We start from the raw sequence: 70,711 nt of genomic DNA on the forward strand, positions 1-70,711 counted from the left end.
CAGAGGCATAAAATCAACAAAAGCCTGTGTGTTTGGCGTTGTGGTCGACAGCTGCACTCAGAGGCTTTAAATATCGCTTGCAAATGGACAAAATCCTGCAGGACTTTTGTGCTGCGTCTCCAGACCATCACCTTGGTAACACTTCCTGCCAACACTCATCAGAGACCAAAGAAGTGGGAGATTTTCAAGCGAACTACCATTCGCTGTTGACATTTGACACTCTGTTTTAATGGTGCTGCTTGGCTCTAGTGCCGTGACACATTTTCTTCATTTGTGACACAATGATGGCCAGTTATCACTGAAAATACTGATAAATTGAGGCAAAATAGCAGACAAATTGGAAGTGCACCTCTTCTGCTTGCCACCAGCAAAATAATGGTGACCTGCCAAAGCAGCCAATGGAGTTAGCACCTTTCAGGCAGCAGTCAGCATTTACAAGCACGTGTCTGGTGTTTATTAACCACCAGACATTTTTCTTGGCAGGGTGGAAGGGCCCTATGAAACAGTATGTGGACCCACTGGACATTGAAACCTGCCACTGAAACAAATGCTAATGGAAATCCTGCAATCCTGGTGGGGAACTCATCTCAGCAGGGTGCAGCCGCCTTCTCAGTGTTAGGACGGTCACTGTATTCCACCACATATTTGTGGATAATAATCCTCTGTTTGGCTTTATTTGGACTGTGCCCAGTTGAGAGGGGGAGAAGAGAGCAGAACAGAAAGCAGAGGAGAGAAAATGAAGGAAGAAGAAACCACAGACAGGTGAGAAGAGCAGAGGGAGAGGAAAGGGAGATGCGGAGAGGAACTGTGAAAACCCACCCATTTCCTCCATGTCCGTCATCAACCAATTCATCTGTTAAAGCCTGGACCCACCTCATGCACACATATGTCTTTGTCACATTCAGGACTTTGAACAGAGAGTGTACAAATCTGAAACAACTAGGAATTAACATGTCATAAGTGATTTGTATGTATCTGTGTGGATGCTTAACAGAAATCTGGCAGAGGTTGACATGTTGGCAAGTAAATAAACTGTCATTGATCCTTTTAAAGGGAAATCAAGGCATCTGAATTCTCGTCATTCTTATCCATGACACATACAGTAACTGCTTTGTCCTATTGTCCTAGCATATTGTGATATCAAAAGAAAAAAATTTTAACCATCTATTAACTTTTCAAAAGTTGACTGTTTGGAAAAGGCCTCTCTTCTACTTTGTCCATTTGAAAGAGCTGTTTAATTTCAACTTTGAGAGTTTTGTTCCATTTATGCCTCAGACTGTCTTGTCCAACAGCCAAGGCTTTAACAAGGACAAAAAACCTCACTCTCCCACTTGAACCTTGTAAAACAGTACTATGCCATAACATGGATTAATGTTAAGTGCCTTGCCCAAGGGCAGCTTGAAGGTATTTCCTGAAGGAGCGGAGAGCATGAGTCATTCACCTATCCTTTCCCCAAATTTTCCTCTTCTTCTAACAAGCCAGCATCTCTTAAATCTTCAGGCTTAGTCGATATTCACAGTGGAAGATGTGACTGCTCAGAACTTACGTAGGGTTTGCACAATCTCTCTATCCCTCGAATTTAAGTCTGATGATGGCTGGTGCTCACACTTCTGATCTTGAGGTTTAGGGAGAAACTTAATTCCTCCATAAAAGTTCAAAATTTCTCTTCCCCTTTGCGCAGTGCCCTTTGGAGGCCCCCATGCTAGCTGAATAAAATGTGCCCTCTACCTGTTTTCATTTTTTACTGTATCTGGTCCCCATCCTGCTTCCTGAGATTTCGATTAAACCATCTTGAGTTTCCAGCTGCTGAAGAGTCTGTTCCAGTAGCCGTAACCGTGAATGGATGAACCAGAGGGGGACAGAAGAAAGAGGAAGGGACCAAGATGCAATGGAGAGATTTTGGGATATGTAGGGAGCAAAAGAGAGATAGATAAGAGAAAAAGAGAAAAAAAAAGATGTAGTTGAAGTCTTTTCATGTCCCATATCTGAAGTCAGCTGAGGTCAGTTCAAGATGCGTTTTATCATGATCGCCAGCTAACAACCATTTCTGCTCCTCTAGTAGACAGCAGAAGAATAGATTTGGCTCCTGCCTCTCAAAATTTCAGCTTCTAACTGTTGAATAGATTCTTGAATATTTATGCTGTATCTTATTTCTACATAATAAACCTCTAAGTCACTTGGGCAAGCTGTAATTTATAAAACAGTATAGTCTAATCTATATTTATTGAGTTATGTCTGTCTAGTTAAGTCTTGATGGCTCTCCATTCCGCGTTGAGCGCATTGACTTCATCATACAAGCTGGAGACATCATTTTTCTCCCGCTGTTCCTACAAGACATTTACTTTTCTAACTAGAATCACACCATATTCATTTGATTTCCTCACTGCAAATAATTCAACAGGAAGAAGATGTGCGTAATTGCAAGTAATCCTGAGTTCCCGTTCCTTTAGTCCAATGATTTCAGTGTTTTGGATTACGTTAGATTCATCTAGAAGCATATAAATCTTTGTTTCTCATACCCAGCTCTACACCACACACAGACACATTTCACACATTATAATTTATCTCCACGACCGATTAATTCATATTTCATATTATGGATGCCGTGTTTCTTGTATGAGGTATGATTTGTTGACACTTGGCTTTATGTTTTACCAGTCAATAATTCAGTGTACACTGGCAAATATGTGCTCGACTACCACAAGAAGTGTTGACAGCCACTATACTGCTGTTACACAAGTGCACTGTATATGTCTAGAGGAACACACAAAGATGAATATAAATTATTGCATGAATAAATTAAACTGGAAAACAGATGCAAGTAGTAGAGCCAATACAAATTCAGATGTTAAAGTTGGCTTGCACGTCAGTCTCCACAGCAGGAGAGCAGCAGCTGTGCTGGTGACACCTGGTGGAGTCAAGTGGTAACTGGTACTTGGGCAAAAAGTCCAGAAGTAATTGATTTTATTTATGTAAAAGAAGAGCACAACAATTTAGTTATTTCCAAGTTAATGACTTTTGAGTAGTTTTCACCTTTGGTTAGCAGCCCACCAATTATTAGCACAAGTTATCTTAGCATCAGAGTGTGACATAAGACCAGTGCACTTTCTCATTTCTTCACCTTTTAAAATTCTAACCATGTTTTCAGTATGTGCTTTGTTTTCTTTAAGTTTCCAATTTTAAATTTTGTTTTACCTTTGAAAGTTGCATTTGTCTCCATTTCTGCATGGCTTGTATCATTTCCCCTCTGTATTTCTTGTATATTCACTGCCTAAACATGAAAAACCACCAAGTTTACTACATAGTATTGCATAGTTTAAAGAATTAGTTTGCAGTGTAATTGGGATACAGCATGTCTCTCAAACTGGAAGCCTGTACGAGCCACAAAAGACACTTTAAAGGAGATGCTACCTCTAAAATAACATTAATAAGACACTAATTCCACCTTTCCACAATTTATTTCCTTTTAAAATAATTCATACAAATGCATACAGTCACAAACATATCTTTGTCAGGTTGTCAGTTTAACCAAAAATAATGATATTTACTGTAGAATATAGAATATGTATACTGTATATTGCTACGCCTACTACTTTACCATAAAGGGGACCAAGGTAGGCAACAGTGGACTGTATGTTACTACCAGGGATGGAATTTCAAGGAGCACCTCGACACTCAAAAAGCTAGCCGGCTGTTTTTACTTGTGGCACCCATCGGTTTGAATAAGGAATGCTTAGAGTTTATATTAGGAAATACTAGCAGAGAGTTTCACCCCCACATGACGGCAGGCATCTGATGAGGAAAGACTTAGAGTAAAGTTCAAAATATCCCAGCGTTCTTATCAGGATTCTGGGGCTCAAGCTTGACAGTGATATTTAAATGTCACCACAATACCCTCTGTGCTAGACGCCCTGTTCATATTCTGGCCAGTGAGAATTTGACATTAGCCCAGGCTGCAAAATACAGACCAATGGCAAGTGAAATTTCCATCCCTGATCGCTACGCTTACTACCTCACCATGAAGACGACCAGGTAGGCAACAGTGAACTGTTTTTACTACTCAGCTGCTGGTAGAAGGGGATCGAGAAAGCACCATCACTTAGCTGGCCTGCTAGCATCAACAACACATGAGTCAGAATCGGTGATAAATAAATATTCCTGATAGCAAAGAGATTCAGATATTTTACCTTTGACCCTTTGCCATAACAATTTAAGCACATTTTTTTACATTGTGGGAACGTAACCAATAAACACGTGGATTACTGGTTCAGTTTGCTGCCTTTTTTTTTCCTTTTTTTTTTTCTTTTACATAGTGTTCGGTTGTGTAATGATGCCTTGTGGAGAGTACTCGCCACCACCCCTCCTCCCAGTGCTGCTTTTTTAGACACAGATACAACCAAGTCACATTGACACAGGCAGGCAGAACACCATATGTACACATAGACACAGAGGCCACAGAGGGTGGCTAAACGGTATACTCAGGAAGGAGCCATCATGAAATGTTAAAGGGATACTAGACTGGAGCAATCCGTACATTCTGACATGCTATCATTAAAACATCTTTACTTCACTGTGCATATATGACGTTTGTCACGTTTCAGCAAAACCATAGTTTTTCAATCGCATAAGCAGGTTGCTCTTCTTTTAGAAAGCTGTTCAAACTGACAAGACAAAAAGCATTTTTAAAAGTCTTAAAAGGTCGACTTGGGAGCAGATCAGAAATATGAAAATTTGGTTTGACCTAACTTGAAGCACACAACTGTTCCTCATCTGTCAGTAACTATTAACTGTCCTTAACTGGATGTGACATCTGTACAAGTGAGTTTAATTTCAAATAAGGACCAAAAATGGTTTTGGCAGAAAGCAGAGCAGTTGAATAACTGAGCTTTTGATGCAGTTTTTCACAAGTCTGCTGGCTGCTTTGACATATCCAGGTGCTGGAAGGGCAACTTCAGGCAATTACTGATTTAGCAGCGTGAAGCAACACACGGATCTCATCAATGTTGTGCATTATTTGTAAACCTTAGTGTGCTGAGCTGCTCAAACTCCATGAGCTGGACGTTTACTGTGTGACAGTGGAAGTACTGGATCATTAGACATGAAGACAAAGATACGAACGAATAAAGACGAATATTAGTACCTTCTATGAGTGTAAGCTGCTACAACTCTCAGTGAATCACCTTATGGACTACCTGCTTTGTCTTACAGAGTAATAAATGCAACCACTCTAGTTTGCAATTAGAAATCACGACTAAGGATGAAGTCGCTCTAGCCAAGCATACCATTTTGCCACCTTCCTACAGCCTTTCCACCCACAACCCCCTCGATTTGGGTCAAACATTTACATTAGTCCAAGAGCAAAGTCACATGCCCCTTTAACATAACAAACAAAAGCAAACATTAGATTGACTTTAGCTCTTGTTAAAGTTCTTTTTCTAATGTAGCGGGACATGAAAAGGCAAGCAGGTAGAAAAACAAAAGCACTAAGTGGCATAAAAAGGAATTTTTTAAACAAAAAAATAAAAATAAAAAAATAATATACCAACTGCGGAAACTTAATTTCCTGAGATGGTGTGCAAAAAGCTGCCTCTTTTTTGGGGGGGCTTGTTAATTTGGGGACACATTAAAAAAAAAAAAAAAAACAGAAAACAAACAGATATTGTATTCTCAAACCAGTTTGGCTACATAGAGAGATCACATAACTCTTGTTTTTGTTAAGACTGGAATACAAATATCAGTATCTTCTTGCCGTAAATCTAAAAACTGTACACAGACAGGTTACATTCATTTCATAACCTACTACTTTTGCTTGTACATCAAACTAAGGAAAGGACACAGAAAAAGGAGAGAAAGACATGAAACCCGTTCCTCTAACTTTGGACACACTACAGTCTAAGAAAGCAGAATTTGACTCAGTATTTTTTTCTTTCCCAATCAAGAGATTTTTTTGTAACTTCTGGCAGAGGAAACAATTTAAAACTCAGCTTAAGTTGTTAAGTGAAGATCAACCAGCGGACCTTGAGTTTTACAGTCTTTTTCAGGACATCTGGTTGGGGCAGAGGACAACTGTCTTGTGCTTTGATTAGAGCATTTGACAGCTATCCGCTCCACCTCCTCATCCTCTTCTTCCTCTTTGGAGTGTGAACTGGCTGCTGGGAACCAATTGCCAGACAGCTGTGAATCGATTGTTTTTGGGACCTCAACCTGTCGCTCTGACACTCTGTGAACCTGTCTGATAACAACTTGTCGCTAGGGAACTTTGACACCGGTTGCCATGCTGACCTCCAGTTAACAGATAACACGGGCAAGCATGTGTGTTTGTGTGTGTGCGTGTATGTGTGTGTGTGAGTGTGGCTACAGTTGGTCATTGGGATGCTGCTCTCTGTCGCCCTCTGGTGGCTTCACTGTGTTTTGTCCAGGAGATGGGGCATGAGGCGGGTGTGTGACAGCGGGCGGGAGGGTGTGTGTAATGGGCACGGCGCTGGGCACAATGCCTTCAACGGGAGGCGGGAGGCCGCCGGCTGGCAAGCTCACTACTCCTGGGGGATACCTGGAGGGGAGAGATACAAAACTGAGTCATGAAAGTACAACTGAAACAACAGCTAAAATTTGCAGTCGTCTCTGAAAATCAATCGGGCACAAGCAGTGTCACATTAGATCTATATTAACTTTATCATCTGTGGTGCTGGCATTTAAAATATTAAACAGCACCATCTTTTTCCAGAAACAATGTCCTCATTACCCTGCATAACATACAGTCCACTGTTTTCATAGGGACTGTCCCTACAGTTGAAAATACTTCTTAAGAAATGTTATTGAATGTTTAAAATGCCATTTTTCAATGCTGGTGAGCACCATAAACAAAATCTCAGAGAAGAATATCTCTGAACCATCTTCATGGTAAGATTCCACGAGGGATAAGTCAGAAAACACATCCATCTTTTTGTGGCAGCTAGCAGCCACAGCACAGTGGGTTACAGGAAAAAAAAAAAGACCAGTGATAGATCAGGCTTCATGTCAGCCTTCAAACTGGTGCTACAGTATGGCAATTGGCATCGTGATACACTGACTGGCAGATGAAATAGCAGTTAAAGGTGGGGAAATATGAAAGCTGTGCCATGATGTAGGTATTTGTTTGCTGTTGAGGTCACTGTGGTATTGCTGGATTCTAGCAGGGTGTGTCCCAACCCATTGTAGCAACTGTACATTTCTTTGGATGACTGTACATAACACCACTAAACCCATAAGTGCATTATTGGCTAACAAGGGTGTATTGCAGGCTGAGCTGTGGCCATACAGAGACACTGTCCCAAAAATACTTAACAATACACGTATGAAATTATCTGTGAGACATAAAACACTGTCCATAAAAAAGGCAGGAACATGTTGTGTATAACACTATTTACAGCCGAGAAAGAAATTAAACATTCCATTTGTATTTAATTCTTTATTTCCCAGAGATTTGGCAAACTTTTATCTGAGTTATCGGGGATATGGCAAAAAAATTCAGACTGCACGGACTGCTACTTTTTTTTTTTTTTTATTGTGTTGTTACCTGTAAGCCCCATTTAGCTCAGGGTGGACTGTAGCTGGGTCAACTCCTGCCCAGTGGTTGTTCTGGGTGAGGAACTCCTTGTTCACGCAGTTCTTCAGACTGTCTGGGATACGACCTAAAAAACAGAGAGACAGCGAAGAAAAGAGCAAAATATGAAGTGCTAAAGTACAAGAAGACTGAAATGAATACTCGAGTGAACTCTTGGGCACATAGGGGAACTAGTTATTGTTACTGCACGACATGTCAGAACAGGTGTGATTTTTTTTTTTTTTTTTTTTTTGGGAACTTCACTAACCCACTTTTGGCAGACACAAGAAGTGAGCATGATTAAACAGGCCACTGGTAACCAGACCGAGTCACTGGGGAAACCACAAACCAGAGAATGGAAAAGAGGGAAAGAACAAGAGGATAGAAAGAGGGAGGTTGTGACAAAGAGAGAAGGAGCCAGACTGTGAAAGGCCTTTTAGTCTCTTTCTGCTAAAAGGATGGTTAATGCTCGACTGCAGCAGAACACCTAAAAATATCTCGTTTTAGACTTGTGTTTACATTTTTCAGCAGGGGTCATGTTTTCCATCAATGCATGTGTGTGTGTGTGTGTGTGTCTGTGTGTCTGTGTGTCTGTGTCTGTGTGTTTGTTACCTGTGACAGCCCTTCGGATCTCCCTGGCTGCCTCCTCTCTCATCTCCAGCGACGCCTGTTCACTGTACCAGGCAGCATGTGGGGTGCAGATCAGATTGGGGGCGTCCTTCAGTGGGCCCTGACTGAAACTGACAGAAAAACAGTGCTACGGGTTACAGCTGCAACAAATTATTTTATTTATCACTAATAATAATAATAATAATTAATATTTAATTATTCATTAGTTAATTGCTTAATCTAGATAGGTACGCTCTCTAGTTTGGTGGGAATTACAGACACCAGTTAATCCTGTCACAACATTAGTCTGCATGTGAAAACAGTGAGTTTATTACCTGAAAGGCTCCGTCTCATGCACATCCAGAGCCGCTCCACGTATCCTCCCCTCCTTCAGAGCCTGAGCCAGGGCCTTCTCATCCACCAGGCCCCCCCTGGCTGTGTTTACCAGGAACGCCCCCTGACGCATCTTTAACATACACATACACATGGATAAACAGTGATTTACTTATGCAACATAAAATTTTAAGGCACAATGAAATTAAATAAGCATTTTTTTCTCAGTGATGGCTAATGATGTTTAAAACACACACATACAGAGAAACAAAAGTTACTCATAAAAGCTTAGAAAACACTTGCTATCCATGAAAATTGTGTATTCTGCTCTCAGTGCAGAAATTCCCAGTGAAACCTAACCATAATAATAAATATGTGATCCATATTGTCTTTTCACCTTCCTTCCTCCAGCAAGGTCAGAATTGCTTAAGAGCTATAATCCTTTGGGCTGAAGAAGCTTCACCGACAACAGCTATTTCCAGAGTGTATCAGTCATGTAGTGCACGCACTAGATAACCTCGTTTGTCTGTATGTAGGTTGTGGGCTTCCCTGGGTATCCACTTCTTTAATATTAATGGCCTTGGGTTGTAGTAGTTGATGTAGGGATGAATAAATCATTCAAGGGTGTGAATGTGTATGTGTGTGGGCTAAGGTTTAAGTGTGTATGTGTGTGCGTGTGTGTCTGTCCCTCCACCTGTTTGATGGTGAAGTCGTTGATCAGGTGGTGGTTGTGTTCGTTCAGGCTGCAGTGCAGAGACACACAGTCAGAGTGGAAGAGCAGGTCCTGAGGAGAAAGACAGACAGAAAAGCCAATAAATTCCTGTCCTTCTTCACAGCAGCCAGATTACAGCAGATTCACACTAAGATGTGAAGCTAAATAAGGAAAAGATAATACCGTAGTTGTTTATTAGAAATTGTCACAGTAAGAGACATTGAGAACAAGAGGGTGCTTATTTTGCCCTTTGAGTAGCACTTTGAGTAGGCGCACCATGCCGGTAAATACACATTAGTTATGGTGGTTGGTAAAGAAATCATTGTTTTGTCAGGAAAAAGAGACAATTCATTTTTTTTCTCCCCAGTGAAAAGAAGATTTAGCGTGAATCCAATTAAATCCTGTGCTAGTTCTGAGTTTTTATAGCTTAAAATCAGGTGACAGTAAAATATCTCATGAGAGACATTCTGTGCTGATACTGGAGTTACATGCTGAGAAACTTAATAAAAACCATCAACTTCCCTCTTTGACACCAGTCAATGAAAATGTTTAAACTTGTCAAGCTGTACAGGTGTGGAGCAATTGCTTGCGAGCGTAAACATTTTTCTTTCCATAAAACACACAAGTGCTGGAAACAGTCAGGTGGTTGCTGATTTCACAGAAACAAAATGGCCCCATTGTGTGTGCCCCAGTGTGTGTATGTGTGTGTGTGTGTGTTACCTGTAGTGTGGTGACCCTTTGTAGTCCCAGGGATCTTTCTACTCCGTCAGCCAAATAAGGGTCATAGAAAATCACATTGAAGCCAAAGGCCTTGGCTCGCAGGGCTACAGCTTGGCCCACTCGACCTAGAAACACACGAGTACACGCAGGCACACTCATTATTACACACACAGGTGCATTTAGGCAAAGTGCATACAAATGAATACACATTCAGATGGACACATTATTAAACATAAGAACACATTAGTTAACATTTTTGTGCATCTAATATTCCCCTTTTTTGACTTCTGCCTTGTACAAATTACATAATTCTCTGGCTACACACGTCTGCTCATTATTGCTGGGAAATGCTCTGACTGTACGGGGAAGAGATTTGCATTATACTTCTGGTTTAATCCGCTTATATTTTATTGGCAGTAACTCCTTGGGAAGCCAATTTAGCTGAGCTAAGGACAAAACTTCTAAAAAAAATGAAAATGGAAAAGAAAGAAGAATGGTTTGATTAAAAACTTTTCCTCAGCAACAACCTGATCAATGCTCTGACTATCCAACCACACTGTGCAGTACATATCAGGCAGAATAAACAGCATGAAAACCTTTTATTCTCCAACAATATGCTAAACAGATGTCACTGACAAGGCATTGCTCACCGAGCCCTATGAGTCCCAGTGTCTCTCCTCTGATCCTCGCCGCCCCTGACGCCACCTCTCGTATCTGCTCCACGCTCTGAACCCGTGTGCCCTCCCGGAGAGCCTGGCACGAATACCAATGAATTATTACGAGCAAAAATGACACAGACAACAAAAACATCACATTTTAACATGATCCAGGTATATTTCACAATGTCAAGACTTAACGACCAGAGTCTGAATCCTTGTAGATATTATGACCATGATTAAAATATGTCTAAATAATAATCATAACTTATAACTGATTTGAGGAACAAATCATTTTACTGTACCTTCTACATCTTACATCAACGTCTTTCAAATACAGCGACATTCTAAAGAAAACGAAATGTTTCAATTTTGCTGATTTGTCAGTTGACAATTATTAGTAACTGTCGAAACTAAAAGTGTGATAAACCAAGCGTACACCTCTCACCAGTACATTTGAAAATTAGTTCATTTAAATCCAATTCACTTCATTCCCTTTTATCAGCCACACAAGGCTACAAACCTGGTGCAGCCAGGTGGTGCGTCGGTACAAGGTGAGGATGTGACACAGTGTGGAGTCCGCCGTCTCCTCCACTGAGGCCGCCGGCATATTACATACAGCAATGCCTGTTGGACCAGAGAGCAGATAAGGATTAGAAATAGCTTTTTGGGCCATTTGAGGAAAGAGATGAAGTTTGGCGAAAGCTATTTTGGTGAAGCGCAGGCTGAAGGCACAATGTCAGCAGTTTTCTCCACAAACACCACTGGCAATTTTCAAATGGCAGAGCCTCTCGGTGGAAGAAGATAGCAGACGTTTGCAAAGCTCTGGCTGTTGCAGGAGAGAGATGAGTTTTTAAAAAATGCTTTACTGAGTTCACTTTTTCTCTACAAGTATTACAGACTTGTAGTAAACATGACAGAACTCATTAAAAGCTAGAAATGAAAATGTTTTTGGAGAATAATAATCATAACTTTATTTAACACTTTTCTGAAGAGCGTTACAAACTAGGAATAAGACCAAAAAAGGAATATGGACATTGTTATAATTAAAGGAAAGAACATCTCATGAAAGTGGGTTTTAAGAAGAGACTTAAAACTTTTGAACTGAGGAGAAGACAGACATTCTGCCTGTTACACATATGATAAATTATATTATTACATTATTATATTATCATATTACACAAATTCCTGACAGATTAGTTTGTAACATGGATGCAGGATTTGTACTGTTTACCTTCCTGTTACAGCGACAAAGGATAAAATATTTGCCAGTGTAACACGTTAGCAGCACAGTGTTAACTTGCACACACCCTCTCTTCTTCTGTGTGTACGTACGTATGTGTGTGTATATGTATGTGTGTGTCCTCACCCAGTTCCCCTGCAGATTTTATGTCAATGTTGTCGTAGCCGCTGCCGATGCGGACGATGATGCGCAGAGCTTTAAATTTCTCCAGGTCTTCTCTCATCAGAGTGATGGTGTGGTACATCAGAGCTCCTACAGCTTCATTCAGCACCTGAACACGCACACAACACACACAGTTAGTTAAATGATAGAGAGATAGAAATATCTAGTGTGTATTTATTGTGAAATATCAAACTCTTAACCCCCTGTATATACGCACCCATGCATGCATACATGTGTGTCTAATAGCAGAGCAATGCTTCATCTGCACATGTACACTACACACTGTATGGACAAAGAGTAAAGGCCAAGTTATCAGCATGTGTTTGTGTAGGTGTGAACACAAGTCAGCCGTGGCTTCGTGGAAAATAGCCACAGTTCACTGAGTTCACTGTCACACCGTTTCCCTAAAGTATCTTCATTAAGGCTTTTTCTGGAGGTGCTGTTTATATCATTTTCAATTCCCTCCTGCATGGAATAACTTAGTTTCCTGAATATTACCATGGAAACTAAGCTGTTATAACCACAGGAAATGAGTTCTCTACATTTAACGAAACTGACTAATATCAGCAGGCATCTTGTTCTCATGAGACTGTCTGTGGCTTCTAGTCAGGACGACGGCTTATTGTCTTAAGTGACAATGAAATATTAAAACTCAAATGTAGATCATTTGATTATCACATAGAAATATATGGCTCTGGGTGAAAACCAGTTCAGCATCAACCATCACCTTTTAATTGATTCTCACTTAATCTCACAATCTTATTCTTGCGTTGCCAGCCCTCCTCTTCATGTGCGTGAGAGAGGGCGAAAATGACATGCGGTTCAATTACAATAAAGAAGCCCTTTTAATTACACAATGAGGTGGCTGCTTACTAGAGAGCCAGATAGAGAGACAGAGCGAGAGAGAGAGAGCAAGAGATAGATAGTGAGCGAGAGAGAGCCATCTGTTTCTCCCACGCTGTGGCCTACTGAGCGCGCTCACAGAGAGAGTGTGCCTGGCAGACACCCAGAACGAGACGTAACCCTGCCAGACATACAAACCCATTTACAATCCATAGTGGCTGTGGCAAGATCCGGGCCTGACCCACATTTAAGTTCGCTCTCTGTGCTCTTCTTTATTCTCTTTCACTTATTTTCCAGTCTCCCTCTAACTTCTCTTTTTCTTTGTCATTTCTTTTGATCAGTTTGCAACTTTAAAACATTTGCTAAATATAAATATAAAGCATACTAACTGCACAGCCAAGATTGTTTTGATAAGTTCAGTTCCTCCTTTTCTGATTTTGTTTTGTGCTAATGCTGCACTTATGCAGTGTAGGTAGAATGGGAAGACCAGGGGAAACTTCCTGGTATTCTGACTTGGGAGCGTTCCTGTATTATTCCACTGATATCCTTGCAGTCGCATTATTAAAATTGCCTAAGTTTGCTACTTTTATTGTGTTGTACATTCGGAGAAGTTTTATAGTGAAACCAGACACAAAAAGATGGTGCATACTCCTTTTAAATTAGCTGGGCGTGTTGTATTGGTGTTAATGTTGATTCTAATTTAGATGTAACTTCCTGTGATGGTGGCTTAGCAGCCATTTTGCTGCTGTTCATCGACACCTCTCTGAGTCAGAGTTGCACTGTAGGCTGACAGCTTTTTCTGACTCATTGGTCGTAATGACTGTCTGAATAATGTGATGTGAACGTGGCATAAATGGTACATTTTCCAGATCAGAGATCACTTGTCAGTCAACAAGGCAATTACGTGTCTTGTATGTAGAGAAACAGGGATCTTGCATCTGTTGAGTCACAACACAGCATAGGACCTTAAAAAAAGTGTGTTACCTTCTCGTGGATCTCCTGTGTGGACTGAGCGTCACAGAAGGCCACAGTTGCTACATCTTTCAGGATGGGCATCTCCACAGTGCAGTCGCGCCCATCCAGCAGCGCCACCAGCGGGCGGGGGTGCATTGGCCCGTTCATGATGGGTGGCCTGATGCCTACACACACACACACACACACAAGAAAAGAAAGGTGTCAGATGAACAGAATAAAAGTGGTAATGAAGAAGACACAGACAGAAAATAGCCTTCACTGGTAGAGGTGATAGAAGTGTACAAATGCATTTGATTAGCATAATTTCTTATTGTTGTGATGGAACACCTACACAGCTTGGAAAAAAAGGTTCCTTTTGTCCCCTGCTGGTTATTATTAGACCTTTAGCTGTGCATTCGTTTGCTTGGGGGAACTTTTTATGTATTAAACATATCTGTTTTTGTCAGTTATGAAAACTGAAGATACTAAAGACATGCGGCTGCTCCTGGGCACAGATGTGGTCCTGCTTCATCAGCATCCCATAATGTTTCTGCTCCGGACTGATCCGGTTGCTATGACAACTGTGACAGTAAGCATGAAGGGGGGAAAAAAAACTATTCCCAGAGCAGCCGCTCTCAATTCCTGTTGAGAGAGGTCATGTTTCGCAGCTGTTTTCCTCCTTATTGGTTTTAAATTTTTTATTGTTTTAGTTTTATTATTACTGACTTTTTGATGAAGTTTGCTGACCCTTTGAAGCAGGCAGCAACTAGGAGGATGGATAAGGCAGATACTATATTTAGGCTTGTACAAAATAGCAGAGACTTGCCCTCGAAAAAAATGCCCTCAAACATTCAGAAAATCCCTTTAGAGTTAAAAATCAGGAGGCAGAAAACATCATGATAATTAGGAGTATCCTTTTGTATTTCCTCCTGTTCACATTGTTTTAATTGAGTTGTCATATATTCATGGTGAGCGTAAGTGCTCGCCTCTGTGGACCACTGAGAGCGACTCTTGGGAGCAACTTGCTTGGAAAAAAAAAATGGAGCAGTCTTGGCCAGAAAACAACAGAGCATGCAGCCTGAAGCTCTAGATTATGTCTCAATTACTCAATTATCCAGCACATATTGGTTGCAATTGGGTGTTCGTTTACAAATATGCAACCAAAATGTGATATTTCGTGGCTCAAAAACCTTAAAAGAGCCACTGAAAATAATAAAAGACTGTAGACAGGTGGGTAAAGAGGTTTAGCCGTTCATATGAGGGGGTGAGATCTGTCATGAGAGAAATCCAGAAGCTGAAATCTGTCAATAACTGAGTAGGAGTGAGTCCCCCTTCAACCTTTCGACAGGATGTTTTATTAAATCATCTCTTCAGATTAAACCATTACCCTGAGAGTGCTGCCAGGCCTTACAGAAGGATAAGTAGCGTTTAACAAGGCAGATTCAGCAGACGACCTCACTAGTGGGCCTTTGTTCACGTTTAACAAGAACAGTGGTTGAAGGGAGCTGCATTCATTAGTTTTCCTTAACTGTTCCCTCCCACTGCCGTCTCCCTGGATCTGTGGCTTGTCTCTTCTTTCGGGTAACTGAAGGGTTAATCATTTCAGATCACTGACTGAGAACCAAGACATTTGAAGCACGGACAGATGAAGATTAGGAGGAAAATCTAATGTAATTGGGTCTCTGACATGTGAAGTTGTGACGGCCCTCTGAAACACTGTAGATGAAATAAGGGCAGAGCCTGTTTCTGCTGATGCTGACTCTACCCATCACTCATTGCTGACTTTTTTTCCCATCTGAGATGTGCAGGCTGACATCTCAAATAAGCAGCTGCCTCTGTCATTTCTCACAAAATATTCCTCCTAAAACTTTCTTGCAACTCAGACCTCCAGATGGAGCCTGTTTTCCAGCTGCATGGGCTAACACCATGAGAAAGTAGCCAAATCATTAAACCAGTCATTTCAAAATCAGCATTCTACGGTCTACACAATATTTTGAATGCCAAGGATCCCTGAGAATCAGACTTGTGGACAGATGTTTGGCAGCTTCAATCCCACAAATTAGTTTGGAAAATTTGGGCAGGGATAGTGAGCAATGCTCTTCCTTCAAGAGCTATCATTAAATAGCCCATAAGCAAAATAAATTAAAGGAAACGTCCCTGCTGGAATCAAACTCATGTATCATTAATCTCTAATTTTCAGTGCTTTCCTGTTTTTGTAATGAAGCGTTGTAATTTACCTGTTTTTTTGTACTTGATGCTTCATCTACTTTACATTACTGCCTCAGTGAGTTCATGTTTCCCAGAATGCCTGTTGACAGTCTTGAGAAAAGAGGTGTAAAAATGGTGCTTTTAAAATTATACGAATACAAAGGATTTTCTGGTTTATCAAAGCCCCAAAACATTTTTGCAAATGCATCATACCTTGTGATTTTATCACTGGTGGATCTGCATTTGGCCAGTTTAGAGCAGCTTTTTGTAATTTTTTTTTTCCTCCCATTTGCTCCAGTGAAGCAGCTCAGTGACCAGAAGGTGAGGACTGTGTTGTACTGGGCAACTCCCAGAAGCAAATAAGTGTAACTGTATGAATAAGAAGCAGGGAAGGTACTGAAAAAAAAAGCATGCCAGAAACTTCCCTGGGCAAATGCAGATGGATGATCTCATATGAAATGCTGCTGCAGAAAGCAAATACATGTCTAAAAACATTAGTGTTGAGTCTGTGGTGTGTTTTTTTCCCACAGACTCTTGGTGGTTTTCTCTGGTTGTTGACTGAGCCGGTGTGCATGCATGGGGAAATAATGTCAGTGTTCAGCGTTTGGTTGTGACAGCATACGAGTGTTTGGAATCTGCATTTAGAGAACATAGATGAGGTATACTGAGGGATAATAGTCTGCGTTTTTGCACATCTCAGAAGCTGCACTGAAGCAAAGATAGCTCATAGTTTAGCACAATCCATCGCTCAATTTCTGTATTGTCTTCTTATCTACACTGTCAGATTGCAGCATGAAACCTGATCTGATGAAGCAGCCCCACAGCGCAGTAAGACCAATAAGGTGAAACTCAAATCCTGCTCACAGTGCCTTATGTGGCCTAGTAAAACATTAGCTTTCCGTAATAGGATTTGCCTGGAGGCCATTGCACTTACACATCAATACAAAATCAATGGTGCATAGCCGAGAAATTGGAATTCAACAAGAACAAAAAGTATTGTGAGGCTTCAACGCAGAGCTCAGTGCAACTCAGATGTAATCACAAGTAGCACGTTCGCCTGTGGGTGCTGCACTATATTATATTTTGGTCTATAGACTGATTTTTTATAAGATTTGATTTGAGCTGAAAGACTTAGGAACAAAGTGTGATTCAGAGATTTCCTGTGTAATTAAACAACGTTGTCATGTTCCTTTCAGTAAAATACTGAAATCTGGTCAGTCTAGTCAGTTATGCAGCTGAGTGGTGCTTTTGGAAAGTAACAGAGATTCCAGACATTTCTCCAGCTCACACTTGGTCAGAGTGAGGGAGGAAATAGCTCTCATTCCAGCACCAAGCATGACCTTGGAAGGACCAGCACCACTGACTGCTGAGTAGTACTGTACTATGATAGAACGGCCATCTATTCTCTCTCCCACACACACAAACCTAAGCTCAACACTGTAAATATTAATCCACTCTCACTGTCTGGTTTCTTAAATCGAACAAACTCAAATGGTCATTATCTCCTCGTCTCTTTTATTTAACGCATTTTCTCGCTTTCCTTTCACATTGAACACTCATTAAATTCTTCATTATATTAAATAATTGCCCAGACTTTCCGCTCACTCTGCTCAATTCCTAAACTCTAAAACCTCATCCATCTCTTGCATCTCTACTCTCCCTTTCTCATTATATTCAATAGTCCATTGCACACTCCCTCTCTCTCCCATAGCCCCGGGGTTGGGTGACTGCTGGGAGCTTTCACAGTGCAGGCCTCTTCACAGCCAATGGGGCCACAGCTCCAGCTCTGCTCTTGCCATCTATCCAGGGTTTCTCTGCAACCACGCTTTGATTCAAATTCACTACTGTATTTGGTAAACATTTTGAGGCAGTGCAGCAAAGCAGCAGTAGTGATCCTCAACCAAGGCCATTATCAGAAAAAGAACAAAAGAAAGTTTTGTTGGTGATCATTTTTAAAAACAAGAGCCATCTGCATAGTAACGTCGCTGCCTGTGCTGTTTATGCTTAAGGGCCCGGGGCATTAAATGACATCTCCCAATATGAAAACTGTATCCTGGAAAATTTGAAATCAGACCAAAATGACACTAACACCGTTTGACTGACATTTAGAGATGGAAAAAGCATCTGCCAATGACTGCTGGGACTGCAGCATGTGCCAGTGGGAAAGCCCTGCAGCCTGCCCATATCCAGCTGTCACTGACCAGCTCACAAGAACAGCTGGATTTTTGTCCCTGAGGAAGGAGGCAATGTTTTCAGACTGTCAGTCAACAGAGACAATGTCAAAGATCAGCAGTTTTCATGTGTTTTAAATGTTCGGGTCACCTGGAAGTCCGCCAACCTCGACAGATAGTGATCTGCCGAAAGGAGCTGTGAGTCAAGAGTTGTATAATAAGGGTCTATAACAAGGGGTTTTCATTTCAGAGCACCTTTGGGTCTGGTTTGATGTAACAAAAAACCAAAAATAACCAGTTAGTCAATGATCTACTATAATCAGTTAATTTTGATGTTGTTTTCTTCGAGTCATCTCAGAGTCTGGGAGATTGGAGTTTCTTTTTAGTATTGTTTTTTTTCTCTATTCTCTGACGTTTTATAGGCCAAATGATTCATCACTGAATCAAGACCATGATTGGCAGATTAAACAGTCATTAAAATAGTAGTTGCAGCTCTACACAAAGCTTATTCATGTATGCTGTGTTGAATATAACAAACCACAAACACCTGACACTTTCACAGCCATAGCATATCAGATATATAAACTCAGCATTCATTCTCCTTCATTTTAGCCTATTCAAACTGCAGTTTGCACACACCTTTACAAAGCATTTTCAGTTACTGCCAAAGATTCCCACTCAAGTAGCAGCTGTTAAATGTTTTCCTTTTGTTTTCTCAGTTCCGTAATAAGGTCAGACTTCCTGAATTACATTTCTTTTCGGTCCCTTTCCGACTGAACTGAAAATGAACCCAGGCCAGATGACACATTTACATTTCAGCTTCAGTGTTTCTATTTTGCACTGTGCAGAAGAGGGGAGAGAGTTGTTGTCAGCACCTGTGACCAGTCAGCCGCCTGTGACTCTAACAACGAATCATCGAGCCACAGCACGGCTGATTTATAATGTGACTGGCTCTTGTGGCATGCAGCAACATGACGTGGTTAAAAAGCCCCTATATCTGTCTTTCACCCCCTCAGTGTTGATCTCGCTATCCCTTCATCTCCTGTTGCCTCGTTTTCAGATCTCCACCTCTCATTTCACTTCTCATTTCCCTGGGCTGTCTTTATCTCCCTTGCCATTTCCTTTTTTTCTCCTGTCCCATCCATCTCTGTAAGAATGAGAAGAGCAATGTTTTATATCATCACTGTATTTGTGTGCTTAAAAAAAAAGGTGGAACGTGCAGGTACACAGTGTTCAGGCAGCTTGATGTTTTGGCATTCTTTTATTCTTTGTTTTAGTCTTCTATCTCTCCCTGCCCACACTATAGTTCCCAGAAAGGAAAGACGAGAAGACAAACATATCCCTCACCACCAGTCCTCTCGCCATCACAGTCTCTCTCTCTCTCTCTCTCTCTCTCTCTCTCTCTCTCTCTCTCTCTCTCTCTCTCACACACACACACACACACACACATACCCTGCCCCACCCACATATACAGAAATACAGGTGCATACTCACACACCAATCCATGCAGGTTGACATAACTAATATGCAGTGATATATGATACATACATACAAGTGCTTACACATAAAAATGATCACACTGCAGGTCTTCTCTTTCTCCCTCTCTCACACACACACTGACTCATACACACACACACACATACAAGGTCTTAATTTGCAGGTACTGTATCAGCAAGCCAGTTCAGGTTTGTCAGGTTTTTGTTCCCATCGCTAAGACACTAGCAGCAAAACAGAAAATGAAATACAAAGTTTTGCAGTTATAGTTTGAAAGCATAAATTTCACATTTACAGTAACCACTGCCTAGGTTGGTAGACCAATAAAGCTATGCAACAGTAGTATTGTCACCAATAGACAATGCGGATTTGTAAGTTGCTACAAACCAAAAAGGTTAAGTACTGGCTTGTACAGTAGTTGAACTACAGGAAATACTACATTTAAATACAGGCTGTAACTGGATTATTTTATGGTCGTCGGCCTGTTATATTGGATTAACCGTTAATATGCAGAAGAAAGTCACAATCACTTTGAAGTTTCAATTGGATTGAGGTCAGTCTGGATACTCTGGAGTAAATGTGCCCTATTAATGGGTTATTAAGGCAATGAGACATTTATAGTATTTAGATTAAGGGTTCCCAAACTGGTGTCCAAGGACCCACAGGGGGGTCTTTGAGTGTGTTGAAAGGCTTGCCCAGCAAAATTAAAAATTGTTTTCACATATTTCCTGTTTATTAGAATTGGTCTGTTAGTCAATATATGACTGTTAATTATTCCTGTTAGAGGCTCATAATATCTAGCTGAGAATATTTACTGTGCCTAGATTTATATTATACTCCGTTGTCTGTAGATGACCACAGCAGATCTACAGTCCATCAGCAGCAGACCTATGTGCTCATTTAGCTGAGGGTGCTGATTTTAAACAGTGAGACAACCAAAGTTACTGGGCATTTGCCACCTAATAAATATTGCATTACAAGCCTTCTAGTGCAGACAATGAATGTAAATTTGTGCGTGATGACACCAGCAGCAAAACTGTGGCAGCATACAGGCTGCTGTCTGAGTTCCTGCTGCATGGCTACCAGCTGTGTGAGTTGTTTCTTACTCTAAACACACTCACCTGGCACTGCTCACATATAAATTAATAACAACAACGCATGTTTCTCAGTAATGAGTGCTTTTCATTAAGGCCTTTATTTATAGCCTACCTACTAATTGCTGTTTCGGGATGTTACATCGCAGGCCTGTTATTTTTTCTGTACATGATGGCACTCTTATTTAGACACCTGTCTAGAGTGTCAAGCTTCTCAGTTGCATTTCCCTTTTTGAAGAAAGCATTTGCTTATAAAATGTACACTTTTTTCCATATAGTTAAATGTAACTGGCAAGCATTATATTGGCATTTATACATTATACATTTCAGTAATGGCCGGTAGATCTTTTGATGTTGCTTTCCATTTTAGCTCAAGCATTTTCTTGTATGCATTAGACATAATAGACTTAGCCTTTTAGTGGTTGCCACTACATGCAATCTCTAGCTGAGCAGTTCAGGTTTGATAGGTTTCTAAGTGCTGCCAATTATACCTGCATAGTTGCCTATATTTTAGACTGATCTGATTTATGAGTCCCTGCTTAAATCAGATGTTCAACTCAAAATGCTCATCTGTGATGATGATGCAGTTCAGATTAAAATATGAAAGCAATTATGTGATATAATAATTAAGTTTAAGTGTGAACTATAGTAGATACTAATGTAAAAAACAAAAACAGGAACATCTAACATTCAAAAAAAAACCATCTGTAGTGTTTCAGATATGCAAAGCTTATTTAAAGTCTTATTTTTTAACAATTAATCCTATTAAAGCCAGGCTGTCACGTACAGGTGTGTTTCATGCAATAGTACTTCCAAGCAATGCTGGGATGTGGGTTTCTTAAGTTGGCAACATGTCACAACATGAGGAGTTTCCTTGATTTTATCCTTTGACATAATAACCTCCTGGTGGGAAACTGCCTGGAGCCATTAATCACAACCACATTATCCTTTACCTGTTAAACAGCTTGTAAGATCAGTTGTGTAAAATCAAATACACCAGTCAAATTAGCCAAATGAACAGGAAGATTACACTTCAGTCTTTCATCAAGGATGTCTGGTTTTATAAGAGAGGTAAGAAGTGACTGATGCGCATGTGTCATTGATCTAGGTCTTTATAGTCAGATCAGCCATGACTCAACAGTCACAGTTCAGAAGACGCCTGCCTTTCAAAACGTGAATCAACACATTCATCAGTAACTGGGGATGACAAACCGATTTTAAAGCAGGCCTTAAATGTTCAACGATCTCCACTGTGTGCCAAAACGTGTCTGATGCTCAGTGTCACAGTTATTGACTCGTAGTGATTTGTGCACGAGCATCTTAAAAGGGCAAAGCTCCCTAAACCATAATTCTCTGTCGTCGTTCCTTTGACCTTGGACTCTCGAGCAGTTTGGGAATAGTTGGGGTGGATATGGAGACGATCTCTCCCGAAGCAAGGGAAAAAAATTTAGAAGGGGGTGGCGAGGAAAAAGATCAGAGCTGCAACTTTAATCTTTGATGTCATCAAGAGACACAGCCCGCAGCCTGTTGATGACATCACAGATTACAATCTCTGGTTTCTTTTGGGAGAAACAGCTTCTCAAACCCAGGTTTAGGTGACCACAGATACAATAATTCTGCTTTAGGGTGGATGATCATTTATCCTCACGCCCTCCTCCTCCTGTTCCACACCCAACCCCCCTTCTTATTCCTTAGCAGCCCTACCTTGATCCCATTTTCTAGAATAGTCTTTTCCAGACCTTATCATAAGGTGCATCTGTCACCTGTTTGTGAATCCAGCTGTGTGGATGCATGTGTATACTTGAATATTTTCCTCAGTTGAGTTCCCTATACATGTGTGAATATGTGTGCACATGCATGCGTTTGATTTTTATGTGTGTGTGTGCGCGTGTGTATGTGTGTGTACTTCAGTGAAGGAAACCGCTCTCCGTAAAAAGAAGCACAATGAAAGGGAAATATGTGTCATGTCCTTGCTAGCCCTCGAAGGAGAGATCTATTTCTGTCGCCACAAATGGAGGTGTTCAAGCAGCCTTCAATAGCAGAGATTTGCCTCTTCACACACACACACAAACACACACACACAGACACACACACACACACAGAGCTATAGAGAAAAAGGCTAACCATTCTTGTGTGGCGAGAGCGAGGCTGAGCGATAAAAAAGATAATAGAGTGAGAGAATTAAGAAGAGGAGAAGAAGGAGGAGGAGGAGACAGAAAAAGGGAGAGGAAGAGAGAGAAGGGGGAGGGGAGGAGGAAGGCAGAATAATGTACACTGAGTTCACAAATATTGGCACACACACACATGCACACATACACACACAGACACAGACACACACACACACACAGACACGCACAGTTCCCCACATAAAAGCAGAGTGGTAGTTGTTTACCTAGAGGCATGCCTTTGTTGAGGAGATGTGAGCTTCCCATGGTGTGTTCCCCAGCCGGCCAGCACACAACAGAAACCTACAGTCTTCACACAGCAGACATGAACAGGAATCCAGTCAGCATATGGCGGCTGTGGCCAGCTACCTCGCTTCCCTTAGTCCTTCTCCCAGCCCCTTAGTGACAAGCATACACATGTGCTCCCCCTCTTTTCTCTCTCTCTCGCTCTCTCCCCTCCCTTCCGTCCCCTTCGCTCGCCCGCTCTCTCTATCTGTCTTACCCCTCCCTCCCTCCTTCCCTCCCTCCCTACCGTCTCTAGCTACCTCCCTCCCCTCCCTTTCTCACTTTCTATTACAGCAAATCTTTCCGTCTTTCTGTCTCTCCCTCTGTCTCTGTCCCCCACCAAAAAAGCGTGCAGACACACACACCGAATGCAAGCACTGCTGCATTTAAGGGTGCAGGAGGGCAAGAGAGTGCAAAAGAGATGGCAGGGGCAGTAGAAAGAGTGAGAGAGTATGTGCATGTGTGCGTTTGAGAGAGTGTGTGAGAGAGAGCAGGAATGGGGAGGAGCTAACACCGGCCAAAATTCATCTTTTGTTTCCTGAAAGACGACAGGGTGGAAAAAAAAAGAAAAGAAAGAAGAGTTATGCAATGACACGGCTGTAGCAAGAGAGGAAAAACTTGTTCTTTCTAATATCTGGAAAACAATTACACTACGAAAGAAGAAGAGAACTTGAAATAACCACAAACTTGTGACACCGTAATTTGGGTGTGCTTTTGGTAAATGATGACAAACCTTTTCAAAAGAGTCTCCAAGTCCAAACTTAATTGCTGGTTTGGTTCTTTTAATATTAACTTTGCGAGTTTGCTTTTGCAGTTATATAAATTCAACTCTGACAGAAGTGGGCCTTATTTCAGAACATTCAAGCTTGCAAATAAAGAAGTTATTTTAATAGCTAATGACAGTTAACACCCACAGTTAGCCAATACTAAATAATAAACTGTTCTTAGCTTGAGACAGCTGTATTTGTGCTTTGTTTTCATGCAAACACTTGGCGCATGGAAAGTATGAACACAGGTGTATTGTGTTTGTTTTTTCTTTTAAGTGGGCAAATAACATCACATTTGATATTATACTCCACCTTTTACAGTAACAAGTAAAATCTGATTCTGAACATACTAAGCATTGTTGTTTTAATGCAACTCTTTGTAGTGCTATGAAATCATTAGAACAATGAAAAGTGCGTGATAATCTTTTAATAATATTATCATTGTTCCACAACTGGACAAAACTGGCTGAATATGATTATTATTATTATTATTATTTGTGGGACAAACAGCATATGGAGTCCCTCATATGTCTTACCATGTGAAAGGTGTGTCAGCTTTCAAGGAGGTATAAACAGATTTTTCAGGTTCAGAAATATCTATATGACTTGGGATGGGAAGCAGCTCCTTTGGCTTTTTAGTTCAGTCTGTTACAAATCATAGAACTACTGAAATTTTGACATCAAAAAAACTTTGACATTTATTTGCCTATAATGCAAGCAATAAATAACTATAGGTCAAAAACTGATCTGTATTTTTCTTACCTACAGCTGTAAGAAAAATGTTTAGATGTGATCTAACTAACGTGTTCACATTATTGTGGCTATTTCCAAAATATTACATAGGGTAAACGTCTAATTACTTCACATCTAGTCGAGTTTTTTCTTGCTATAACACACCCTCACACAGTCTTATTAAAACATGTCAAATTAAGTGTGTTCATTAAGTGTGTATCATAGTGTAATTGCAATAGGTACTAATTTTTCTGTTTTTTTCTGATTCTTATTTCCCACAGAAATCTGAGATATGTATGTTTTGTTCTATAATTGTAGTTTTGTTCATCAGATTGTGTTTTTAATCACACACTTTTACTCATGTGCCACAGTGTGTTATCTTCATAAACTTTCCATCTCTGTGCTTTGGTCTGGTAAACACCTATGCCACATACCTTCTGAGACTTTTTCCTTTCCTGCAGTGATGATGTTACAGTCACTCTCATCTACACTTAGCCACTTGATAACCACAGTGATATAAGCAGCCTTAGACGCCCCTCTAACTGCCATGGCAGTTAGAGGGGCGTCTAAACCTAGTTTAACAGCAATGATGGTTACATCACATCCTCACTATTTGTAAATGTCATAGACAGCCAGTGGGCGAGTTGTTCAAATCCAAAAAGAGGCGGAGGGTCAGGGAAACTGTTGTTTTCAACACTGTTGGTAGGCTGAATCATAACCTTTGTCGTATGTTCTCACCCTCCCCTTTCTCTCCCATCATTCCTTTCATCCACCTCTGGCTTTATTCTGAACAGAATGATGAAACAGATTTAACTTCAAAACTACTTTTCAACCTCAAAAGAAAATGAGCTACGTGCTGCCTGGTTTTAGATTTATTTTTTGAATGTGGAGCAGGGTCATATACAGGATTTCTGACTCCCTTTCACAGCGCACAGCTTTTGGACCCATTTTTTTCCTTTGGGAAAATAATCCAACTTAAACTTTGCAGCGTCTCATCTTCGGCTGTTAGGTTCGTCACCGTCTCTCACATCGTTCTTACCGTGGTGGCACTGAGTGCGAGAGCGGAGAGCTCTGATGGGAATTGCCTAATCAAAAACCAGCAAGGGTGCATGTAAGGATCAAAGCAAAACTGCATTTGGCACGTTTTGTGACTGCCGCCTAGATTTCTGCAGGCAAATACCACTGCTACCACCGATGCCGCCAATCCCTCTGTGTTCATTCAGTGATGTCCATGCCAAAGGGAGGAATTTGTTTGTTTTGATGAATGATTGAGTTATGTCTTCTCAATCATTTGTCTCATATAAACTAATATAACTCTGCAGTGCCCAGTTCATCCAATTCACATAGCAGCGCTCAACATTGGCAAAAAGGGGCAAGTTTCAAATCTGTGTGTGTTGCAGCAGTGGAGTAGGGAAGTGGTAAAACCCTTTATGTTCATCATGCAAAAGCTGACTTTAAGTCGCCCTCTGAACTGCAGCTGACAGTGGCAGCTGCTCTCAACAAACTTGAGCCTGTCCCTGGGTTTCAGACTTAAAAAACATTGCACCCTGTTCCTCTTTTTTCATTTCAGCACTATAAAGAGTCCAATAAAATCTGTTTATGATGATATGTGAGGCAAGAAAAGCCCAAGTACCAAAGTATAAATAATGTTCAAGTCACAACAGATACTTTAATAGTTTGCTGTGTGATTTAGAAACTATGTGAGGGGGTGATAAATCAAATTTAGCTCCACATTACAGGGACTATCAACCACTTGCTATTTGAGGAAGCGCCTGAGCTGCTTAATGTCGTGCCATAATAACCACTACACGTTAAACTCAACAAATTTTGCCAATTCAGTCCCTAAACTTAATTTATTGATTAAATTTAGGGATTAAAATTAATTTGCTAATTGACATATATCTCTATGACACTATACTTGTCATCAGGTAACACAATTGCTTTGAAGTTTGTCTTAAAACATGAATCTAATAATGTCAGTTGCATGTTTAACAAGGCTTTGGTTAGTCCTGTTTTGGTTCTCACACCAAATTCAAGCTGGCACCCTGGAGTCAACAATGTGAGAAGCTACACACACATTTATTTTGTTGTCAAGGCCGATGGCAACTTCACTCATGCCACCTCTTACACGCAAGACACAAATGTTCCCCGGGAGATGGAGGAAACATGAAACATATTCAGTGCTTCTAAATAAGGATGGAGAGAGGAGAAGACAGTGTTCGGAGATGGTATCTGGATTGTTCTAACTACAGAGGGAGCAAGAAAAAGAGGGGGAGTTAGAGAGATAGAGGGGGGTGAGAAGAAAGAACAAATGTTCCTTTTAAGGCAGGAACATGCAATGATCGATAGAATATTTAATGCTGCTCATGGGGGGAAAACATGGAAGAGAGGAAAAAGTAGGGGAGGGCAGAGATGATAGAGGGTAGATAAATAGATTTCACTGCCTTACAGTGTGTTTATTTAATTGCACTGTTCAGTCTTTCATATGTTCAAACCAAACAGTGATATTCACGTGTATTTTGTGAGGGTGGACATTAACAGTTACACCCTTTCCTCTCCTTTTCACTCTACACCCACTGTTTTTCATTCTCCTCCTCTCCAATTTTTCTTCTCCTCCATCTCCTCTACCTCTCCACTCCTCAGCCTCCCTCCCCTCCACCTTCGTCCCACACCTCCCCTCTGTCTGCTTTTCCCCTCCCTCTCCCCTTTCTATCTCTTTACCTCCTGCTCTTCCATCTGCCCATCTTGCTTTCTGTCTTCTATCTCTCCTGATTTGTCTCTCGATCTCTTTCGCACTCCATCACCCCCCACCTCACACTCCTCATTCCCGCATCTCTTTTTTCTTTTTCCATCTCAGGCTTTCACACCATACATCTCCGCCCTCCCCACCTCCCACCCCTTCTTCTCTCTCTGTAGTCACTGCAGCGTGTCTAATGGTTCAGCTCCTTCTCAGCAGATCCACCACGCGGAGGCCTGGCGAGCAGCAGCCCCGACTAACGCTTCCCAACCACTGGCCTTATCAAGACTGACAGCCAGCTAGACCTCGAGCTATCACAAACACACACACACACGTACACATGGACACATAATTACAAAGATACATGCCTGCACATGCACAGAGATACAAGCTTGTGCGCAGAGAAATAAATATACAGTCACACAAGCAGTTGCATGTAAAACAATTGCACTGACATACTGTGGTACAGGCCCAAACGCTGTTACACACAAAGCAGAATAATGCAGCTGCAAAAAAGAGTGTACACATACAGAAAACAGAGATGCATGTATGCACACACACACACACACACACACATACACAACACTGTAGCTATAAAAATATCGTACCAATCACACAAGCTGCAAACAGATGCAGGCACAAAAACACACATACGCACACGACACTTTGGATATATGGATACTGACAGTGAGCTACAGAGCTATGTGGACGCCACTACAGAGTAGATAGCAGATACTGGAGAAAAATCTACTATAGGAGGGGACGTTCACCACAGGGATAAAGAATCTAACCCACGTGTAGAAGAGGAGGGAGGGGACATAAGAAGAGAAGAGCAAAAGGAGGTGTAGGTGGGACCAGCAGGAGAGATGAAAGGAGGAGCAGGTGGGTGGAAAAGAAGAGCGAAGGGGGAGAGGAAGGGTAGATGAGATATGAGAAAAAAGGGGGTAGCAAAAGAAATCAGTATTGTGAAGAAATAGAGTAGGAGGAAGGGGGTGGAGGATGATGAGAAGGATAAGAAATGGGTGCGGAATGAAGAAAGAGGAATCAATATCACAGAGAGTTAGATGTTGAGAATTTACTGACAGCTCGAAATCCTCAAGAAAATTTATGGCACAAGGTCTCAAAGTAAGAGATGCTGGCTTCTGGTTTGAAAGCTGGAAGTTTAAATTTATGCTCAAAATGAGAACGTCAGCAGAGAAGAAGATGACATCAGTAATAATCCCAGGGTGTCCCTAATTTTTGACTTCAAGGTAGTTACATAATTTATCATCAGCTGACTTAACTATCACATAAGACAAAGAAAATCAGCAAACGCTCACATGTGAGAAGCATTTCTCTCATACAGAATGAGTTACTTTTAAAGCTACTTGTCAAAAGGAACAAAAATAAAAACTTTGTCCTGTCTAAATTCACAGTTGGCAAAGTTTTAATGAGTTAAAATTTCTGTGATTTTGGCAAATTATAGCATATTATTTTCATTTTTTTTTTTTTAAATAACTCTGAATTTAAGATACCACACACCTAACTCCTCACGTCTTTAACTGATGTGTGCTAATGAAGGTGGTCTTAAAAGGAGTGCACTGCCTGCCTTGGGTTCAGTGGATGTGCACTTCAAAGCCTGAAGACTCTCAAGCTGTACTCTAAAGAGATATCATCAGGGTATGGTTTTATGAAGAGCTTTTTGAACTTGGATGTTTGATAAAAATCATTGTTAAGATGAAAAGTGATGGTCAGACCCAAGGGACCATCAGAATTAAAGACCCGCAGCTTCTTTCTAGATTCAACACATTGCACCAACATTCAACAAACACTCTGTGTGAAATCCATCTTTAAAGAGGCAGAAATACCCATTTCCCCGCCAGGTTCTTCATTAATAAACAATACTCCTCCTGTCACACACAGTGTATACACACATAAGCAAAAACAAACACACTGACATGTTCATACAGTCACACACAAGCAAGCCTTCATATTATAAGTACACACACTTTCATTTCCCCCTTATTTGTCTTGGCACAGAGTTATCTCCTCTAACTGCAGCACAGTCGCTATTATCACATGAACTCACACATTTGACCACACACACACGTTCACACACACTACACACAAATTACACACAGGAAGCACTCGATACGGGACAAACCTTGCATCACCTTCCTCTCTCTGTGTCCACTGTTCCACTTTGTTCCAAAGCTGTGTGGGGGGTGTGGGGATGTGGGGCATGCAGCAGATAATGGGCCAATTGTAAGCGATTACAGTTTGTGCCAGCCAATCAGCACGGCTTGGCACTGGATGGTGGCCAATGGCAATATGTTCACCACGGCTGGGGGGAGGGTGCTCTCTCTCACACAGGAAAAGAAATGTGGCCATGACATGGAACGGGTGTAGGGGGATTCATATGGACTGTAATCTGTATTTAAAAAGATTAGAAATTACACAGTGTGCCCTAATTGCATATAATGAAAAAGATTTGTGAAACAAGGTGGCCTCTTTCAAATTAGTTCAGTTCATCATTAGTAGAATAAAATATTGTGATGATAAAATATTTTTCCTTTCACAGGTTTTATTTCAGGTGGTCTTGAACCAGCCAGTGAACAAACTCTACTCTTCACTTATATCGTTCCTTTTTAAAAAAAAAAAAAAAAAAAAAAAAAAAAAAGCAACTCACTATACACATAAAGTTTATATAGTCTGTAGTGATTTGTTTCTGGGAATGTTTGCATGTGATTAATTAGTCCTTTGCACTACAGTAGTGATTATTTTCACTATCAGATAATCAGATAATATTGATCTTCTTTTGATTATTTCTAAAAGGTCAGAAATATTAAAAAATATATGAAAAACTCACTGTGAAATCTTCAGTTGCTTATTTTGTCTGACCAACAGTCCCAAACCCCAAAAGTATTCAGTTTACTGTGATATAAATCAAAGGGCAGCAAAACTTCCCATTTCAGAATCTGGAAATCAATTGATTCATTTCTGATTAGATTTGATTACACTTCTCAATGCTGTCATCTGTTCTGCATGGTATGAGTTTGAGTCAATTAACTGAAAAAAACAGAGGTGCTGTATTACAGTAACAGGAATCTAATCTTGTTAGATTACAGTTCTCTAAATGTAATCAGTGACTGATGAGGCTCAAACTCACCTCTTCTTGAAGTGGATGCTCAAATAAAGTCGCCCTGTGGAATACAAGAAAACATGATTAACAACAGTAACTGAATAAGCTGTTGTTTATTCTCTAAACTGATTTAATTACAGAGACGTGGGTGCCCTCACGCTGGACTACATTGCTTGTGGACTGAAATAAGTGTACAGGTAGAATTGCTAAATGTCTTTCAGGTTATGAGCAATTCCATGGTAAAAGGGCAGCGTCCATCTGCTCATGAAGACCATGTGATATGTTTGAAACTAGAACTGCAACAATTAGTTGATTAATAAATCAGTTGATCAACAGAAAAGTAATCTGCTGTTTTGAGAACTGCATAATCAATATCTGTTATTTTAGTGGTTCCAGTTTCTTAAACGTGAATATTTGAGGTTTTTTTTTTTAATGATAAATCCTTGTAAACTGAAAATATTTGGGTTCTTGACTTTTGGCCAGACAAACTGACATTTTAGGACTCTGGGGAATTATAGTGGGAATTCTTCAGTATTTCTTTTGACGTTTTACAGACAGTATGATGCATCGATTTATCAAGAAAATAATCAGCAGATTAACTGATAATGAAAGTAATCTTTAGCCTCATCTTTATCCACATCTACTAAATGTATATTGTGGTGAGATTGTTTTGCCCGCAGCAGCGTTTCATGTAAACAACTGCATGTAAAAACACGCTTTCTTATCTTCAATCAACGAAAACTTTCAATTACAATTGATTTGAGATAAGAACAGCATCTAAGAAATCTTCTATAAAGCACTGTCAGTGCTGACACCGTCCCACCAGGTGGCGGTAGTGAGCGCTAAGGCCATTCTGAGTTGATGGAAAAAAACACACAAACAACCACAAGAAAACCACAAAACCAAGATGGCGGTGCAAGAGACAGCATCTCAACTGTCCATGGCTCTTAAAGTCCAAGAATACCCCACTTTGAAGGTAAACAAAAACTGGAACTGGCGTATGTGGATAGTCTAACGATTCCCGTGTTGCTGAAATACACGATGTGTTTGGTGTTCTTTGGAAAGTGGGAATTTCTAGTTCATTTGATAGCGAGGGTAGCGAACCTGACAGGGAGGCTAACGTTAGCTTGGCTAGCTTAGCCAGGTAGCAGCGTCCACAAACTACCTGTGTCTGAATAGCTTCGGGAAAGAGTGAGGAGTTCGATAAATAACAATGTCTGGTATCTGGTTAGCTAACGGCCCACTGCCTTATTGGCGCTCTTTTTATCGGCGCTGAGTGTATCGAAGGCCTGAGAAATGTTAGCCCAAGTTAAAGCCTGTTGTTTTTGATAAGATGGTCCCTTCACAGTAGTTATGACATGTCAGCTACCGAGCTAACGCCGCGTTAATTTAATGGTGCTGACAGGTTAACCCGGACGGTTAAGCTTAGATGGACACTCGACCGTTTGGCAGCTGATTTCAGCTGGAGGCTTCTGTGAACGTTACAATAAACATCACTGACAGAGCATGTAACAACATGGTTGCGCATCCCTTCAACAACCAGGCACGGCGTCAGTGAAATGCCATGCAGACGTGATTGGCCTGTTAGCTTGCTTGCTGTGTAGTATGATCCTTCCTCCAGTATGATCCTTTTTTATTTTATTTTATTTTATTTTATTTTTTATCGATGAAGACCCTACCATACAAGTAAGGTCGAGCTTGCAGGGTCTAGCAGGCTAGAACGTGGATCGGTGGAAATCACCGGGGGTGGGGGGCGGGGGGAGCCCGTAACGCTACGAGAAACAGCCCCTGCGAGTTAGCGCAGTGTCATCAGATCGCTGCTGCCTCTGTGCACTTCAAAATGGCCAGCGAGAGAAATCACAGCCTGCCGCCGCACACACGCACTGTTCCTCCATTCCACACAACGTTACTGCGACACCGCCGCTAAAAGACGAGCTCTAACAGGTCCGGGCTGCTTCCTGTGTTCAGCCGTCTCAGGGAGAAAGAAAGCGTCGTCACATAAAGCACGGCTGTGAGTAGCAATGTATTAACAGCTTTGCTGTGGTAAGTAATGGTGTGATGTTGCCATGATGAATATAACGTGGCGTTTAGTGTTGCTGGCGATGTCTGTGGTTTGGGGATGTGTCTGCCTTTGCTTGGATGCTGCAGTCAGGATGATGATACATGATGGGCACCATTTTAAGACAGGAGTGATGGTTATAATTGGCATCAAATGGGAGTCTACAGCTGGGGGAGAGCAGTGTTGATTGCATTTGGAGGTATACTGAGCAGAATTATAATGTCAGAATGTTGCCTGACACTGCTGATGCTGCTAATCTGCATTGCCAGCAAAATACAGTATGTGTTGGATATTATGTCCTTGAGGATGCTTTTGGATATTTTTCTCAGTCAGAGGAATATAAGGTTTACCTCAATCATTATTAAGGGAGGTGGTAAATCTAATATTCACGTGTTCCCTTTTAATATTCCATTTTACCCAGTGGTTTGTAAGTTGTTAACCTGAATGCTGAAAATACAGGCCCACTATAGTCTGTGGTCATTGTAATGCTGAATATTTAAGATATTATGTCTTTATTTCAAAATTATCATTCAGAATAGCAAAAAATTTCTGAACGATGTAAGGATTATTAGTATTCTGATTATCATTAATGAGTGTACTGTTAGGAGTGGGCTTGTCAGTGTCTTTTGCTACGAGTCGCCTCCCAGCAAATCATGAAAGACAACCACTTACACAGTGTCAGTGTAACATTATAATAGCGATCTGAAATGTGTTCATGACTGAATTACATGTCCACTGTCAGGTAAATCAAGGCCATATGGAAAAAAATAATACCATTTAATACATTGGTAATACCATGTAATGCATTTATTGTATTCCCTCAAAGCACCTTATTATAGCAGATCTGCTGAAGTTGAAGGAAAAATCTTTATGGGGCAAATTTGTTACATGTCTTAAAATGGCACATCTGTTCAGTTTTTTGCAGATTTGGACAAGATAGGTTATATCTTCTGTCATTGGATATGCCATTTTGTATAACACCATAAATATATGTTGGGATATAGTGAGTTTTCTGTAAATTAATTTAAGATATTATTATTAGATTAAATATCCAGGTTTGAATGTCTTTTTGGCTATCCCAGTGAATTAAATACCTGACAAATTATGGTGCTTTAGATGTTAATTAAAAAAAAATCTGAAATAGCCTAATACAACCAGAGATATCTAGCTGCTACGGTAGAGAGGGTGTCACAGAATCTCCACCAGTAAGGATGCACCATGATGGGTGTCATTACCAATACTGACCATAATGTAAGCAGATCAGGTATTCTCAATGTCATGAGCGATCCATAAAAAATTTGTTTGTTTGTAAATGTCATCATAAAATCAGTGTTTCCTATGTCAGTTACATTCCATATTACCAGGCTACCAATTGACGTATCTCTGTGGTTTCAAGTTCCATATCACCGTGTCGCCCCACACCACTTGTTTGCCTACACCAGAAGTTCTGTGCAAGATAATTTGACTTTATCTACATCTTGCTGTAATCATCTCAATCTGTCTGGCTACTGACTCCTTCATTTCATGACCCACAATTAATTTGTTGATCTTCAGCCAAGAGTGTCACTAAAAATCAATATTTACTGGTCAAACACTGACCAGTTTAACTGAGTTTGTGGCAAACTCTGATCTTGGTGTAGCCATCGGGATAAATAAGCGCTAGCATCTTTTCCCTCTCATACAGTGGCTATACACATTCCTCAGCAGAATAAGCCCTCTGTCTCTGCCAACAGGACACTATTGAGTATTTACCAGTGTATACAAAACTGTTCTGTAGTACAGTTAAATAACTGAATCATATGGTCTTATTTTGGGGTTTAGTTCTGCAGAATTAGAGCTGAATCCCCCAAATTCCAGATATGCAACGACATTCTTCTCCAGTCTTAGTGATCTGTGAAATGAACTGAGCTCCAGTTTATAAGAGAAAAATATCTTCTCAATGTATCAAAGCTCTCTTCTTGTTTTTCTTTTTTTATGCAATACCTCAGAGAATGTACCGCAACAGTCATGTGAAGCTAGTCCACAGGTGTCTGCAAAGTCATCTTGTATTGTAGTACACTGGAGTAAAACACTTTACTAGGGCCAAACATACAAGCCCTGTTTATACCAAATTCAGCACAGGTCATGTGGGCAAGGTGAACGATGGGGTGAATGATAAAGAGATTCCAAGGTTTTTCTTTGTAATGTACCGTAGTTTGGGTCATAAACTGTAAAAATTATTATCAAATTTGAGATGTACCAGAAATACATCTTCTCATAATACTGTGGGAAATTAAACATGGCAGTGATCGAATACTCTGTAGATAGCATCAGCAAGAAAGACGGGATTGTTGCAGTCTGAAAAAGTGGGCATCAGGCATCTCCTCCCTGCTTTATGTTGTTTCTGTTGAGGAGTTCTTGGACTCAGCTGGCTGCAGAAATGTCATGAAGTTAAGCTGGTGGACGACAGTTCACAGGGCATCATAGAGCACACTTCTCATAATGTTAATCTCATTCCAACTGTTGGTGATATCCTTTACAGCTGAGCAATCCACACAAACTTCTACCTTTTCCAAAATATAAACCTGAGTCAGCCAGAGGTAGTTTTCATACGCGTGTGTTGGACTGTTATGATGCTTAGCAAACAAGCACACAGATGTAAAAATATCCAACGGCATTTTCTTCACAGGTCCCATATGAGACTCTGAACAAACGTTTCAGAGCAGCTCAGAAGAACATCGACCGGGAGACGAGTCACGTGACGATGGTGGTTGCAGAGCTGGAGAAGACCCTGAGCAGCTTTCCAGTGGTCGATTCGGTGGTGTCTCTGCTGGATGGAGTGGTGGAGAAACTCAGCGCCCTGAAGAGAAAGGTGAGGGATATAGGTGTACACACATGGACCCACTTCTACATGCTCATGAAAGTACAAACACATACAGCCGTTTGTAAGTTTAATTGGTGAGTTCTTCCAGATTGGCCAAGACATTTTATGTACACTGATTTTGATTAATTGAAAATTAATTTGTTCATGTTGTAAGTTTTGCATTAACACATAGAACTTAACACCTTTGCTCAGAGTTGCTGTTCACACTGAATTCCCTCCCTTTTTTTCCCCTTTACTTCGCTTAAATAGGCAGTTTTAAGTGTTTTAATTTAAAACTTAACAGTTTTGATATTATGTCAAGGATGTCTATTTATTGTGTTTCAGAGATAATTACTGATGTTAGCATGCTAACCAGCTAGCCCTGGCCCCTCTTGTCTCATAATACCACTTTGTACTTAAAGAGGTAATGGTGATTGCAAGATAAACCTATGTGGAAAACATTATTTCCCAATTCTTGCAGGTTTGGCAACATGTCAACAACTACCCTATGCTAAGGTCATATTTATTCAAGCTAGCTCAACGTGAGGGTGATGGTTGGTACTTGGTAGTGATTGGGGCATGAGCCCAGTCCCAAACACACACACAGCACACTGTCATGTGAATCCTGAACGACAGAGACCAAAGAGTGTATTTACTTATTTATTTATTTATTTTAATCTGGGCTTTGGTGGATGGAGATCGTGCAGACAAATTAGTGTGCACAAAGCCCAAGAAACCTCCATCTGACATGGCAATTTGTTGAGACGTTCTGAGCGAGACAAAACCTTGCATTTAGATATGAATTACTGAAAATTTTGAAAAAAAATCATCCAGGTTAAAAAATGTAAGCACTAGTTTTGGCCCTAGTATCTGTATACAATACTGGTGGTATCTGATCTATAAACAAGATCTCCCTGTAGCTGGAGCAAACTGTTAAAAGCTATGGTACTCACCCCTGTTGACAAACGCACATTACTGTGGCTGTGGTTTCTTTATAATGGTATAACTGTGGCCTTGGTGTAATGTGTGTGTCAGCGGTGGAATGCTACCTGACTGGTTTTTGCATCTAGCCTTTGCTAAAATGACAGAAAACAAGTGCAATCACACTTCTATACAGGTCTTTTTTCCTGTGTGCCAAGTGTTGTCCAGCAGATACTTGTTACATGCGAACATACTCTGGCTGTTGTAGAGAGAAATACTGTTAAAATCAAGAATAAAATCTGATAGTTTGAGTATGAGTTTAGTTCATGGCCTGCAAAGGGAGAATGAACCAGAGAGTTCATGTTTAACAAAACCAGTGCTGTGCTACATGTGTCGTGGAATGATGCTGTTCATCACTGTTTCCTTGATGTTTTGTGTATTTGTGATATAAATGTAAATTGTTGCAATGGGAGCACATTTCAGAATAGGTATGATCCTCTGCCTTTATGGTTGTGACACCCAACTTTCTACCATCACATAGCAGCTTGTCCTCAGAACAGGGAGTAGCTGTTAGTCTGGCATTAGTGTAAGGGCAGCCAGGCTCGGGTTACAAAATAAATTTCTGGTAATCCGCAATACTGCAAAAGGTTTACAAAAAAATCTGGACTTCTTCCTGTTCAAGGCCGGCTTTATTACTTGTCATAGATATAATGAGACTTTGTTTAGTTCAATTTCTCAGCACAAATTCTCCAAAACAAGAGAACTTGAGCGTCTTCTTTTTGGAAATCCGACAATACCAGTTTTAAAATAGTGCAGTAAAAGGGTGTGTGTGTGTGTGTGTGTGCTCGTGTACGTGTGTCCTGTAGGCGGCTGAGTCCATCCAAGCAGAAGATGAGAGTGCCAAGTTGTGTAAGCGTCGCATTGAGCATTTGAAGGAGCACAGCAGCGACCAGCCGGCCTCAGTCAACCTGTGGAAGAAGAAACGCATGGACCGCATGATGGTGGAGCATCTGCTGCGCTGCGGCTACTACAACACAGCTGTTAAACTGGCCAGACAGAGCGGTATAGAGGTAATTGTGTGTCAGTATTATTTATTCTCTCAAGGTTATTCAGAGAAACTTGGGAGTTTATTGAGTTTTTATAGTATTATGTTTTTTGAGAAAATTGTGGAAAAACCAAATCACACTATTAAGTAATAATCACTGACCCTATTCGAAACAAATGCAATCAGTTTCACTTCATACACATTTATTTTGTGTTTGTTGAGACTTGTGTTATGCTCGACTGAAACACTTGGCTTTTTGATATTGTTACAACCTTAGTTAGTGGAAGCTAGGGGTTTCAGGTCTGTAACACAAGCAACCAAAGTATATGAACAGAGTCATTATAGGTGGCATCATTACGGGTAGTTTATTTGAAAACATAGATATCAAAATGCAACAAAACGGAAAAGGTGGGGAAGATGTGGATCAGTGGTTGTGCCAAACAAAACAAAAAGAGTTATAATAAAACCAGGCCTAGATTACTGGCTACCTGAGAAAACAAAGGAAACAGAAGACCTGGCTGAGCTAGCTAAAAAGATAAGGAAAACAAAATACAGGGGGGTGGCACCAACCAATAACCCTAGTGTGTTTATACAACAATAATTCCTACGTGCTGCTAAATGTACAGGGTCCCCCAAACTGTTCAATACTTTTGTTGTTTTTAGTTTCCGATGCCCTTCTTTTCCATTGACACATCCTCTTGTCTGTATTTTTAGGATCTGGTGAACATTGAGATGTTCCTTACAGCTAAGGAGGTGGAAGAGTCTCTGGAGAGGCAGGAAACGGCCACCTGCCTGGCCTGGTGCCACGACAATAAGTCTCGCCTCCGCAAGATGAAGGTAGTTCTTTTACAACAGTCACATTTTTGCCTTTATGAAACCAAGGAAGATTTAAGTTAAGGCCAGAAAAAATACTTTAAAGTAAAGCCCATGACAAACAAAAAAAGTCAAGCATATCAGAAAAACAAAGTGACAAATTCTGTTGGTTTTTATCTTGAATACTTCTGCTCTTTCCCAAAAAAGTAGCAGTGTAACAATATCTGCACTCAGAAACAAGACGTGTTAAGATTTAATTACTCTTCCTTGCCCTTCTGACAGTGGCAGCAAGTTAAGGTGTTAATCCTGGGATTATCCTATTAAACCCTAAAGTACTAAGTAGAGTTCAGACCTGCAAGAACACATGATAATCCTCCCAGTTAGCCTTTATTTACAGAGTCAACATTGCAGTGAGTAGATGCCCAAAAAGTTACACAGCTTACAAGGCTGGTCTAAATTTCACTTTCCTTCTGCCTCAGTCGGTTCACTGGTTGTACCCACCATCTCATCCAGCGTCTTCTCTCTTTTCTTTGTCACTGTAATGTCAGTAAAGGTAACTGTTTCTCGATGTTTATCAGCTCCAGCTCCAACATAATCCGTTGGATTATTAACACAAGGAGACCGAACACAGTGGCACATAAACCTGTAACTGCAGGGCAACGCAGACACATCAAACCACAAGTATAAATACTCACAAGAGTGTAGGCTCTGCATCGGTCCTACGCAGAGGTATGAGCCAGCCATAACACCAGTAAACTGCAGGCAGATTTTAGCTGCTCTCTTGTAGTTTTTCAAGCTTTACCATCTACAGCAGTAGATTTTTTTTTCCTCTCTCAAAAAACCATTAGGTTGATAAAGTATTGAAAGACAGCTTTGTAATCCAAGCGGTACCACAGCAGTTACATAAAAGAGATCAGTTTCCTGCATGCAGCAGTATGTCCTGGGTTCAGGTAAGACAAAAGTTAAATTCTGAAGGCTTTGCAGCATTTAAGTGGTTAAACTTAATTACATCTTTTGTCTGTTTCTTTGGCAGAGCTGTCTTGAGTTCAGTCTGAGAATCCAGGAGTTCATTGAGCTCATCAGACAAAATAAACGCATGGATGCCGTCAGGTACTGGACATATATCCACAACACACACACACACACAGTTTGTATCATTACAAACATGGATGTTAAACATGAACCTGTTACCTGTTTTTAAATTTTAAACATTATTGAAGCCAGTAAAACATTAACATATGTGCAGTGTAACACCCAGTGATCCTGTGCTTGTGTCTTTGTGCCTGTGTCAGACATGCAAGGAAACACTTCAGCCAAGCAGAGGGTGGGCAGTTGGATGAGGTTCGGCAGGTGATGGGGATGTTGGCCTTCCCATCAGATACACATATCTCCCCATACAAGGTACCACCTATGGTTTTATTGTTGAAATATGTACATGTTTAAGATTTTGTTTGGTCAAACCCATTTCACACACACATTGTGGTATGCTCAGGCAGGTTTCTACCATTCACACATGGAAGCATGTCAGTATCATTTACCTGACACAGGCCAGTGTACTTAAGTGTTCCTCCCCATGGATACACTGTTATAATTTAATGAAGCTGTGTTTATACATGATCAACAACATGACTGTGCAAACTGTGGATCATAAACAGAACAGATAATGGCATCAACTTTTTATTGATAGGAATACACCAGTTTCAGGGGAATTGTAGAGACCAAGCACAGAAAGTGCTATAGCAACAGTCCAGCCACTAGAGGGCCTATCTTGTCTATTTATTGGGCTACTTTAGGCTTGTCCTTGGCCATCTGTTTCAGGAGCAGTGCTGCTATTTTTCATTTTCAATGCCAGACAGAACTCTTGTGATGGAGTGGTACTATAGCAAACAAACCCTTCAGGGTTGACACATGACCATGCTTGTCAAAATTCTGTCCAGAGACTGGCACAGCCTGTCTACGGACTGATTCTTCCTATATAATAAATTTGGGGTACATCTTATTTCCCTCATATGATTGTTTCTCGCTCCTCAGTCATTGCTTGTTCAGGAATTAATATTGTTCCACCATCTTGACGGCGTCCTTTGTGCAAGACATTCAGGTGAATGCATAAACATATAGACACTACACAGTGCTGATATTGTCAGAACCAGACACTGTGTGCGATGACAGTTTAGATGAAAGGACATGTCATTTTTCTGAAAGCCTTTTTTCCTTGGTTTCCCTTCTCTCTGCACATCCTCAGTGGGAGGGACTAAGGCTTGAGGAAAACATACCAGTTAGGGAAACGTGGATGCAATTAATAAGATGTATCCCTGGTGTCTGTTCCACTTCTCAAATGGTGTTGTAAGCAGTGTAATCAAAAATGTTTGTGAAATGAGCATACTTTGTGTAGGAATACAAATAGTATATTGGAGAAGTTGTGTTTGTCAGTTTAATTTGCATGGATTTGCAATACTGATGCAACACTCTGATCTGCACAATGCTGTAACATGCACTCTCACAAATAGTAATCACTGGGTCTTGTGGTGTAAAAATCTCTTGTCTGTCTCGTGTGCACTGTTCCATCAGGATCTTTTGGATCCAGCCCGTTGGAAGATGCTGATCCAGCAGTTCCGATATGACAACTACAGACTGCACCAGCTTGGAAACAACTCTGTCTTCACTATCACCTTACAGGCTGGTCTGTCTGCCATCAAGACACCGTATCCTGAAATACTCTCTTTCCAATATTTAGTCATAACCCTTTCATACTGACATAGTGATGCAGGTCAAACCTGCAACAGAGGTGTGTCAGTATCAGCTGACTCTTCATCATGTCCCTCCTCTTGACCAGGGTTGGACATGTTGGAAGCTGCTTCACTTTACTGAACTAGTGTTGCTACCAGGAATGGCAATTATTCAACCAATAATAATGTTTAAATGCTGAGTTAGTGAGAGAGAGAAAAATTGTTCCTACATGTGCAGTCAAGACAGGGAGTATATATATATTCATCATACAAAGGCAGTTGTGTTTTCTAAGAGACATAAGTTTTGTTCCTTAACCTCCATTCCCATTCCAGTCAGTGCTACAAGGAGGATGGTACCTCTAAGAACCCAGACTGCCCAGTGTGCAGTAAATCTCTAAACAAGTTGGCTCAGCCGCTTCCCATGGCCCACTGTGCCAACTCCAGACTAGTCTGTAAGATCTCTGGGGAAGTCATGAATGAAAACAACCCTCCAATGATGCTTCCTAATGGATATGTCTACGGCTACAACGTGAGTACACTGCAGGATGAAGTACAGGGACAGTGTAAAGCTCCTGTGTTAAATCACTTTACAATGCTGTATGGAAGCAAGAAAGAGTCACAGAAAACTATAATGGTTGTTTTTCTGTGTAATATATTATCCTCTGCTTATTATCTCTTCCAGTCCCTTCTGTCCATCCGCCAAGATGACAAAGTGGTGTGTCCCAGAACCAAAGAAGTCTTCAACTTCTCTCAGGCTGAGAAGGTCTACATCATGTGATCACTCAGATGACCCTGTTTGAGTGATAACATGATTGAATATGGCCTGTCGTCCATCACCTGTGACCTGGCCTACTCAGAGAGCCACCTGTGGAGCTGTGATCCGGTGCCCTTCTACCCCCTCCCCCCCACAGACACACCCAGAATACCCTACAGCACCCCCTCCCAATACATGATTGACTCCTTCTCACCCACTCCCTCCCATTTTATCACACAGAAACTGGACTCTTCTCCTATCAGACTGTTTTAGATGTGGCTAGAAGTCATTTGATCTGATCCATTCAAGCACATGGACTATCAATATTGTCATTATCTTACAGGACTTCACTCTGAAGATTAGAGTCTAGAGAAAAGGACTGAGGGGGTGAAAACTACTAGGTAGATGTTTGATTTTACTACAACAAATAAAAACTTGTTGAGGTTACTTTGCCTTTTTCCTTTTACTAGTCGTGTTCCTTTGTTACTTAAATAATGTGGCAGGACTGTGTTAACTCACTCCATTAACCAGATTAACACATGAGATTTGGGCCTTTGTTTTTTAAAAACAAACATGGCTACCTGGTCTCATAGTAGCATCTTATTATGTGATGCATGCTGTTGTCTTATAGCCATGTGCTTGTTGGTGGGTTGTTGAGGGCATATATGTTAAATGCCTCCTTTGAACTGCCTAACATTTTGGAATTTCACCCCTCTGGCTGTGAAACTGGAGGCTGATTGGGCTGCAATAGGCTCCTTTTCAGATGTAAATATTAGATAGGAATTGATCATCCTCATGGGGTTTTGGGGACAAGTAATGACAACAAAGATTAACCTTCTACGAAGATTGCTGTGTGAACTGAACAAGTCTTTTCTTGGCTGTTGTTAACCTGATATAGCCCACAGTATCCTCAAGTTAACTGGTGGTTCAGTATAACTTCTTCATCTCTGAGGAAGCTGTTAGTTTCATGAACTTGGTAATAATAATTATGGTGTATTTATTGCCATAATGAAGTTCGCGCAATATTCAAACAAGACAATTATTGCTGATGTTTTTTTTTTTAATGAACCAATTGTCTTCCTCTTTTGTGCGTGAGGTTTGCCATTTTCATCTCAACCCAACCAATTTCTCTTTTTTTCCTCCATCTAAATGAAAGACTACATTTTAGTGAACTTACTCTCTTTAGAGATGAGCCCCAGGTGATTTTAGTTAATCCAACCTTACCCAAATAGTTTTAATATCATAACTATTTTTCCAACCAGGAACAAGATAATAAAGTGAAGGACTGTGCAGATATTTTTTTCGTTTAACTCTGCGTATGTTGAAGCTGCTTGTGACACCAACACTCTACAGGGTTTACTTAGCATAAAAGTACACCAACTTCATCAGCATTTCATGTAGTTTCATGCACAATCTTTCCTTTATTTGAAAAATTCAATAAGAGGCAGGGTAGAAACCTCAGCTAGGCTGCTGATCGAACAATCCTGCTTTTTCTTGCAAACTAAGAAGGAAAAACGTGGGTTTTAATTTATCTGAAAACGTGACTCATCCTGACCCTTTATGACTTTCTCTAGAAGATGGATGGGATCAAAATAGACACAAATCTGTAAAGTGTATTAATAACACATGAAAGCTGACTTCAGTGTCAACTGATGCACAAGTAACTCTTAAATTGTGAAATTATAACTCAATTCAAAAATGCAGTTTTATGTTAAACATGATCAGTCTTGTGGTCAATCATTTCTTCCATTTGTTGTTTAATGACAAACCAAAAGTTGCCTCATTTGTGTCCGTTAATGATTTGGAACTGTATCTGTAAAGACACAGACTGTCCTGTGTGTTTGTGTTGGTAGAATAGATAAAGGGATTGTTTCATGAGCAATATGCCTCATAAAGATTTCAGTGAACTTTGATTTCAGTGTTTCTTTATTTGCAATGTCTGTTCTGTGAGCTCCTCTCCGATCAGTATTACCATAAGCTCATGTAGATGTGAGGAGGTGTTCTGTTGACATGGAAATGCAACCAAGTGTTGCGTCTTTCACCTGAAACTACCTGAATCTCCATGGTCTGAGGAGGTTGGCATTCTGTGTGGAAAAGCATTCATACAGATGGTAATACACTGTAGTGTTGATCTATACATGAGGATAAAAGAACTGTGTAACTAGGTAATCTCGACAATATCTGGCCGTACAAACAAACTGACTCTGTGTTCTTTGGTGGCACTTTCCAAAAGCAAAAATGAAATTGTAAAACTAACCCTTGATTGTGTCCCCAAGGTGCACATAAAGTAAATTAATTTGCTTCAAATACAATATATCAGCCACCAGCAAAGCTTTTGTGTGTGCTCATGAAAAATTAAGGAATTTGGTGGGTGATAAGCAACTAACAATCATTTTCATATCTGATAAATCCATCAGTTATTTTACCAATCAAGTTTCTTTATTAACATGTTTAAACAGTTCGGTCCAAAACCAGATAGATGTTAAAATTACAGTGACACGAAACGGAGAAAAGCAGAAAATCCTCATTCGATTTACTTTACAAATAACTGGTTGACAGTCAGAATGTTTGATGATTAATTGCTAATCAGCTGACTGCTTTCGTTCAGTGAATAGTGGTTTTTGTTTTGTTGCTTGTTCACTCACTGATTCATAAAATTAGTATTTTTATTATTTAACCCAGACCACTAATAGCTTGGCTCCGGATGTCCTTCATACTAACCATGCTGCTGTTGTGATAACTTTTATGAAATTTTCTTTTTATCAGATATAGTGAGATCAGCGACCATTTCTCAATGCCTGATATACAAAGCAGGCCTTTGGCAACGCCACAGGAACTGGCTCTGCTTTTAAGCTTTGTGGACACAATAGAAACCCCGGTACCCCGGATCACCCCATTCGTTAGAATATAAGTACATTTCATTAACTCGGCCTTCAATCTGTGAGCTTAATATCAGGATAAAATAGTGTGATACAGTATGAGTGCGTAGTTTTTAGTTTTAGGGATGCTATGTGTTTAAATATCAGAGCATTTACATTTGATCGATACATCTTTATGCCATCTGACACACAGACCGTCCTGCCAACGATCCTGCGCGTCATAACCTATATACAATCTATGGTCATAACACAGAAACGTACCGTTTTGTATATTTATTTTCTTTCATATTTCTTAATTATTGCTGTGGTTTAGAAATGTTGTTTTATACTCTTTAAGCTGCATGTAGCTTGTCGTTGTTCTGGTACAAAAGAAAGAATAGTGGACCGGAAGAGGTGGTGTCGTTTTTCAGGCGCCTCCGGTATAAATACCACTGCGTTCTCCCCCCTCCACCACCATTTTGAGATTAACTGACGACTGAGTCTGTTGAGAGATTATCAGATCGCCGTTGTTCAAAAATGACAGACCAGCTTTGCAAACTTTTCGTCGGTGGACTCAACGTAGACACCGACGACGATGGCCTTCGCAAGCATTTCGAGCAGTACGGTACGCTCACCGATTGCGTTGTCGTCGTGAACAAGCAGCTGCAGCGGTCCCGCTGTTTCGGCTTTGTAACCTACTCCACACCAGAGGAGGCCGACGCAGCAATGGCGGCTAGGCCGCACACCGTCGACGGGAACGCCGTCGAGGTGAAGCGGGCCGTGGCGAGAGAAGACGCCAACAAGCCAGAGGCCCTGGCGAAGGTGAAGAAGATCTTTGTTGGCGGCCTGAAAGACGACATTGAGGAGGAACATCTGACCGAATACTTCTCTCAGTACGGTCAGATTGAGAAGGCCGAAGTCATCTCAGAGAAGGAGACCGGAAAGAAGAGGGGGTTTGGCTTTGTGTACTTCACCGACCACGACGCAGCCGACAAGGCCGTTGTGGTGAAGTTCCACACTGTTAAAGGACACAAAGTTGAGGTTAAGAAAGCTCTGACCAAGCAGGAGATGCAGGCGGCCAACAGAAACGCCATGGCACCGAGGGGCAGACCGGGTAGAGGCATGAGGGGAAATCAAAATGGCTACGGCGGTAGGGACTACGGCGGAAACTACAACTACGGAAATGGCGGAGGCTACAACTGTGGCGGCTACGGAGGGTACGGCGGTCCTTATGGGGGCGGATATGGAGATCAGGGAAGTGGCTATGGTGGTGGAAATGGGTACAACGAGTTTGGCAGCGGCTATGGCCAGCATTCCTCTGGTTATGGCCCAATGAAGGGGCCCTTCGGTGCTCAGAGGAGCGCAGCTCCCTACTCCAGAGGCGGCGGCGGTGGTGGTTACCCGAGGGGGGGCTACGGCGGCGGCTACTAAGTGAGACTGTTGAATGGAAAATCGACCACCCATCCCCAGCCACAAATTACCTCCAGCCAGGATTTGAACGCCAAAACCCAAATAAAGTTACGGGGCGTCTGCCGTGAAACCCAACCATGGCAGAGATACGGACACAGAGACCCCCCCTAAACATAATGAAGACCTCAAAAACCCAAACAGGTAGGAAGGTCACTTCCCAGAAAACCTGATTATAACGAGCAGCGGTTGTTGCCGTTCAACTAGGACACATTAACATGAAGAATAAAACACACAGTGATCCCTTTTATGTACCCACGCCATCGGCGTGTGGTTGTCGTTTAGAGTTATTATTTTTTTTATTTGCGTTACATGCGTTGTTTTGGAAATTTCGATGTAGGATTGTTTTGCTGACAAGTTCTGATGATCTTAATAATTACCTTTTTAAGCAATTAGATTAGATTTTGTTTTCTGGAGTAAATTTAGTGTGATTTCAATGTATGAGGATGAGAAAGCATGTTATGTGGTTTTGGGTTTCATAGCTATGTTATAACATCCATTTGTATAATTATTTACTTGGGTCATTCAGCAAAGGCGGAAACGTGATACTGCAGGATCCAGTTTCCTTGTTTCCTTCCCTATACTGTACTCAAACTCTCCTCACGCATAGTACTAGTTTCAATCTAAATATTGTTCATTTTCCATCTACCTGTAGCAATATCTAATGTATATTGTATACTTTCATGTCTGGAGAACAAACCTACTGTTAAAAACTTTGGTATGCTTATGTATGTTCATTTTAAATAAAACGTTATACCACTTAGATTAGTTATTTTACTTATTTAACCAGGCTTCCTCAAGTTCATCCACAGGTTTTATAAGTGACATCGTCTTGTTGACCTTTAGTTACATGGCATCTTTCCCACAGTTTATTCCCTTACTCTCAGGTGGGTGAAATGGTTACAGAATGGTTGTAGTCTACCCACAGCCAATGCATGTAGGCTTTGTAGGGTTTGACCTTGTTTTAAAAATTATGTGGTTTTTAGACACTGCTAATAACTTTTTATATTTTTCTTTTTACATATTTGAATTCATATCTATATGTGGACATGAGGGCTCTGATATTTATCTTTGATTATTCCTACATTTAGGTGTTCTTACTCGTATTCCAGTAGGCTATCCCAGCCAAAATAGCCGTAGCAGTTTGTTTGTAGGCTACATCAGGACCCTGTTGATTACCTGGGGTCGATTGTGATAGGAGTCTGAAATATCTCTTTAGGATATCCACATCCAGCAAACTAGGTATGTAAATCAACCTGTCTTCACTCTGTGTTGGTCAACCATGTATGGAATATCTTTGAGATGGTGCACAAGTGTGCCATTATTTAATCTTAAACAACTTAACTGACACTTCATACCTCAATGCGCCTTTAATATAGCTAATCTTAAAATACAAACAAAGGGGGGTTGCTTAATTTGGTCTTTAATGAACTTTAAGTGGGTGGATGGAGACCCAAATTTTGTTCCACTGTTAAATGAGATAATGGAACGAGTAAATTGGTGTCTCCTCCAGAAAACCTTGCTCTGTCCAGTCTCTCACTCTGTTTTTTTTCCCCATCTCCTCCAGGTTGCTACGGTAACCTGGGCACGAGGACATCACCCCGAAAACGATGGGGTGTGTGTCTCCACGCCATCGGGGGGACCGGAGAGTGGTTGTGCCTTCTCCCCCTCAGGTGAAGTCAGTTTTCACACTGGATTCCTCAGTGTGGTCAAAATGCATTTGAATGAGTCTTTACAAGGATTTTAATCTGCCAGGTATTATTGACAATGTGTTTGGTTTCAGGTTTGGGAAAATTTTGATAACACAGTGCTCCAGTGCAATCAAAAAATGACCAGTGCTGATTGTTAATGATGGACCTGTGAAGTGATGTGCAGCAATGCTAAAGGTTTCCAACCTTTTTGACCTTTAACCCTTTAAATTTTCTGAAGACCAAGACCCTAAGCAGTGATCTCTTATCACAGATTAGGGTCTGGGATGTTGGGTTGTCTCATATATCTTGGGGGTCAGAGGCCCAGGTTGGAAATGACTGATTTCCTGAGAAGAAGTTTGCATTTGGGCACTGTGGCTTTTAAAATATAATAAATGATTATGATCATGTCTTGTGTTTTTTAATAGTATATAATAGGATTTAATCCCATAAAGGGTTGTGTGTTACTTTAGTCATATTATGTCTTTGTCTGTATCCTGAGCAGGATATACCTCTTGAGAGGCATGCGTTAATGAAATACATTGGCTGTTCTGCGTGCAGTCTAACAGAGCTTTATGGCAACATTTGTCTGCAGACTTGTCTCAGAACCAAGTGCAGTGATGGAGACTCACATGCTTCTACATCCTTATGTTGAATTAAAGTTGAGAAATCATTAAACAGACCAGATCTAAATGTCTGTTGGCTGATATGATGTATGCAATGAATAACCAAAAATTATTGCAGTGAAATGTATGCATTTCTGCTTCTCTGCCGTGAGATGCACAGTACCTTTAAATTATGAACTGCGAATGCAGGAAAGGCCACAAAATAAGTTATGACTGGTCTGTCGAGTTCCCCTGACGTTATGATGGATCTTTCTTCAGAGGAGAGTGCTTCCCTGTATCACAGTGCACCTGAACTTTTAGAGAAAACAAATCTAATAGACCATTGGCTTCAGGAAGTGTTGTTGAATATCATAGGAAGTTATTAGGAAAATAAGGGTTGAGGTTGATCATAATGGATAGAAGCTGAGTCTGTGTGAACATCAGCCAACTGTAACATCAGTGCTTTATCAGACCTTAGGCCAGTGAGTGTCTTGTTGGAGCAAATATTGAAGTCTGCAGTGAGTTTTTGTCATTGCCATGTTTTGAAACTTTAAGTCTGCAGACCAAAGAAAATCCATTATTGTTGGTCAGGACCTCGTGTTTCATATTTAGCAAATGTATTGTAAAATTTAAAGGTCACTGCTAACTGAACAGCAAAAATCTGTGCTTGAAGTGCTCTCTTTCTTGTGCTCACAGATAAAGACAGTAATGCTCTTTACCTGCTGTAAAAAGTGCACTGAATTAACCACAAAAGAGCTTATTTTTAAACTACTAGCACACTTCAGACATCAGACAGTATATATTTACTGGCATTGTAATGTTTTATTCTTAGCTGTAATAATATAAGGAAAACGAACAGTAAAACCTCAACATTAATCCCTCATTTTCATAAAATTGGAGGAAAGCACATTCCTGTAACTAAATTCTGTCTGATGTACTGTGATGTTGAGGAGACCTGGTGTGACACATATAATGTGCGTGACAGAAATACTGTTTGAGTGATGCTTGACATGGCAGTGGGAGTGTAAATTTTACTTTTGTTCTCTTTACCTTTTATAGGATAATGATGCTTCTGATCATCCCATAGGAAAAGGAAACATCCGTTATGTTTTTATGAACCCACAATAAATCTATATATTTTTATATACCAAGAACCTTGTTACGTTACTTTTGTATTTTTTTATTATTTTTTTTACATTGAGTATGGTTTGCTTGTATGTCTACCCCGGTGATACCTGTCACAAAGGGGTCAAAATAAGGTTGGTGGTCACACTTACTTTCATTCTGAAAGTGACAGATCAGATTTGTGAGGCCAGAGTTGGTTGATGTATTTGTGTGTCATTCAACCAGGCAGGAATCATACGATCTCCTGGGTGTATTTTCAGGTCTTTGGAGCACTGTAATGTATGTCCAATTTGATGCTCTAAATTTTGGTGCTGGTACGGGCAAGAGGCTTGGCTGGACTGTGTCACAAGTTTTGCTTCTTGAGTGAAACTAAGGAGACGTATGTGTCCCATTTAAAGCCTGTATCTCTCTGTACAGCTCAAGTATTGTGGCAATTTTCAAGGTGCCATGTGGAGTTTTCTTGTAAACAAACATTGTGTTTACACTAAATGTTACCAGAACACTATACATTTCCTTCCTCATAAAACATTTGCAAAGCAGATTGTTAAAATATTTTAAGTCATATATTGTTTACATCCATGTTTGCTGGCTTGCAGTCTTCTTCCCCCTTGCCTCAGTTGCTGCTTATCTTGGCACAATACTACCTGTATGTCAGTGGAATAGAGAGAAAGCATTGGCAGGAGAGTGTCATCTTCATGCATGTGCATAAAACAAACAAAATGGGGACCCACACCTAATAAGACTGCTGAGTAGCACTAGGTCAGAAACTCCACACTGCACCTTTAAATGTGTAGAATGCGAATTGGGAAGTCAGATTCCTTCTGAGGAGCTGAGAAGTGTAGTGGTAAATGTCGAAACAAATTACAAGAAAAAAAAAACTTGATGACCTGGTTTAACAGTTGGATGGTTTCCCAGAACCAGCTTTCCTGGTGACAAGGCTGTGCCAAAAAAGAAAAAAAAAAAACACTTTGCAAAAATGTGCAGTGGGAGCAATTACAGCGAGTACTGGCTCAAAACATGTTGCTTGTTGTAACATGCTTTAATTTGTTGTAGATTCTTTTTAACTAAATTGGTGAAGCAACTTGAACATGGTAGTCCTTTTTTACAAGTTTAGTTTATTGTAAAAAGACTGAGTTACTTAAACTGATGAGATATATGCCAGTTATAAAAACCATCTAAGAACTGTGTCAAGTGTAATTTAACTGTAGTTGAAACAAAAAGTACAAATCTGAGATGCAAAGCACAATCTCACTGTAGCACTGGAGCACACTGTATAGGAAAGAAGAGAATCACCTAATTGGTGGTTTGCATCTGGAGTAAGTTAATGTTAAAAATGTTTGTCTCAAACCTTGTTCTAAAACTATATGTGTTCAACTTTAACTTTGGAAAGGTATAATGTAGTAAAAATGTTGATTTTTTTTTTTTTTGTGGGCGGTAGGGGTGTATTTTTAAAGAACATAAAGGGCTTTACATTGAAAAATGGTCTGATATTTGTTTTAACACGCATGGCTGTGTTCGCTGGTTGTACAGCATCAGTGTTTATGTGTTCATCATATGAACAAACAATTGGGACTTAGCTTTACCTTGTGCGGTCTTTGTAATGTCATGTGAACTACAGAGGCCTGGGTTGTATTAAAATTATATAAAGTAATTGCTTGTACCTTACGTTATTTAATTTTTTACTAATGTGTATACTGTACGAGATCAGGGGCAGTAGTAGTTGGGGAAATGGAACAAACGACCACAAAGGTTGAAATCCACGCTTCAAAAATTGAAAGAAAGTTACGATTTCCGACAGGACTTGAAGGCGGCAGCAGCATGAATCGGTCGCCAGCCAATGTGGGTGGTGATTTGTTCAAGACGACCAATCAGCGACGGATACGTCTTACGATGGCGAGTGAGTCAAACGGCCCGCCCTTACGTCGTCCATTGAAGAAGAAGAGGGACGGTTTCAGTCTACCATCCACAGGAGATTCAATCATGACGGCTAAACTTTGCAAGCTTTTTGTCGGCGGCCTGAACGTGGAGACCACAGAAGATGGCCTCCGCAAGTATTTCGAGCAGTACGGGACGCTTAGCGACTGCGTTGTGGTCATGAACCAGCAACTCGGACGCTCCCGCTGTTTCGGCTTTATCACCTACTCCACACCGGAGGAGGCCGACGCAGCAATGGCGGCTAAGCCACATGTCGTCGAAGGCAACAACGTGGAATTGAAAAGAGCCATAGCTCGAGAGGACGCGAACAACCCGGACATCCTCGCCAATGTCAAGAAAATTTTCGTCGGCGGCGTGAAAGACCACATCGAGGCGGAGAACCTGACCGAGTACTTCTCCCAGTTCGGCGTGGTGGAGAAGGCCGAGATCATCTCTGACAAGCAGACCGGCAGGAAGAGAGGCTTCGGCTTTGTCTTCTTTGAGGACACCGACTCCGCCACCAAAGCGGTGCTGACCAAATACCATACCATCAACGGGAACAAGGTGGAGGTAAAGAAAGCCCTGACCAAGCAGGAGATGTCCACCAGCGGCCGAGGAGGAAGGGGTCGAGGGAGAGGGATGCAACATTATGGCGGCGGAAGAGGAGGTGGCGGCTACGGAGGAGGCTACGGAGACAATTACGGAGGCGGCTACGGCTATGGTGGGGGTTACAACGGTGGCGGAGGAGGATACGGGGGTTACGGGGGCTACGAAGAATACGACAACCAGATGGGGGGTGGGTACAGTAATGGTGACTTTGGGGACGGCTACGGACAGCAGCACTCCAATTATGGTGCAATGAAGGGGGGCAACTATTCCTACAGGAGCGGGGCTCCTTACAACAGAGGGGGCGGCGGTGGTGGCTACGGCAGGGGTGGTGGATATGGCGGTGGCTATTAGTGGCTCCCTCCACTTTTGTGATGTACATGGGGAAAATTCTGAGTACAACGAACTTGAATTTACACACGCACACATTACACAAGCCCAGGTGGGGGTGAGGGGTCTTTGTTGAGTTCAATTAAAGGAAGCAGTGCCCATCACCCACAGGGAATGAATGAGACTGTCCTCTGGATCCTGCCCCCCCCCCCCCCCCACCCGGACCCCATCTGTCCTCTTATTCCACACATTATGGACTTTACTACTAAGAATTGTGAATTATTGAATTGTACTTTTGTTATGTTTGGGGGGGGAAAGACTTGTTTTGAACCATTTGTAAGGCCGTCATTAATGTCAGTCACTGCTTCTCAACTCGGAGTTGAGTTTGTTTGTCTTGCAAACCAGCCAGATGTGTCTGTTATTTTTGCATCATGAACTCAGGGTTTTAAGTGAAGTTGGTGGTAGTGTCGGGCAGCATGGGACTCGATTGCTTGAGTTTCTTGATCGTAAACTCTTTCGTGACAAAGTATTTTTTTTTGGAGAAATGTCACGGACTTTTTTGTCAACTGTAAATGACCTTCTCCCGTCCCATTACAGGCTTTTGTTTAGATTAAAAAATGTTTGAAATTCATGTGTTCAGTTCGCCCCTATGTTGTATTCTGCTTTTATTAAAGTTTTTAATGTTTTGAAAATCTATCTAATCTCGCAATCTTAATTCAAGTCGTGTGGGTTACATTGCAGCAGATACGATGCATTCAAATCCGCACCGTGGTGGCTGCGGCTTGGTGCTTTTCATCAGCAATACTTGGATAATCTGCCTCCTGCGCCTTTTTGTAATCTTGCGAGTTGAGTTCATAAAACTACCACCAGGAGGGAGTATTGCTTGTAAATTATTGCATTTCCAGTTCATCGGCCATTTTATACCGGCAAAACTAATCCTTTGGAGGCGGAGGTGGAAGAAAAGAAGCGGATTGTGTGCATCACTAGAGGCAGTACTTTTTAACCTGTTTGGTCCCGTGACTGCACTTTTTTTTTTTTTTTGAGAATAAATAGCAATCTTCAATATAATTAGCAGATACTCAACTTTGGGGATTTAAATCCTGCTAAATTCGCCATTTTCCAAATGCGTGCATGGTGAAATTGGATTTTTCAAATACTGATTTTGATGTTTTTTGTTTTGTATGGTAAATTTCATAAGGTGCATACCAATAGCTGCCTGAAAAAATATGAATGAACTTTTCCCTTTGTGTTGAACGAAAGTATCCCTATTCTGGAAGGATCGGTATTATTAAAGGGTTCAGTCGCATCATGATAACTGGTTTCAGTTACGGTGATGAAAACTGCAAGTTTTCAGTTTTACCTTGATGACAGGTTTTTCTAGAAAGTCGGGTTTTACTTACCTTCAGAAACCCACACTCATGCAACCAGTTGGTGGTAAATGACCGTTTTTCTTGAAGGGATCCAGGGTTTGGTGTGTATTTTTTATTTTATTTTATTTTATTTTTTTTAGAAAACTTTAGTCTCTTGATTTGAAATTCCCTTGGAGTCACCACATACGTGTCATATTTCTTCTAACAGCGTGTTAGTGTGGTGTTGCTGGGATGTCTGGCTGCAGACTATGAATGAAATTATGGTCTAAAGATTTGTTAGCAATACATTATCTTTTAGAAGAGACTGGTTTTATCCGTGAGCCTACATGCCTGATTGTTTTTGTGTTGAACAGTGGGTACACTGGCGAGCAGAGAGGAAGAAAAACGTGTGAGCGCCCACTCTGACCATATTTCTGGGTACGTTAACATCAAGAACCACGGCTCTTCTGCAAGCAACTCTTTCTGTAAGCAAACAAACTTAAGTTAATACTGCGACATGTATTGGTAAGTTATGTGTGCGACTGCTTCATTTTGAATCACACCAAAGACTTCTGCTGCATTTTAACACGCAATCCCTGAATTAATGTCTGGTTAATAGAAAATGATTCATAAATAAGCTAAAATTAAGGTTTAAAAATGCATTTGTGGCTTCGTTAAAAACAAACAAACAAACGAAACAAAAAACACAAACAAGCTCAAGAGCACATCTCAAGTTTTCCTGGAGTTTGTCCAGATATGTGGTGAATGGAAAGTGAATGCTACTTCTCCATGTTTATTTTTGGCTCTCTGGCCAGCAAGTAGACCTGTCCCAGATCTGAGACGTGTGAATGCTTCATAATGTATCAGCAGACCAGAAACCATTCAGTGCTTTAAAAACCAACAGTTTTTTATTTTATTTTAACATAAATGCTGAACTCAGTCTATGTGCATATTTAATTTTTCCTTGCTTCATCAAACCATGTTGGTGCAGCTGAGACCAGCTTCTGGTTGGTCTAGACCAGAGGTGTCCAAACTGTTCCACAAAGGGCCGTGTGGCTGCAGGTTTTTGTTCCAACCAAGCAGCAGCACACCAGACTTGACTCATTTAATCAACTGATCTCAGTCTTCAGACAGTTGATTGGTCAAACTGTGTGCTCTTCATTGGTTGGAACAAAAACCTGCAGCCACACGGCCCTTTGTGGAACAGTTTGGACACCTCTGGTCTAGAATCTTGGCTGGATTAGCCTGTCAGGGAGAACTGGGTCAAAAAATAGCTACTGGGCCCCACCTGACCGTCCGCTCACCACTCTCTGTGTTCTCTGTTGCCTCCAAGTTTCCATTAAAACCAAAGCAACCACTGCACTTACGCTGAAATAAAACTTAATGCTTGAAACTGATAAAAAATAAAAGTTAATTGGCTCAATGCCACATGTGAACGCATGGCCACAGAGTTAACTAATAATACAGGACCTGCTTGATTTATATTATACTTTTATGGTACAAATGCCTGTAACAAATTAGCAATTAGTCAAATGACCAAATCCAAGTGACATGTGGTGAACCAAAATCTTCTGGGGCACCTTGGGGGTCTGAGATCGGCTTGGTAATTCATCCAGGTCTAAGAAAGCCTGTAACTGTCACATAGTAATAGTTATAGATTTGTGAAATTTTATAATACACTGTACATTAGAACCACGTATCTCTACATTTAGAGCCACACAAACCTTGAAAGATCATAAAACAGACTGTGTACATATTTATTGCATAAAAACATTATAAATAAATATCATTAAATAGTTTTGTTTTTGTACCAGGTCAGTCATACCAGCCTACTAAGCTGCATGCGTCTGTGCCCCCTTTTTCTTTTCTTTGTTTTTTTTTTTTTACTACGGAGTGAGTCCTCCCAGTAACACAGGATCTGTGTGCAGCTCTCATGCCTGCTGTGGTCTCTGGCTCCGGGAGGATGGACGGTGTGTCGTTGGGGTGAGTTGGCTCAGCGGTGGGGATTAATTTCTAAATCTGTGATTCGTGCTACTTGTACATCTGTTGGATAACATTCTGGGCCACATGATCTCCCGACCATAAATCCAGCACGGACAGTTAAAAGAGCACTTTCCCAGCACACGAACTCAAGCTAGCCTTGCCGACTAGTTAGCTTCGGTAAGTTAGCTAGCATCGTTGGCTGCTCAAAACCAAACTCCAGCCGAACATTTGGGAACTGCCATCAAGTCGTTGCTTTTAGACAGTGAACTGAGTGTATACTGCCTACCAAAAGTGGTTAAAACCACGATATGACCAGTGATTCATGGTAGTCAGCGGCAGCTATCAGCAGCTTATGTTAGTTAATTGATTAGCGATGCTACGAGCTAGCCAACCTGACAACTTGACGCACAGCAAACTCAAAACAAACACCATTTTCTACCAAAGTCCTTTCGATTTTTGGACACAAAGAGGCAAACCGTCTGCGGCCCGTCTAGTATTATTTAGTTTACCGACTCCTGTTATTGTGTCCTTACATTCCCATGGTTTGTAAGTGCTGCATCATTATTTGTTCAAACTGTTAGTGCACAAAAGATGGGTCATCGTGAGTCCAGATAACACACAGTGGAGACCGTCCGGCATTTTCAGAACTAACACTTTGGAACATTAATACACGTAAATGTCCCGTTAGATCAGTTTTGGATGATTGTCGTGTTTTCTGTTGTCCTCCTGCCACCTGCTCTCAGCTCAGTGCAGAGCACCTGTGGTTAAAAGTTTAATTTAAAACTTAATCTACATGTGGTTCAAAGTTTTCTTCGGGGATGGGATTCCTCAGCAGATTTTCTTCTGTGTGGTCAGACTGCTTTGGGAAACATTGGCTAACAGGAAATATTGTTGTTTTACCTCCTTTATTGTGTATTTGTCTGAGGAGTGCTTAAAAGATAAAGCTGGTGATAAGGTTTTTTGGAATTGCAATAATTTTTTGTATAAGATAATGTGGGTCACACGTTATCTGGCCCGCTGTGACTGTGTAAATATAAAAGAAGGACTAAATTTTACAGTGATATTAATCAACTGTATTTAATGTGCATTGGTCATGTCTGATTTGCTTACTAAGGTCCACTGTATTGGATTGTCTGTTTTTTTGTCTATGTTCTCAATCACACTGTTGAAATAATCATGCAAATCCAATATTGCCATAAATCAGCCTTGCCAACTGCTTTGCAACTTTTCCCAAAACACAGTTTCCCTCTGTTTCTGTTTGTCCAACCAGTGCATCACGAAAAAAAAGTTTTCATAGTCTTTCCTGATAGTAAACTGAATGTTGTATTGCTATTGGCTGGACAAAACAAGGCATGTGAAAACAACACTTTGGGCTGTGGGAATTTGTGATGGGCATTTTCTGATATTTTATGACCTAAAAAGTTAATGAAGAAAACAATCTGATTGATTGATAATTACACCTCTTCCTTTAAAATCAAGTGAGGCAGATGGGAGACCTTCAGTGTAATATTTAGCTTAGAAAAATCCACACTGGATTGAAATGTCTTCAAAGGATGTATAAAATGACCATTGTGAAGTACATAGTCTGCAGACCCCACAGCAGCATCTGAGTTCCTTGACAACCAAAGCATATTACCATGAAGACCCGAGGATTATTAAAGGAGGATGGGTCAGTGATGTCATACAGGTGTTCAAAAATAGCTAACACTTGCAGACAGTGAAACAAGACAAGAGCCGGCCCCTCATACCCAGTGTGCATTTACTAAACAGTCTTTTCAGTGGTATGTGGCACTACTGATTGACAACTGTGACAAAATTAGTATATTCCTAGAACTCATCTTACCCTTGATTGTCCCTTGTCCCATCCTCTTTTTTTATAACCCTAGAGATGAACCATGAAGTAGTCTAACTGTTTGGTCCCCATCTATTTCCAATGATCTAGACACTGCCTCTCATGTCTTACCAGTCTGGTGGCCACACCGGCCTCACCACGTCCAAACTGCACCACGGACTCAGAGGAGGACACGGTGAATGGTGGGATGCACACCTTCAACCAGACGCACATGAGGAAAGCTTTCCAGCTGATGAACGACCTGAGGAGGTGTGTTGCTGACGGTGGTGTTTGTCCCTATGGAATAAATTAAGCCAGTATACAAATGGTGACTAAACTGTGGCCAGCCATTTTCGACATGCATGTGAAGAGGCTGTAGTCTGCTTTGTAAGTCAGCAATAATGTATCAACACAAGACTCAACCCTGGCTCACCTCGTTTGTCTGAAAATGTCTGTGCAGCAGTGAATTACTTCTGCCTGAAGAGGAACTCTTTCATTTTTAAACAGAAAAGTCCACCTCATGAAAATCTCCAAAAACAGCTGGTGGCTTCCTACCCTGAGTTTCTAGTTACTGCCTCCAGTTTGATAGAAGTCTTTCAGTTATCTGGAACATCTCAGTCACAAGTATCTTTTTAGTCTCTGTCCTTCTGAAGTGAAAAGTAAGTGCTTCTTCTTGACCATTTTATGCCAACACAAGTCTTCCACAGGCAGAAATCCATTTGAGTGGAGATCAAAAAGATCCCAGTTTGTCTGCTGGCAGGAGCCTGGACAGACCACAATGCAATGCTGTCAGAAAAGAGTCTGCTTTTTTCTTGACTGAAAAAAAATTCTCCTTTCTTGGTTTTGTTGTGCTACTGCTCTCTCTTAAAATGCTTAAAAACAACACATGCAATGTACTGAAGCTCATATGTTGCTGGTTGGTTGCAGAGATTGGTAAAGATAATGTGGTGGTAGATGCTGCAGATAGATTTAGACTGAAAACCTGACTCACAATGACGCTGGTGCAGATAAAACTACAGTTAGGTAGATCTGAAATGATTACTAGTCAGCTGTAAACTATTTTGATAATTGATTAATATTTAACACAACAATATTACAAACAAATAAATGCGGATAACAAACATGAACTTTTTCTCTCTCTGTCACTTCATCCTTCAGTAAAAAGATGCTGTGTGATGTCCAGCTGATTGCAGGAAGTGTCGAAGTGCCAGCTCACAGGGTGGTCCTGGCGTCCTGTAGCCCCTACTTCTGTGCCATGTTCACGGGTAGACCAACACCTCTGTTTCCTTGGCATCACACCTGGTGTCTGTGTGTTTGTGTGCTGTCCTGTGCTTAACTGTGCGTGTTTCTCTGTGTGCAGGTGATATGAGTGAGAGCAAGGCCCATCAGGTGGAGATCAGAGAGGTGGACGGTCAGACCCTGAGAAAACTGGTCGATTACATCTACACCGCCGAGATTGAGGTCACAGAGGACAACGTCCAGGTGAGAGAGTGTGTGTGTGTTATAGAGTTTATGAAGAGGAAGGGAATGCAAGCGGGTACAAAACTGTTTTCCTGTTTTTACTGGATGTCTTTTTTTTCCCTTCTGTTATAGTGGCTTTCACTTTGTTTTTAACACCGGGTTTGCTTTGAAAACCCTGTGTCAGCAGCAGTAAGAGGAATTTGCAGGATATTAGCAGCCTCTTTTCACCTTGTATCCCACAGGAGGTTTTATGTGTTAATATCCATATAACCCTTTCAGCTCTCCCTCTTCTCTGTTCTCCCTGTTGAAGTGTTCAGTTTTGAAGAAGTAAACATGTTGCTGCTGCCTGGGGACCCTCATTTCAAAAACACTAGCTCTGTTCAGTTTGTCACACTTTCTCACTGTTTTACAGTAAGTATCCGGTTACTTAAAGGATAATGAAATCAAAGTAGCGCTGTTTCTCTCAGCAAAAGGATCTGGGCTCACAGCATTAGTCACACAGTGAGAAAAACGTCCTTGTTGTTGAGCAGGAAACATCTCACTGCTGTTGTCTTGACCTTTTTCTGTGTGCAGACATTTGAGTACAAGTCAGAAGAATAACATAAGTTGGAAACAGCACAGTACTGTACAGAATTCCTAAGGGAAGCTATTTCAGAGAAGATTCTTGATAAGTTCTGTGTGCAGCTTTTAACTGACTTTTGCTGCACTATTAACTCAAAATACACACATTTAGAAAATTTTCTCAAATGTCTAGTAACTTTCGATGTATAATGGAGCGTTAGATTAAATAATACAACAAAAACAATACAAAAAAGAACCTGTCCTGACTGCTTTAATTCTTTGGTTTTTCAGTTGTTTCTGAATGGCCAATATGAACATGCCTGACAAGCAGATGTTTACTACAAAGGATGTAAGAGCTGGTAACGGTTGTGAGCTCTGCTTTGTTGTGAAAGCACAGGACTGAGGCCTTGTTTAGCTCAGTGGCATTAACTCTTGGTAACTGCATGACTCTGCTGCGGGGTTGAATAAATGCACCAGGATCAAGCTGCAGGCAGGATACTTCCTCTGATTATTAGCACAGGAAGTGTGCATGGAGGGAGGCAGGAAATCCTCCCACTGTTAGCAGCATGCCTGCCTGATTGGCTCACTTGTAAACGTGTGACGTGTGTGTTTTGACAAAGGGTTAATATTCAGTAATATATTATTTTTACTTTTTATTTTCTCAAACTGGGTGTTTTCACTGGAGAACATACACTCACTGAGCGCTTTATTAGGAGCACCTGCACACCTGCTTAGTCATGCTGTTAGCCAGTCAGCCAATCACGTGTCAGCAGGGCAGTGTATAAAATCATGCAGATACAGGTCAGGAGCTTCAGTTAATGTTCGCATCAGAATGGGCAAGAAATTTGATCTCAGTGTTGGTGCTAGGCGAACTGGTTGGGGTATTTCTGAAAATGCTGATCTCCTGGGATTTTCACACTTGGCTGTCTCTAGAGTTTATTCACAAGGGTGTTAAAAAAAAAAAAAAAACATCCAGCGAGCAGCAGCTCTGTGAATGGAAACGCCTTGTTGATGAGTGAGGTCAGAAGAGAATGGCCAGACTGGTTGGAGCTGACAGAAATGCTGCAGTAACTCAGATAACCAGTGTTTACAACTGTGGTGAGCAGAAACACATCTCACAACACGTCGAACCTTTAAGTCTATGGATGACAACAGCAGAAGACAACTTTGTGTTCCACTTCTGTCTGCCAAGAGCGGACTTCTGAGGCTGCAGTGGGCACAAGCTGAAGTTGGAGACTGGAAAAACATATCCTGGTCTGAGGAATCTGGATTTTTGTTGCAGGCACGCAGATGTTAGGGTCAGAATTTGGCATCAACCGCATGGATCCATGGTCACAATCTGCCTTGTGTTAACAGTCCAGGCTGCTGGTGGTGTCGTTAGGGTGTGGGGATGTTTTCTTCACACTACTTCCAGCATGATAATGCACCATGTCACAAAGCAAAAGTCGTCTCAAACTGGTTTCGTGAACATGACAATGAGTTCAGTGGCCTTCACTGGGTTCCTCTGTCACCAGATCTGAATCCAGTAGAACACCTTTGGGATGTGGCAAAACAGAAATGATGTGATTGAGTTATGTCAACATGGCCCAGAACCTCAAGGGAATGTTTACAACATCTTGTAGAATCCATGCCACGAAGATTTGACTATGTTTTCAGAGCAAAGCGAGGCCCCACCCAGAATTAGTATAGTTTTCCCAGTTAAGTTCTCAGTGAGTGTGTGCGTTGCTTGTGCTTCCCCTTTGTGTGTGTGTGTGTGTGTGTGTGTGTGTGTGTGTGTGTGTGTGTGTGTGTGTGTGTGTGTGTGTGTGTGTGTGTGTGTGTCACAGCTGCTATAAGCATAGCTCTGGTGGATCTGACTCTCCCTTTTAGAAAACACGAGTGAGTGTGTAGACAGAGAGGTGTAGAGGCAGACAGACACGGTCTCTCTGACCTAGTTAAGCTGATGTGTAGGGATGTATCAAAGGGTATCTTTGTCTGTCAGCATCACAGTTTCTGCAGCGCACTGCCTGTCTGCTTTACTGACTGATGAGCTAACAGAATGACTGCAGCCCTGAGCAATGGAGACAGAATAAATATGAAAATCTCTCTGACAAATACCTGTATGGATGCATGTTGATGTAACGTGTTGAAATGAAAATAAATAGAATAAAAATAAAAATATGACAAAATATGTTATAATAGTTGTTCATGGAGAGGGTGAACGGCTAACGGACTAAATCTTTGGCTGTGGGTGGTAATGCATTGTGCTCTATGTTTTATTTTTAAAACCCTTTTGGCATGTTTGAATATGTGAAAAGACCCTAAATACGTATTTCCAAGTCAGGTCTTTCCACCACGTTCTTCTGTTCAGAATATCCAGCTGGAGCTTTAAATACACTTTTTGTTTGTTGTCTTTGCAGGTTCTGCTGCCAGCAGCGAGTCTCCTCCAGCTGATGGATGTTCGTCAGGTCTGTTGCGAGTTCCTGCAGTCTCAGCTTCACCCCACCAACTGTCTGGGCATCAGAGCCTTCGCTGACCTGCACACATGCACACAGCTTCTCAACCAGGCCCACGCATACGCTGGTAAGCTTCTCGCTGTTCACACCACAAGCCCTGAGTCATCTTTGCCACTGTGTGTGCATGTGTTGTGTGGTGTGGTAGGTGGTGGTACTTTTTATGTAACCACACGTTTCAAGAGCCATGAAAAATGCAGACATCTTTGGAAAACTGCTGCATGTCCAGCGAGTTTGAAAATGCCATGTGAAAGTGTTAAAGTATCTTCAGTATTTTCAGTAAAAACATGTCAACATTTGAGCTTTGACCATTGTTGGACATTGGAATTCAATGTCTTGGATCTTACTAGATAAAATATTTTGTTTGCATTGTGTGTAACCCTGCATGTTTGTGTCTCTCAGAGCAGCATTTCACAGAGGTGGTGCAGGGCGAGGAGTTTCTAGGCCTTACTCTGCAGCAAGTGTGCAGCCTCATCTCCAGTGACAAACTCACAGTCTCCACGGAGGAGAAGGTCAGACAGCACAATGCAGACACACACACACATTTGAACTCTTAAATCAAAGTTTGTCTGTTTCCTTGAGTGTGAAAAAATATATATATGAGAATTTCGCTCATGAGGGATTTTCCAGGAACACAACATAACAAAAATAATATCTAATGACTATTAAGAAAATGAAGGTATAGTGGGAGCTAGGGTTGTCTTCCAAGACCAGCCCTTCAAAGTATTTTGTGTGTGGACTTGTCTTAAAATGACCAAACCACGACGACTAGCTTGGATGGAAATAGAGACGGGATGACATCTCTGTGTGACGGTAGCCAGTCAACAGGAGGAGCCTGAGGGAGCATCTGTGTGTCGTCCTGCTGTCAGAGTCAAGGTGACTGCTGGTTCAGTCACAGAGACGCAGGGGGAGCCAGACACTGTCACACTATCCATGAAGTGTCAAACCGGATTCATCAGGAGTCACAGTCGGTTCCCACTGAATTATCTGCTGCAGTTTGTCTTTAGGAGGATCAATACAAAAGCTGATGATAAGATCCTGGACACAGACATCTACATCTTTTGGCATTTATTTTAAAAACAGTGGAATTGGTCAGTCTCTGTCCTTGTTCAGTGTTTTTTTTGTGTGTATGTGTGTGTGTTGGTTCAGTTCTGTGGCACATTTTCAGGATGTGAGAAAACTTCCTGTTGTTCCATCTCTGGAGCTTTCACACATTCAGAGGTAGTTAACTCCTCTGCTAAGCTCGCAGTCACACCAGATAAATGGAAATGAATCCAGTTTATTGCCTTAGTTATTTTTATTGCATTACATACATGTGGCAATTCTTTACACATACAACAACAAACAAGCAAACAGTCTCCTAAGCTGATGTCCTCCTTGGAGCAACTACAAGCAATACATGCTGATATTTCACTGCAAAAAGAACGGGTAGCTCCTACTCAGATGCTCTTAATTACAGTTCGTATAGTGTTATGTGAAGTCAGCTACATAGTTTGTTGTGTGGTCGACAGAAACTCAGCAGAAGCTGTATCTGTATTTTGTGCAACACAGACACACACACAGAATTACATTATGACACTTTTTTATTACCGTGTCAGCGTTGCATTGTATTACATTGTACATGTGTGGTTATTTTTGTGTGTAAATCTGGATTAGAAGTAGCTTTTGCTGTATGTTGGTAGAAAGTTTGGGAGTCATTGATTAATGGCCGTTTTATCATCGTCAGTGTCTCTTTGTGCACTACAAAAGCAGTGCTCAGTCCCTCGTTCTCTCCAGTGGGGCTGCTCCACAGGCCAACAGGAGGTGATCAACTGTGAATGTGTGTGTAAATCAATGAATTTGAAGGAGTAGATTATTGACAGGGTGTGGGGCCTCCACCTAAACTTGTTTTGGACAGAAAAAGGTGTAAAACAAAGGTCTGCCACCTTCAGTGGGCTGATGTCCTGCTGGGAGTGAAGTACAAGCAATCTGTATTGGTATTTCACTATGAAAGAACACAGTATCTGAATGATGCGTTTCACACAGTGTGAAAGTCACTGTATTTCTAGGCCAAAGAAAAGGACTCGGAATTAGAAATATGAATAAATTTTAAAAGTTCGCTCCCTCTCAGAGTCTTGGTCTCTTCATTTTTACTTTACCCCGTTGCGTTCTTTCCCTCACTGCCCTCTGACCCTGCTCTCCATCTCTCTCCCAGGTGTTTGAGGCTATGATAGCTTGGATCAAGCACGATAAGCCTGCTCGCCTGGAGTACATGCCCAAACTGATGGAGCATGTCAGACTTCCACTGCTGTCCAGGGATTACCTGGTACAGGTAAAAGAAATTCTCTCTGCCATGTTAGTCAACCTTCCTCCCCTTTGACTTCACATTATCCACTGTAATATTGTATTATTATCAAATTTCTCACATAATAAATGTAGCTAGTCTTAGTAATAAGTCAGAATAAGCCCCCTGAATGCTGTGAAGCCTATGAGTCACACCAGATGCAGATATGGTTCATCCTCTTCACCAGTGTGAGTGTAAAATTAAGTGTAGCTCTAAATTAATCTGTGTGAGTTTGGTAGCTGTTAATGTCAAACTTGTTCTTGCATATTCAATAGTCAATGTTATACGTTATAGTGTTTGGTAAATAAAGGTGAAATTTGGCTGATATGTGTCCCTGTTTCAGATTGTGGAGAAAGAGGCTTTGATAAAGAACAACAACACCTGTAAAGATTTTCTTATAGAAGCAATGAAGTATCACCTGCTGCCGGCCGACCAGCGGCACCTCATCAAGACAGACAGGACCCGCCCAAGAACACCCATCAGCATCCCCAAGGTAAACAAACACACACACATATACCTCACAGGCAAACATGCTTAAATTATTCTACTGTCTAACCTTGACACTTGGGTGTGTGTGTGCATGGGACAGGTGATGATTGTAGTCGGCGGTCAGGCCCCTAAGGCGATCCGCAGTGTGGAGTGTTACGACTTCCAGGAAGATCGTTGGTACCAAGTCGCTGACCTTCCTTCAAGACGCTGCCGGGCAGGTCAGTTTGTGTGTGTTGTGCATGAATAGAATCAACACATCAACTGACACAGTCTCAGTAAAAAATGAACTTTTGAGCTTCAAAATTTTATTGAAGTAATTTAATATAATGACACTGTCTTTTAAAAATATTGCTGTTTTCAAGTAAAGTAGTCCCTGTTGCACCTGCAGTAACATAACTTTGACAAATATTAAAGCAGATGAACTGAACCCTATGATTATTTACCTGAATCGTTCAAGATTCAAGACTCCGGGATGCTGTAGTGAAATGAACTGAAACTATCAACTGTGTGAAAAGTAAAAAATAAATCCTGAGTCTGTTGTTAATGAGCTAACACCTCCAAAACCATTAGTAAGGGTATAATTATCCAAAAAAAAGAAATGCTCCATGACTTTCCTCCAAAGTTTTTTTGATAATTGATTTCATTATCTCTACCTTCCCAGGTGTTGTTACCATGGCAGGCCGCGTGTATGCGGTCGGGGGGTTTAACAGTTCACTGCGGGAGAGGACAGTGGACATGTACGACGGAATGAGAGACCAGTGGAGTGCGGTGGCGAGCATGCAGGAGAGGCGCAGTACACTGGGAGCTGCTGTGTTGGGGGATTTATTGTACGCTGTTGGGGGCTTTAATGGAAGTATAGGTATGCACTTATACATACATCATAGATTGGCACAAATGCTGTGGTTAAAATAGTCATTAGTAATTAGTTAATGCTTTATTTTTGTCCACTTTTGATAAACAGCTGCTGTGCACATCTGGAAAAAAATGGGGGAAAATGTTCTTGATTCATAGATAAAGGTTCGGGTGTGGTCTATCTGCTGGAAAACAGTTGACTAAAAATGTACAAATTGAAATTGTCTGGAAAAAATGGAGGTGAACAATGAGTGAGCAGGAAAGATGGTGCAGATAAAGAGAAGGATTGGTCGACAGAGCAAAGTGCTGACTTGGTTTCCTCGTCCAGTTCTTTGAGACGGTTTTCTCCGTCTGACTTAGCGTCTTTATCTGACTGTTTCCTCTCTCACTCGTTACCACCTGAGGCTGAACAGATGTAAGTGCTTGCAGTAGCTCTACTACAGTGTTAACAATAAACACAAGAGACGCGGGAGCCATTTTCCTCTCATCTCTTAACACATCTACCGGCTGAGTGTAAAAATGTGAACACCCACAGACTGATCAACACAGGCGTAGTATTTTTCTAACATGTTAATGTGATTCACTAATATGCTCTCCTTTCCCTTCTTCTCTCTTTTGTCTCTCTCTCTCTCTTTCAGGTTTGTCGACAGTAGAAGCCTTCAACTATAAAACCAATGAGTGGATTTATGTGGCCTCCATGAACACCAGACGCAGCAGTGTGGGTGTAGGGGTGGTCGATGGTAAGAATGAAGTGTGTTTGACCTGCATGCCATTTCAATGAAGATAAAAAAATTCAAATGTCCTTGATTTCTAATGACCATGTGTGTGTCTGCAGGTAAGTTGTATGCAGTAGGAGGCTATGACGGAGCATCCCGTCAGTGTCTCAGCACAGTGGAAGAATACGACCCTGTCACTGATCAGTGGTGCTACGTAGCTGACATGAGCACGCGGCGCAGTGGAGCAGGTACACACACACGCAGTATATAATACAGTACATAATGTACACACTGGGAGTAGCAGTAGCAGAAGTAGCAGCTCCACAGAAGCAATGCACAGGTTTACAGAGCTCTGTAGTAAGTGATGCAGCATTGTGCTTTTTTCAACAGTTTTCTCTGAAGCAGCAGCACCACCTGGTGGACTTTGTCTGCAATTGGACAAACAAGAATCTGACCCACAACTATGACTATTGAGTAAAGATCTGTAACAATAAACAGTGCTTTAATTTTATTTCAGCACTGTAGTGGACTTTATTAAAGAGTCTGTTCACGAGTTGTGTTCTTCATGTTGAAAATCCATTTGGACGTCACTGGATCAGTTCAAAGAAACAGCAGTTCCTCACTGAGCAGTGATCCCAAGAGTAAAATAACTCTGCTCACCACGGCAACATAAAGAAAACTTGTGTGTTTTTTTTTTTTTTTCCAGGTGTGGGTGTGTTGAGTGGTCAGCTGTATGCAGCAGGAGGACACGATGGACCTCTAGTGCGGAAGAGTGTTGAGGTTTACGACCCACAAACCAACACCTGGAGGTTGGTCTGTGACATGAACATGTGCAGACGAAATGCAGGTCAGATAACACCCACAGACACACACACACCATCAAATCCATGAAGGGTTTTGCTCATACTTAGTGCTCGTGTCAGTGTTAGAAATTACTAAATGAGCGGTTTAAGAGGCGTCAGATGATGTAAGATCACTGGTGACAGCCACTCCTGTTGATCTTCCTCATCCTCGAAGGATCAAGCAGATGTTAAATGTTTTACTCTGTCTCTCCTCAAGGTGTCTGTGCCATTAACGGTCTGCTGTATGTGATTGGAGGAGACGACGGGTCCTGTAACCTCTCCTCCGTAGAGTTTTACAACCCGGCCACAGACAAGTGGAGCCTCATTCCCACCAACATGAGCAACGGACGAAGCTACGCCGGTATGTCTCAACTGATCATACCACAGGCGACGTAATATGACGACCGTCTTCACATTTTTACCTCACTGTGTAGCGGCGTTCTCTCTGCCTCACTGACTGTCATGTTCTCACTCCTTCAGGAGTTGCGGTTATTGACAAGCCATTATGACCACAGGCATCCCACAGCATCAGCTCTGCGCCAGCAGCCGGTTTCACATTCAAACAGGGAAGTAACTTCTGTGAAAAACTCTGTCCAAACGGACGGGACGCTCTCAGTCCTCAGCTGACTCAATCATGGATGGTTCTTGACAGGGGGAGGGGGGAGGGTTTGGTGCTAACCCACAGCCCGATTGTTGTTTGTATCTCCAAGCCATTTCCCTTACAGCCCTGTGAGATCCTGACTTTTAAGGACAATGTTGCACTGGGTAAAAAAGCAATATCCACGGGAGAGCAGGCTCATAAGAACTGTGTGTTAGTGAGAGGGTTTTCAAATGCCAAGCACATAACAAGCAGCTGTATCAGCTGAAATAAGACTGACTCGGGCGTTGGAAAGACTTTTTTTGTCAGGAAGGAACTGACAAGGAGCATCATCCAGAAATCCTGGAAACCTGGGCACGCCATTTTCAGGAGCCATTTTTTATTTAAATTATGAGACTTGCCTCAGTTCTTAGAATATAAATCAGCTTATGGCAACTATTTGCTCACCTCGATTGTTGAGAAATGCACCAAGTTGACTTATTCCTGCGCCGACCGTTGGCAGCTTTGCAGAGAGCTGCCATGCTTTTAGGAAGGCCACAGTTGCCAGAGAGAATTTGTTCTCAGCCTAAAGACCTGAATGTTGGAAAACATCTTATATGCAAAATCAGTATTGTATTTAATATTTTTGAGATTGTTTTCACTTCTGTGGCTTCAGACCCAGGCCAGGACTTGATTCTTTGTCGACACACTACTGATGCACTGAAAACTTGCACTGACTGATACAGACCAGCGGGGCTGGGGGGCTTCCGGTCTCTCTGACCAACCAACTGGATCACTGACCTGCTGTCAGACTGTCTCCATTAATGATCACTCTCAAGAGAGCATTTAAACTCACTCACACTTAAAAGGCCAATTATTTTATCAGAAGTTATGAAAAAAAAAAAACTGTGCCAGTTATAATGATCAGAATCAGAGAAATGCTGGAGATGTTTTTATCACCTGGTAACAAACTGAAATGATTAATTATTTCTGTTCATTGTCTGAGGGAGTGTGTCGAAATGCACTACAGAAATTCAGCTGTAAAATTATAATGTACAAGATTTAAGATTTTCTATTTATTGTTCTGGTTTGATTGTTTAACAAAACATTTACTGATATCAAAGTGAGGTTCTCATTTTATTTTCTCATCCTAATAATGTTACACTTTTTGTGATACCCACGTTCATTCAGATGACCGGGGGTGTATTTTAGACTGACTGGTGCCATAGCTGTGATTCTATGAAGGAAGGAGATTTATTGAAGCTGTTTGACGAAAGGTTTTCTCAGCCAGCTTTTCACTTCTGTCTGCAATCCTCCAGAAATCACGGAGAAACTGGAAACGACCCACTGTCATTTCAAAACCCTTCGACAAAGACGTATATAAATTATTTAAAAGAAATGTACTGTTGTTTTGGTTTGTTTAGTCAATTAACAGGTCGCGTGTGCTACATTAGTTTCATCCATGTTACAAATCATACGTTTAGACTGATGAATGCGTTTTCATGTCGTCTTGTTAGTGTTGGTTTCATGTCATATAATTTTAGTAGAGAACTCCCAGTAACTTTTAACTTGTTCATGATACTGTACGTGATCCATCAATGAATATTGATCTCCATGCGTGGATTTGGAGCTCATATTGCTGCCTCAACAGACAGGACAATAGGGACAAGATCTGGAGTGCCCAGGTTGGGATCACACAATTAAAGTAAGAGCTTTTTAATAAGGTATCGTTTGGACCTCCTCACTGAAAAGCTCTGTGTGTTCCAAGTTGCCAGAGCAACAGATCGTGCTTTTATTTTTTGACAGTTAAAGGATGTTCAGAATTTAACGGAGGCCAGTGACAGAATAAATTATAAATATATGCAGTTAGGTGTACTTTAGCTAAAACAAGCAAACAAAAAAACATCAGTATTCTTGATGTTCGAAGTCCATTCTTGTCCTTGGCAGCAGCAGCTCACCTCAGGGTCCTTTCTGGAAGCTTTTCTGGAGCTTTTGACCAAATCACACAACTTTCATTAGCAGATCTAGTTTCCTCAGTTAACATGGAGCTGTTGACGCTCTAATCCACGTTGACCTGGATTGAGGACCTGGTCAAAAGCTCTGCAGCAGCTACTAAATGGACTTGGAGGTGAGGCTGTTTTGTGGAGTGGAATGTTCCTTGAGCTTTTCACATGAATGATGTTCTGCAGATGTGAAGTGCAGATGTTATATTTCTAAGATCAGTGGATGTTGTGAACTAAATGGTTGATGTGTGAGATCATGTGGTTTGTGGAGGTTGGACTCGTGTAGGTTGAGCTGTTGTTACAGATGGTTTAAACATTTAGACTTGAAATAAGTTTAACTAAGAACACAAATAGGAAGCAGGTTTACTTTGCAAAAAAACAAAGACAAAAACTGACGTGTGCTTCTGTCTGAAATTGTAACGTTATGCATTTAGCACTTTATGATGTTTTGTATAAAATGAACTTCGTATTCCTGTCAGACGTTTGACGGACAAAAATACGTGAACAGGGTATTTCCTTCAGCGGCACAGCTGAGACTCATTTTTATTTTTGTCTCAGCTGGACTTCATTTTTCCTGTGTTCATTTTGAGCAGATACACAACAAGCTTCTTGTACAAACGGAAGCAGGAGGCTGGTTGTACAGGTCCATGGATTTTCCATCAAGTCTGGAGTCAGCTCTGAGTGAGCATCTGCCTGTACTGCCACCTTCTGGGACCTCTGATTCTCTTCAGTGAAACACCTCAGACTTTGGTTTGATGGAAAATGGCATCTAAGTAGTTTCATTACACAAAATATCTGCTGTTAAGTAGAACTATTCCTTAATAGTCAAGTAAATTATAGCACAAAATAAAAAAAAACATGGTGATATATTTTCAAGACAGACTTCAGTGT

At 41.2% G+C, this 70,711-nt stretch overlaps 5 protein-coding genes across 13 annotated transcripts in view; 4 read left to right on the forward strand and 1 right to left on the reverse strand.

Annotated features, from left to right (window-relative positions):
- Positions 1–3,442: 3,442 nt before the first annotated feature.
- On the reverse strand, positions 3,443–23,421 carry LOC121188447 (C-terminal-binding protein 1). Its single transcript, XM_041048219.1, has 11 exons — positions 23,174–23,421; positions 13,845–13,999; positions 11,982–12,126; positions 11,136–11,239; positions 10,607–10,709; positions 9,957–10,081; positions 9,219–9,308; positions 8,527–8,657; positions 8,195–8,322; positions 7,556–7,670; positions 3,443–6,550 (listed from the first exon to the last, which is right to left on the reverse strand). Exons 1-11 carry the CDS (start codon positions 23,211–23,213, stop codon positions 6,355–6,357), a joined length of 1,332 nt encoding a protein of 443 aa, XP_040904153.1. The 5' UTR covers positions 23,214–23,421; the 3' UTR covers positions 3,443–6,354.
- Positions 23,422–31,471: 8,050 nt separating this feature from the next.
- On the forward strand, positions 31,472–43,266 carry maea (macrophage erythroblast attacher, E3 ubiquitin ligase). The gene is made up of 9 exons (XM_041048363.1): positions 31,472–31,564; positions 35,316–35,498; positions 37,277–37,480; positions 38,170–38,292; positions 39,302–39,378; positions 39,561–39,669; positions 40,837–40,970; positions 41,328–41,523; positions 41,677–43,266. Exons 1-9 carry the CDS (start codon positions 31,496–31,498, stop codon positions 41,770–41,772), a joined length of 1,191 nt encoding a protein of 396 aa, XP_040904297.1. The 5' UTR covers positions 31,472–31,495; the 3' UTR covers positions 41,773–43,266.
- A 1,801-nt stretch (positions 43,267–45,067) lies between these two features.
- On the forward strand, positions 45,068–47,634 carry LOC121187970 (heterogeneous nuclear ribonucleoprotein A0-like). 2 transcript variants are annotated; one of them, XR_005894667.1, is made up of 2 exons: positions 45,068–46,217; positions 47,165–47,634. XR_005894667.1 is itself a non-coding variant. In XM_041047402.1 (1 exon), the coding sequence occupies exon 1, from the start codon at positions 45,144–45,146 to the stop codon at positions 46,035–46,037; it is 894 nt and encodes a 297-aa protein (XP_040903336.1). In that variant the 5' UTR covers positions 45,068–45,143; the 3' UTR covers positions 46,038–46,836. The 2 variants fall into 2 exon arrangements, 1 of the variants encoding a protein (XP_040903336.1); XM_041047402.1 differs by lacking the exon at positions 47,165–47,634 and having other exon boundaries at positions 45,068–46,836.
- Positions 47,635–51,204: 3,570 nt separating this feature from the next.
- On the forward strand, positions 51,205–53,037 carry LOC121187969 (heterogeneous nuclear ribonucleoprotein A0-like). The gene has a single exon (XM_041047401.1). It carries the CDS (start codon positions 51,220–51,222, stop codon positions 52,363–52,365), a length of 1,146 nt encoding a protein of 381 aa, XP_040903335.1. The 5' UTR covers positions 51,205–51,219; the 3' UTR covers positions 52,366–53,037.
- A 2,578-nt stretch (positions 53,038–55,615) lies between these two features.
- The window catches only part of klhl3 (kelch-like family member 3), a 16,160-nt gene continuing 1,064 nt past the window's right edge, over positions 55,616–70,711 (forward strand). Inside the window, exons 1-15 of one of the 8 annotated variants that reach the window (XM_041048502.1) lie at positions 55,616–55,673; positions 57,640–57,774; positions 58,663–58,769; positions 58,865–58,986; positions 61,926–62,088; positions 62,421–62,530; positions 64,213–64,329; positions 64,685–64,834; positions 64,931–65,048; positions 65,492–65,689; positions 66,321–66,422; positions 66,518–66,646; positions 67,105–67,245; positions 67,458–67,601; positions 67,721–70,711. The exon at positions 67,721–70,711 is cut by the window's right edge and continues 1,064 nt beyond it. In XM_041048502.1, coding sequence (XP_040904436.1) covers positions 55,624–55,673; positions 57,640–57,774; positions 58,663–58,769; positions 58,865–58,986; positions 61,926–62,088; positions 62,421–62,530; positions 64,213–64,329; positions 64,685–64,834; positions 64,931–65,048; positions 65,492–65,689; positions 66,321–66,422; positions 66,518–66,646; positions 67,105–67,245; positions 67,458–67,601; positions 67,721–67,749 — 1,815 coding nt within the window. In that variant the 5' untranslated portion in view covers positions 55,616–55,623 and the 3' untranslated portion in view covers positions 67,750–70,711. Of the gene's footprint in view, positions 55,674–55,758; positions 55,851–57,615; positions 57,775–58,662; positions 58,770–58,864; positions 58,987–59,841; positions 59,876–61,925; positions 62,089–62,420; positions 62,531–64,212; positions 64,330–64,684; positions 64,835–64,930; positions 65,049–65,491; positions 65,690–66,320; positions 66,423–66,517; positions 66,647–67,104; positions 67,246–67,457; positions 67,602–67,720 lie in introns of those variants that run through there. The other 7 variants (XM_041048508.1, XM_041048501.1, XM_041048503.1 and 4 more) reach the window with 7 other exon arrangements.

This window comes from Toxotes jaculatrix, chromosome 10, assembly GCF_017976425.1.
Source record: "Toxotes jaculatrix isolate fToxJac2 chromosome 10, fToxJac2.pri, whole genome shotgun sequence".
Classification (NCBI taxonomy): domain Eukaryota; kingdom Metazoa; phylum Chordata; class Actinopteri; family Toxotidae; genus Toxotes; species Toxotes jaculatrix.

Coding starts and splice junctions, on each gene's coding strand:
- LOC121187969 (XM_041047401.1), top strand. CDS start 51,220: ATGGAACAAACGACCACAAAGGTTGAAATCCACGCTTCAAAAATTGAA.
- maea (XM_041048363.1), top strand. CDS start 31,496: ATGGCGGTGCAAGAGACAGCATCTCAACTGTCCATGGCTCTTAAAGTC. Junction 35,499..37,276: donor TCAGCGCCCTGAAGAGAAAG/GTGAGGGATATA, acceptor TGTGTCCTGTAG/GCGGCTGAGTCCATCCAAGC. Junction 37,481..38,169: donor CCAGACAGAGCGGTATAGAG/GTAATTGTGTGT, acceptor CTGTATTTTTAG/GATCTGGTGAACATTGAGAT.
- LOC121188447 (XM_041048219.1), bottom strand. CDS start 23,213: ATGGGAAGCTCACATCTCCTCAACAAAGGCATGCCTCTAG. Junction 12,127..13,844: donor CACAGGAGATCCACGAGAAG/GTAACACACTTT, acceptor GTGCGTGTTCAG/GTGCTGAATGAAGCTGTAGG. Junction 6,551..7,555: donor GAGCTAAATGGGGCTTACAG/GTAACAACACAA, acceptor TCTCCCCTCCAG/GTATCCCCCAGGAGTAGTGA.
- LOC121187970 (XM_041047402.1), top strand. CDS start 45,144: ATGACAGACCAGCTTTGCAAACTTTTCGTCGGTGGACTCAACGTAGAC.